Below are 72,089 nucleotides of genomic sequence, written 5' to 3' on the forward strand. Positions count from 1 at the left end.
ACAATCACAAAGTGATTATCATCATCAGTAAGTGTTCCGTACCATTCTCAGTTACTGCTCGCTTGTTGAAAATACGATGAGCGGAAGGTGTAATATAAACTTCCTTCTCTGGCCAGTCATATTTTGGCAGCTTCTTTGCTTGATCAACATCAGTCAATGTCAATATAGCCTTATTACGGGTCTTCTCAAAACCCTCAGATGTACCTGGTCGAAGGTAGGCCTTGTCATCGATACTTCTCATAAAACAGAAATCTCTTGCACCTTTGTTCTTCTCAGAAAAGAACCTCATCTTTATGTTCTTTATGTGTGCTCTCTGGTAATGTGTGTTTTCATTTGATGAATCTTCAGTTTTTGGTGGTTTCTTAAAACAGAATAAACCTTTCCCTCTGTGTTGCTTTGCCTGCAGTGATCTGATATTGCGAGGTCGAGCCCGGTTATACACAGTTGTTGCAGATTTTATCAGCTTCTTATTCTTCAGTGCTAACCTGTAGTTGGCGTTGTTAAGGAGATCACGTGATTTCACTCGTCGATTTGTGTACATGACAACATCATGACGTCTCCCATGATATGTACTCTTATCTTCAACACACTTGGCAATAAAGCTCTCATCATCACTGTCCAGTAACTTTGCCCGGCCTTGGTTTGTAAGACGTCGTTTTTTCAATCTTTCTGATTCTATCAGAAAATCAGCCTTTCTCTTTATTGTTGATGCCGATTTCTGTTTCTCATATTTTGTCCGGGGATTTCTGTTAGATTCAATATCTTCCAGTGTATTGGTAAAGCTGTCAATGTGATTTTGAAAGATATGCAACTGGTCAGCTGTCCAAATGTCCTTTTTTCTTTCTATAGTGTCTTTTAATGTTATTATTTTTTTGTAAATGCTGTCTTCATTGCCTGTACGCCAGTGAGGTATGTTTAACCATCAGGTCAAGACCACAACTAGACACAGGATGTCGTAGATAACGTCGAACTTTATTACGACTGGAACAAGACTAACACAACTACAACATGCCGATGCGTAGTCTGGTTCCCCGACCCATTTCCCGGTAGAGGGCGTGGGGAAATATAGGGTCAGGTACCGGCTAATGTAAACATGGACGCTATTGGGTTAAAATAAAACAAGCTGTGATTGGATGAAAGTAACACTTGTAACTTTTTCTCATCTTTCTTGGGTTTCGCACTTTCAGGCTCACTTGACACCAACTTCTTGTTTGTACCACAAAGCCGTGGAGGTAGAAAGAAAGACCTTTCTACCTCCATGATTTAGCCACTGTGATTTAGCACACCTCTTAATACTTTTAGAACGTCGACATGATGCCTGGCATTTTTCACGAAATTTGAACACAATTCTATCCATCGAAATCAATCGTCGTTCACAGTTCCAACAAAGTTTGCTTTCAATTAGTTGTGATATCGAAGCAGTACATGTGGCGTGTATCGAACGTGCTCGGGTAATTGGGGTCACGCCACAGTCGGCGATGACCTCAATGACCTTAGCGCGTTCGATACACGCAACAAGTACTGCTGCGATATCACAGCCAGCCTTCAATCATCTCTATTTCCCGTACTTCTTGATTAATCCTTTCAGTTTATGTTGCCCGTCTCGTGTGCCAATGTTTTTGGTTCCGATACCAGTGTTCGAATATAATTCTGATCCAGTCGAATTTTGACCGGCGTTTTCATGGCAGTAGCCATATTTGTTGTAGCATGTTCTGTCAGGTGACTAACCTCCGCCATCTTGAACAAAATTCTGTTCAAGATGGCTACCCGGTACCTGACCCTATATTTCCACGCCCTCTACCGGGGAAATGGGTCGGGGAACCAGACTAGCCGATGCGGAGAGAGAGGGGGAGACGCATGCGCATAACAACTAAGTAAAGAGTAAAGAGCCGACGCGAGAGGGCGACATAACAATGCAACAACACATAGTGGCGTGACCACTTTTTTCTCTACATAACAAGTCCGCAAGCCTGAAAGAAAAATAAAGAAAGAAACTACAAACTACGGTCAACTGCCTCAAGACACAAGGGGGGAACGCGTAGAACTTTGCCGCAAAACAACTCAAAGTCAAGAGTCAAGTCACTTAAGTGTCATGGGAGCTTGTATTTGCGTGAAGATCATCTGTACAGTCCCTGGCATCATTGGAGGTGTCAAGAAAGCGACTGCAACCTGGAAGTGCACGTGGTCATGGAACATTGTCGTTACAGGCTGGCTCTGATGAGGAAAGAGGTGGAACTGTCCTCTCCATTATGAGAAATGCCACAGTCCTTACGAAGCAGGTTGTCCTCGACAAATGCTGTCAAGCGTTGAAAAAGGGGTCCCCTGGCCGCTCGTCAGGCTGAAGATGAATGTCACAAAAGTCCAGAAGATGTGCTCCGGTGGATTGAAATCCATAGTGAAGACGTACGGTTTGCCAGATATGGTCCACTGATGTTGACTTTCTGACTATTGTGTTGAGATGATGGGGCAATAGTTAGCGATCGATCTGACCCAGCATGAGTTCAATGGCGTTGACCTTTTGTAGTGTTGTACGACGTGAAGCAGCAGGGGTGTCTTCGTCATCGTCGTCGCTAAATCCTCTAAGAGGAGAAGACTTGGTTTTGGCTTTCCAAGTGGTGCTCTCTCCCAAGAACAGTGCAAAGTGTAGCTGAGATTTTGGCGCCAGCTTTCTGACTTACTCAGGCACCACTGCCTTGGAGCGCGGTGGAGGTTCGCCATGTTGAGTGTAGCTTGACAGTGTCTCAACGTCCGTCCGTGATACCCAGTAATATTATACTGACTGGTTGTCCACCTATACGTTAACGGATGCGCTACTTTGCGGGTTGCGGGCATGAAAAAATGTGTGTTTTTTTGTATCATTAACACTAGTAGTTAGAATAAATGCTAAAATAGTATCTAGATATATTTGTTTATGGAATAAAAGCCGTGAACTTCTTGAATAATGCCTTTATTTTAGCTTACTTCTGGTAAAGCGCCACCAACGTCAGAATAGTCCATTTCCCATCCAGCATTCGCCGTTGCACAGCGCATTGCCGATCAAAGCTTTCGAAATGATATGGTTGAACACGGATGAGTAATAATATTAACACAAGACAGATTTCACAACTCGCTATATTAACTTTTTATGTTATGATTAGGATGGATAGTTTAAAAGTAAGTTTCGGATCGTTGACAGCACAGATGAAGTGGGAGATGAACTTCAATTTGTTGAAACTCGACACGCGTAGTAATTTATTTTTTCATAGAATGCCATGTCCTTCTCACACTTCAGATTAGTTCAACCGCCCATAAAAGCATAATTTTCAAAATCGTTGTCAATGCCGTTTAAAAATTTTATTGTGGTGAACACGATTATAGTCCTAGGAAACTTTTCATAGTCACGCTGGATCAAATGCATGGAGCGACTATCATACTGCGGTGCAAGTCAGAGAATACGTTCATGATATTAGGAGAGCTGCAGAACACAAACTCATCCAAGAATATTCCTATTAGATCGATTCCTGAAAATAAGTCAACACACCGGCGTGTTTTTCCCGCTGAAATTCTCGCGTAAAATGTTAGCAGAATGTCGTTCCCTGCGGTCGCGACCTCGGTTGAACCAAAACGGCAAAGTAAAACAAAGTCCTTTGTTGTACGTTTTTTCTTTTAAAGATTTCATGAAAAATACACGACATTTAAATACACATCACTTCTACGCTTTTTTAAGTCAAATCTTTCCTTACACATTGCGTTTAAGTAGGCACGAATGGGACCATTTCACCAGACCTTTAATTTTCTATATGTGTTGCCCTAGAACCGAATTGTGAATTGATGCATTACAAAGAATTTACTTCATATGGCCTGATACTAAAAATGTAACAATTTTCATTCCGCGATAAGTGGCGACATTTCCGACGCGCGAATTTTTTTGTCAGTCTGGTATTATTTCTCACTCACATCCATAGCAAGAAAGAAAAGTGATTTCAGATCCCTAATTATTTGTAATGGCCAGGCAGCTCGGAATAAATAAATTTGTCCTTGAATCGCGGCTTTTAGTTTAGCAGATTTTGATTTTTTTCAGAAACATGACGTTTCACGCATTTGGTTTGGTCTGTTATAGCATCTTTAGTCCAAAAATCAAGTTTACAGCATTTATGTTGTTAACAGCCTTCAAATGTACCGTATTACGTTAAAATACACCATATAGTTGTGTTTCATTAATTTTAACCATCTTGACATGATGGTGAAATATAGGCTTGGCAGGAAAAGGGATACTGTACAATAGACCTGATCATGATTATTGATAATAGACACCTTCTAAAGGTTTTATTTCTTATATGCTAAATGCCATATTACATATATTAGAAATCTAGCCATAATTCTAAAAACCCGCTGCCCGCAGTCCGCAACCCGCAGCCCGCACTTTAGCAGATACATACGTTGAGTCTGGACGGACTGCTGGTATGGGAAAGGTCGGTTCGAAAAGCTTCATTATTTCGTAAATGGCGTGTAGGTCCGCAAATCGCTGCCACCACGCCAGTGAGGAGACAATCCCTGTTAAACATCAGGTCAAGACCACAACCAGACACAGGATGTCGGAGATAAACGTCGAACTTTATTACGACTGGTACAAGACTAACACAACTACAACATGGCGATGCGGAGAGAGAGAGAGAGAGAGAGAGAGAAGAGAGAGAGAGAGAGACGCATGTGTATATAAACAACTAAGTAAAGAGTAAAGAGCCGACGCGAGAGGGCGACATAACAATGCAACAACACATAGCGGCGCCAGACTAAGATGATACATGTCAGTGGCAGCAATGGTAGCATTAGACACTTCTTCTGCAACCGTCATTACTCTTTGGGTGTCTCTGGTAATGATATCGGAATCTACTCCCACAGAGTTAAGCTCAGTCCTTGACATGGTAGACCCTAAAATTACTCGCATACATGTTTTGTCCCATTCTGTATCTAAAGTCGACATTATTGTTTGGACATTTTCTTTCACCAGAGGGTCAAATCTTGCTGGCTTGTTTGTCTCTATTGATAGTATGGATGACAGAAATCCCACATAGTTAAAAGTGTTGGATTTCAAAATGATATATCTTTCTCCTGAAATGAAAAATAAATTGAAATAGTTTTAATAGCTGGAAAAATCATGAAAATGTTAGATGTACACCACTATAAATTATAAAACTTTAAAAAACTATGCATTTATTCTGTTTACCAATACCACACAACGGAATTGCCTTTTAAACTTGAACAGATTAAAACCAATAATTATATTCAATTTTTGTATATTACATAGGTTTAAGTTGGCATTCTGTTTTACATAAAAATTGAATGCTGCTAAACACTTACTCATATTCCTATCAGGAAGATTAATTTTCTTGAATTCATCGCATTCTTCCATTTATTAAAACAACTGATACAACTATTTTTTATCCATGTATAATTTGTCATGTATCAAAATCTGCTCACAGCCTGCTTTAAAGGCCAGGGACTTGATACCCGGGATCAAGTTAATCCCGTTCACCTTTGACATTCACGGGCGGGATCGAATGATTATATCTTTGTAAATTACGGTCACGATTAGTGTGCACAGGAGGTTGTAAACAGGCCAATGTGTTGACATGCAAACAGCAGATTATACGTAACTGAATATAACGGCGAGACTAGTACACTGAGCAGACTGAGAAACATTTCATGAAGCGGCCCGCGATGCTTGTAGCAATAACAGGGGTACTTCAACAGTAATGACAAAGGTACAGCACGACGCCGCTGCAACTGACGGCTTTATTACGTTCCGAATTAGGCCTACCCGGGGCCCGGGCGCGGGCTGCAATATGTACAATCGCTGCAGCTAAACGATTTCGTAGACGTCGTGCCATTGCCAAGATACTCTGCTATTACCGATCGTTTCGTCTACAGAACTACTAAAAGCCCTCTCACTAAAAAAAAATAATTACGGTTTGAAATCGTTGAATTAATCCGAAATTAACACCGTGGTGCATTAATCTATAAAAGATTATTAACAGAAATAATAAAATGTAACATCACCGATCATAAGAAACGTGGTGTTGAAGAACATATTTCTTTGAAGAGAAGACTGTAGCGACTATTTTCTGTAAGTATAATATGACTTTAGCAAACTTGCGAATCAAGCATCTGAAGAGTATCTTCAACACTTTTGGTTTTGTTCTACTCTTGTTATAAAATAAGTCAAATTTCGGGAAAGTATCTGTACATTTTCGATATCTGTGCAGCGCAAATGTGTAAACCGACTCAGCATCCATCCATCCTATAGACCATGATCAGTTTGCGAGTGCATAAACCACCTCTCTCTCTCTCTCTCTCTCTCTCTCTCTCTCTCTCTCTCTCTCGTCTAGCCATTTGATGTTTTATTTTGCCGACATTTATTTAACGCTTCACGATCACCGTTCAATGTTAATGTCGATTTCGATTTACGAAGTTTACCGGATAAACTTCGTAACTGGAGACATGTCACGACATGGAGCTAGTTATCACCATCGAAAGTCTGTAAACGTTTCTGCTCCCGAATGGACGTATTTAAATGCACAGGTGACTTCGTGCGTAAAATATTGAATTGCAATATGAATTTCACAGTTGAGAAAGTCTATGACTTTCAAACTAGACGTACAAAAAACAATAAACATGGCGGATCAATGATATCGACGCATATTTTCCTCGCGACCGCTGGTGAGAGCGACTCGCAGAAATTTTCCAACCTGGTAAGTATGCTGGGTATGTACATGTAAACTAATAACAAAAGTTTAGCATTTTCTGTAAATCGATAAGCCTTTCGAACACGAAAGATTCGGATATCTGAACCTCAACAGTAGCTACGCAGCTCGAAAGTTATCCTACGACAGGACAGGAACATTGGTCAAGGCCGGATTTCGCATGGTAGCTATAGAAACACGCTGTTCATTGTCAGAAAGCGTGCAATGTACTGCGTACTGCTGATACTCCCATGGTCCGTGAACTGTTGCCGTCCCTACACACCGTCAGTTGCCTAACATTCACATGATTCAATCACGTGTGTCTTCAAATTTTGATACATGAATTCTACCAATCACGGAACACATAAAAAAACAATGGTCGCGGGTACGGGTTCAAGGACGTTCACGAAGAGACACCATCATTGTCGCAGAATTGTTTTGACTAGTTTTAGGAGAATATGGGCGATCTGTGTACGGTCGCACATCAAACCGACAAGTGTACGCTTTTAATAGATACAAATATGATGTCCGAATTTTTTTTATTCAACGATATGCAGAATTATCGCCTAAACATCCTGGTTTTTTTTTCGGAGAGACTGCAACATGAATATCCCCTAATGCATAGAGTGCGGCTGTCATCCAATATATTTATTCACTGTTTCGCAAAACATCTCGACAGATATGTGCTTTGGCGAACGGACCAAGTTTTGTACGTTGGTCAAAAATAAATGACAATATGTTTGGATATTACATCTGTCATATTAGGACAGAGTATTGAAGATGAAAATACTTTCATCGATTGACAAAGAAGAGAAAGAATGAGTCAGTGAATATCGAATCATAGACGGGAGAATCGAGACAGTCCACTGTCTATAGTTTACTCAATTGTGAACAAAAGTATTTCGATGAATTGACTAATGCAAACAGAAAGGAAATTATATTCAACTTGAAAAATTCACCCGCTTTTCCTTGACATCGGATTCCATGGCAATGGAGCAACACACGATGTCGTTTAGGTCCTCAAAAATCTTTTAGTACGGCAAGATGATAATAATAATACTTTTCACCGTACGACAGCAAAATCTAAAAGAACTTGAATCTGAACTTTACATGACAGTTCGATTGGAAAAGCGGCGTGTGACCTACGGAGTCTACGCAAGAACGCGCTATGGCTTGAGTGACATACTAGCGGGCACAGGCGCTCGAGCTGGTAGTCTGCTAAATAGATCGCTTTTCGGCTCGGTCTATCGATCCCGTAGTCGACATGCCCGCACTGAAACCTAAATGAGTGTCTAGGTTGCAGTGGTGGGCATATCGACTACAGGATCGATAGATCGAGCCGAAATCGATCTATTAGCAGACTCCCAAGCTACATAGCGCCTGTGCTTGCGAGTCTGCACTGCGGTCGCTCCATCTAATTACAATGATGTGGCGTATCTAACATGTTGACATCGCAAACGTTTACCGCTTCACACCTGTATCGCGTCCTTTTTTGAGTGACAGCTTGCAGACCTTTGTTACGGCCGCTTGCCACGCTAGTTGAAGACAAAGAGAAATACCTTCATCGATCAAAATCAGCTTTATTTATGCTCAAATCATAAAATTTTATCGATACATTCAATCACTAGACATTCATAGTTAGGTATAGGTGCATGGACGCCTAAATTTCTTCGCCTGTGACCATTTTGGCATGGTTTTTACGGAGCGATCGAGCGTGACGCCACCCAAGCCACGCTTTGCATGAACTAACTCCAAAGGGGGCAGCTAGCTATTATACCCGGCCCTGCCCTTTAATACCTACATCAAACAACCATGAAGGCACATCCATGATAGAACCAATATGTTTTGAAATTAAGCCCTGAATTTCATGTGACAGATTGTGGTATTACCTACACACACACGTCCCAATATAAATTTCTAAACTAAATAGTTCAAGGGATTACACCCAAATTTGCATTTTATATCAAAAGGTCATCAACAGACATCAAAATAGGTCCAATGTCATTAAAGGTCTGGTGAAATGCCCATGTTGCAAAATCACATAAATACAGTTGATGGTCTATAAAACAGTTATGTTCATTTCTTTTTCGTTTAGCGCCAGTGATTATGAAATATGGCAAAAGAAAAATGGCATGATGTGAGCGTATCCCAAGCCTCTCCAGTCGACTTTTTCGGCTTTCCGACTTCTAGGGTTTCCGCTACATGATCAGTACAGTGTACTCCTTCACTAATCTATGGGAAGACGCTGCCGGTTGCATGCACAAGAATAAATTATCAACACATCAACCCTGTATCCACTTGTCTTTATTTTAACGCTGAAAATTAAGCTTACGATTCTGGATCGCAATGCAAATTGACAACAACATGGAAGTAAATGGGACCGCAATTAAAATGCACAATAATACGGGAGGTTGAGACCGCGATGCAAATCAACTGCATTAACAGGAACACTGAACGTTGGGACTGCAATTAAAATGCCAGGTTTACAACATGGAATGTCGGGACCGCAATGCAAATCGACAGTAACATCAAACATAAATGGGATCGTGATTAAAATGCACAACAACACGGAAGGTTGAACCGCGATGCAAATCAGCTGCATGAACAGCAACAGTGAACGTTGCAATGGGCACGGTGGTTGGGACTACCATTTAAATGAACAACAACACGGAATGAAGAGATCGCGATAAAAATCAAGGTAAATTTCCACCTCCATGACACGGAACGCGTCGTTGAACAGCAATTAAAATGAAGAACAATGGGGAATACGGACCATGAGGCACAGTAAGTGAGGCTACCCACAATGCTCCATGATCCGTACACACGGAGATCACTCACTGAACTGAAACAAATTTCTTCTATACACAGAACAGCTCGGTCCATATTTCAAAATTCTGGCAACATAGTTCTGATAAATATAAGCTTCTGATTTCCCACTGTGAATAATGAGAAGATCAATCCCTTTTCCGCGGAGGAGATAGCAATTTTGTAATTTGTCGACATTGATTTTTGATAGCCGTACACAATATTTTCAAGGAAACTAAGGGAATAAGTTGCATCCATGTTGGCAAAGAAAGGGTATTGATTTTTTTAATGTTCGTAACAAAGGAAATTTGCATGTCTGACAGGTGGTATGATGAGACCATCTTAGTTGCTGATAACTTTATCTTGACAAGTGTGCAATTTTTAGCACCTCCAAACATCGACTTCTCATTCAATTTACTCTTGAATTTTAAACATAATCAATAATTTTGGAACATAGTTTTAACAAATAATCCTGAACTTAAATTATAAGTTAAAAATTGTTAAGAAACTGATAAAATTGAAAAAGCCTTTAGCAAAAAATGTATGAGTGAACAAATCAAGGGGAATTGTGGGTAGCCTCACTTACTGTGTGAGGCCCACGATGAAATCGACCGCAACATGGAACGTTTAACACCGCGATTACATGTAAAATGCACAACACGAAAATCTAGACTGCAATACAAATCAATTGCAACACCGAACGTTGTGGCCGCGATTAAAATGCGTATGTCTGCTATGTATAGCAAAAGTTTCAATCCTCGCGAGCGAGCGTTCCTATGCCTGCTGTACACTAGACAAAATGACGTCAAATTTATCACGAGGGCTCGATTGCGTGTGTCTAAGTTTCAATTCTCGCGAGAGTCATTTATGCATGCTGTACACTAGACTAAATGACGTCAAATCTCTCGCGAGACGTGGCTCGATTGCAAATACGCACGACGGAAAGAACGCAATAATACAGAAGTAGATGCGGTTTATTTTTTGCGAATCGCCGAGAGAGAAGCGCAGATCAACAAAAGACAAAAAACACTTTTTTTCTTTATTATATTTTGACATATTTTTTAGACAAAAATCAGTTTCGCCACTGTGGCGAATAGGATCGATTTTTTTCGCCACTTCGGATTTCAATTGGCATTGGCGAACGTGGCGAATGGGCAGCGTGAAAACACAGGTGGGTTGCACTGATCGCACTCTGTTTTGTTAGCGGATATCGGGCAGAGATAAGGCGGCGTGGGACTGCTATTCGATGTAAATGAACATATCTGTGACGTCATAGTTGGCCAACCTTGACTCTAGTCTGGTTCCCTGACCCATTTCCCCGGTAGAGGGCGTGGGGAAATATAGGGTCAGGTACGGCTAATGTAAACATGGACGCTATTGGGTTAAAATAAAACAAGCTGTGATTGGATGAAAGTAACACTTGTAACTTTTTCTCATCTTTCTTGGGTTTCGCACTTTCAGGCTCACTTGACACCAACTTCTTGTTTGTACCACAAAGCCTTGGAGGTAGAAAGAAAGACTTTCTACCTCCATGATTTAGCCACTGTGATTTAGCACACCTCTTGATACTTTTAGAACGTCGACATGATGCCTGGCATTTTTCGCGAAATTCGGACACCATTCTATCCATCGAAATCAATCGTCGTTCACACTTCCAACAAAGTTTGCTTTCAATTAGCTGTGATATCGCAGCAGTACTTGTGGCGTGTATCGAACGTGCTAGGGTCATTGGGGTCACGCCACAGTCGGCGATGACCTCAATGACCCTAGCGCGTTCGATACACGCCACAAGTACTGCTGCGATATCACAGCCAGCCTTCAATCACCTCTATTTCCCCGTACTTCTGGATTAATCCTTTCAGTTTATGTTTCCCGTCTCGTGTGCCAATGTTTTTGGTTCGGATACCAGTGTTCGAACATAATTCTGATCCAGTCGAATTTTGACTGGCGTTTTCATGGTAGCAGCCATATTTGTTGTAGCATGTTCTGTCAGGTGACTAACCTCTGCCATCTTGAACAAAATTCTGTTCAAGATGGCTACCCGGTACCTGACCCTATATTTCCCCACGCCCTCTACCGGGGAAATGGGTCAGGGAACCAGACTAACGATGCTGAAGTTAGACTCGGTTTCGGATTCGGTTTCGGATTCAGTTTCGGATTCGGTTTCGGATTCGAGTGACTGAAAGAAATTTTATATTTTCAGCTGATTTTGTTATACTGTGGAATACTTTATTTTCACTTGGAATATATTTTCGTTACTTTCCCTGGACCTTTTATCAGCTAAAATAAAATCCAATCAGGCTAGACGAAGTGAAAATAAGATCACAGTGAAACAATGAAAATCTGTTTTCAGCTAATATAAATTCCAGTGAAAATAAAATAGTCCACAGTACTTTTGTGTGCAAAGATAAATACTTGTCAAGAACAAGTTTTAATGGATTACATGTCGGCAGATGTAGTATATATTTCACAGCATAAATTGTGTGCATATATTCACAATTAAAATGGTTAAAAAATAGACATTACAGAAAACTTCAAAGCACTTTAATTTGAAATTGAAAGGAAGTGTCGAGCAAGGAAAACGACATTTACAAAAACATTTATACTTTAATTTGTTTATATGTCACAATATGTGTCACATGGTGTAATGCTAATGAGTTGTATTAATTTGATGTTTTGATTGATGTTGTTCTACGTAGATTACATTTTGAATGTATCATACTAAACTCCCAGACTAAACTATCAGTTAATATAATATGTTGTGTAATAAAAGATTGCATTGATGCATTTCTTTGTACTGTGCGTACTACTGTTAGCTTGAATAGTCCAAACTGCATAATGCCCATAATTGCTCATAGTTGTAAATTTTGACTAATATTCAGCAGTTTTGTCTGGTGTAATCATGCCTACAGTTTCTTGCACTACTGCCTACAGTGCTTTTTTTTTAAACTGTATAAATTATGATTATGTGCGAAACATTGATGTGATGAAATACATGCTACATGTGCAGTAAAATAGTTTAAAATATCTCCTTGTGTATAAGTAGTTATCATATTTTCGAAAAAATAATAACATAAGCTGGAAATGTTAAACTATTCTTAGTTATTCGAATCCGAAACCGAATCCGAAACCGAATCCGAAACCGAATCCGAAACTGAGTCCAACTTCAGCATCGTACCAGACTACCTTGACTCCCGCTGAGGGCGTGACCTGGGTGTCGCAAAATGATTCGATAAAAACCACGCATAGAAATATCAAGAAAAATTAACACTCGCGCGTACTTTTAGGTTGTAATTCTGTTGCAAGTATAATAATATTGCCCCCCGGAAAATATTCAGTGACGAAGAACGTGACGTACAGTGAGGGGTTTCATTAAGAGCCGGCAGCCGGCGAAATGACCGGTTACTCTCACGATTTCGCCGGCTACTTTTTCGGAAATTTGAACTCTTTCTTAGCTAAAATATTTTTACCTTCTGAAATGATACGGACAAGTTTCACAGGCTGTGTAATCAAACTTTTTGATGGCTTTTATGCGAAATAAAATCGGAAGACGAGCGACTACTACGATCGCCTTGTACTACGATGCAGCACGGTCTTGCGTATACTGCCTCGATAAAAATCGGACTTTCAACGGACGATTCTATTGGCTACCTGAATTGCTGATTGCTATGTGGTGACCTTGATATAGGCCAATGAAAACGGGCATACTACACCTGTCGGCCGTTTTTAGCTCAACTCAAAATGGTCGATGAACAAATGAAGACGGAAGCGATCGCAAGGTCAGGCTTCGCTGTACGATCCTCGGTTTTGAAATGGACCAAGAAACAAGAGAAGGATAATTACGTGGATTTAAACTGTTTTCGAAGGCAATGACCTGATTTTTTTCTCACGAAAAAACTTCCCGATGACAGTTCGAATTTTAATAAGCCGACGTGCGTTGCACTGCGGTAGGCTTTGATGTGGAGGTATATAACCAGCTGGACGTATGATATATGTACTGCTTTTCGATCTATCGATGCCAATATAAAGAATGTCGCCCAGAGTGGTTAAAATACGACCAGGCCTCTAAATTCACTTCAAAAACGATCGTCTGGTTAAATCCATATATGAGCTTCTGAACGTCCAAATTTTCATATCCCATATCAAGGTTCTTACTTTGCATACCCATATAGTCAAATAACCTTGAGAGTCTTTGATTCTATTTGCGAAATATGGTAATGATTGTCCGTTTTTATCATTATTGTTATATAAATTATCCTTTTTACCTCCCCAGTGGTATAAAAGTTTTTCATCTGCAGATTTCCATACCAAACATCAAGGTTCTTAATTTTAAGCATAACATTATACATTAATGAAAAGTTTCTCATTTACTGTGCTTAAAATATGAGTTTTTCATCCAGGATGGCATCAACAAGGGGGATTTTCCCCTTTACCAGAAAATTTCGAGGGGCATTTCACCAGTTCATGTGTTCTACTTGTACCTCTATGGTGTGACTGGCACCATTTCATTGGGGGAGTGGTCCCCCTTGACAAATAAATTTGGGGTGCCAACATTTCAACAGAGCTAGTGGGGGAATCCCCTATCCCCCTGTCTAGATGTAACACTGTGTAATATCATCTACATATCAAATTTATATCATTAATAATTATGAATTATTATAGTTTACGTCCTAAAAGCATAGAGGCTCTAAAAACGTCAACATTACCACATTTTATCATTTTTAATTATGAATTATCATATTTAGGCCTAATCTCCCAGGTAAAATGGCTTTTATGATATGAACACAAATTGCCCTGGAACACTGCTGATAATTCTCCTGAAAAAAACCTAGAAATTCAAGTGACTGTGAGCTGTAAAAAGTGAATTTTAGTTCATTTTTCAGGGTTTCCGGCCTTTGGCCGGGAGGGGTTGTTCCCCCTCCCGGACCCTCCCCCGACGACGACCGCTTTGTGGTCTGGCCGCTGCAAGCCGCCTACTTTTCCATCATGGCCCCCTACTTCAAAACTTAATGAAACCCCTGCACAGGTCTACAGGATGTTCTTGGTGTGCACTGTAAAGTTCAAACGCTTCATTGAAAGGAATGAAACCTTGTATTTGACCGCGAGGTGAATCAACGACAGTTGGGGCATTGTCGTCCAAGAGAAGATGTTCCAAAACATCAACCAGTCCTGAGAGTTTCTGTGTCAAAACCAAATCCTTTCTCCGTGAGTGATTTTCATATAATGACTGTAAACGAATCAAGTTATCGTGAGGATCTCTGCATGCTTGCAGCGATGATCTGACGGTCATATACGGTCGATCCAGCAGCAACGATTTCTTTCGTAGCTCTGCTCTGCCCTGCAATTTCTTCTCTGTGGCTGTGTCGACCTTGGGGTCGTCAATTGATAAATCAGTAGGAAAAGACATGTTTCAGCGATTTGAATTCGTTCGTAGCCCGATATCGTAAGCCGCACAACTCACCAGGACAGAACTATAGAACGAACGTGTGTACAGGAAACAATCAAACAGCGCGGTGACCTGTTGACCTTTAGGTCGCAATCTATAGTTGGGTCACAACTCCTGTGTTGAAACAACTACGGAGAATGCTTGTTCTACAACATTTCCGTGTTAGATATGGCATATAAACACCATTTTGCTACAATATAAACCGCCATGGCTATTAAAAAACAAGTGACTGGCGAAAATTTGACCGGAAGTGAAAATCGCTCGACATTGGAGACGTGTATTGCCAAACAAACGTCTCCAGTGTAAACAGTAAACGGCGTCTCCAAGCATGATTGATTGATTTATTTGCGACGCAGTGACACGGTATTTCAACTGCTCCTGATTTTATTTTGTGTACTTAGTTTTTGCTGCTTATATCCATTCGTGCATAGTGTGTATAGTTTTAGAATTGTTTCTGAGTAATTTTAACTGTCTGCTGGACTGACGTTGGCCGTATTTTTATTGGTGTTTTGGTGTAGTGGTGATTGGTGACGGTGTTTGTATTCTGTCGGGCCATGCCATGGTCCCCGTCCGCCATTTTGTTTTTTATCCCGCTGCTGAACAGATATTCTTACTGGTTGGCTTCAACACTGACGTGTGTGTCTTCTCATCTTACTACACTGCAAATTCTTCTGGCTTGAAATATAACCACTTGGTTTGTAGGTGGCTTGCGGGTGAACCAGTGTGTATATGTTTGAAATATTTCGGTTTGCCCGAAATCCACGAAGGTTTTTATGGTTTGAAGTCACGCCACCACACAGAGTATGGATGGCGTGTATTCATACCAATACATTGGTGGCTTATTATCAAGCCCGTCATGGTATAAATTTAAGCCAAATGGCTTCTTTTTAAGCCCGTGACAATATGATTTATCGGTATAAATTTGAGCCACTGGGCATCGTTGGTTTGTTTATATACCGACAAATTCATTGGCTCATCTTTAAGCCAACCACAAGTGGCAACTTAATAATATTATAATAATATTGGGTTCTTATTAGCGCACATATCCACAAGTACATGTGCTCAAGGCGCTTTACAATTATTATTACCCCTGGTCACTGGACCTAAGGGAGCATTCGTTATTTACGGGGAGGGGGGGTTGGTGGAAATCAGGGGGGGGTTGACTTTTACAAACCCGCTTTTTAGGGGGGGTCAAGTTTTACAATCAATGATTGAAGGGGGGGTCAAATTTTACAAAGGTTTGTATTGAGTTATGGAAAACAAAATTGACTTTGGAATTTCACCGAAATGTTGCTTGTGTAACCGATGTTTCGAGACGGCAGAATAATAACCGACCGAAGCTCAGCCAAATTTATTTCTCTAGCAGGGCCAACAAGTCCGAGACTGAGCGTTAACCTCTCTAGAGCAGCAACAGAGCATGTAGCCCTGAGTACAGGTCTGTGTGTTCCTGGCGTATACGGCCTCCACCACACAGCCCTGCAACGGTCTGTGGAGATAACTTGGGTCTCTGCAGCGAGATTCAAAATGGGGATCTCCATGGGTAAACAACTTGTCGATTTTGTTATGTTTCAGAAAATGAGCGTTTAGAGAAGTCAATCGCATCTTTTCTGGGATTGGTTAGGAGGTAAAGGTAGGCAGGAAAAGATTTTGCCCCAATAGAGCAGAATTTCGGCCAAAAAGACCCTTTAGTCTTCATTGCGGTCCAGATCCAGGCCGCAGAGACCTCAAGTCTGTTCAAAGACCATTGCAGGGCTTTGGTAGAGGCCATATAATGCTGGGAACACACGTGCACACACCTGTACGCAGGGCTACACAGCGTTGGCATGAAATGAGGAACCAACACACAGTCATATAATGTAACAAACAACTTCTGTATATTACTATATTGTGTCAAATATCGGGGTCTACATATAAAATAGTAAAACCGTACTTCAAAACTATAAATATTACTCCATGGTAACAGTAACCGTACTGATCGACCTCCCGACGGCAGGAGTCGAACACACTTTCAGAACAAAACTCTGTTCAAACCCTTTCTAAATGCTTAACAATTTCTATGGAAAACTTAACGTTACCGCAGAGGTACCTCAGACTTGACCACGCGGCTGGGAAACACAAATAGTTCACACGCGACTTTAACTAATGTTCGATGATGAGCACAATTGTAAGTCCCGTGTAATGTCTGCACATGAAAGTCGGCGACAACACACGCAATTCACTGCTAAGCAGCGTCCAGTTCAGCTACCACGGAAGCAGCCAGATCTTTTGTTTACTTCCGGTCGGGACATGCCGAACTAATCTGAAGTCTTCCTCTGCTAACTCCGCGCATCGACAAAAGTTCAGTGGAACGGTCACAAATAATGTTCTCATGACAATCTCAGACATCTGACTGAACTCATAAACGGAATAAAGTCCATAGTTAACACACAATTGCTGCAGAAAGATCAGCTTTCAACTTGTGGTGATATTATCATCTTAGCGTGCCAGTGCGTATATTGCAAATATACGGCACGGCTTTCACTTGTGTGAGCAATGTTCGTTCCATCGACTAAAGTAGAGGATGGCGTAGGGTTTAAATAAACAGTCCGATCCGCATAAAATTCGATCTCTGCCACTCACCAGTTTCTTTACATATCTGCTGACTTGAGTAAGACTCAAATAGAGAAATATCTGACTTAAAAAGCACACGCTGACACTCAAACCTTCCAGTGCCAGTGCAGCATGCAACGTAAAACACTCTCTGGAAAGTTCCCGTCTTGGACTCCCTAGGTATACAGTGATAACACACAAGAACTCCCAGGCAAAATAGAAAATACACAGGTCCTCCATACATAATCTATGAGAAGCTATGAATAATTTCTTTTAAATACAAAACTAGCTAAATCTGTGTATTTATAGACTCTTGATTATTGATATTAATGTACTTGATAAGACTAGGGTAGTTACCAGTGCATGTGTGAGCAAGAAATTTGATTTTGGAATTTCACCGAATTGTTAATTCACTATCTTGTCAGAGGAAACTATGAATAATTTTTTTCCATTACAAAACTAGTTAAATCTGTGTATTTATGTACGCTTGATTATTGATATTAATTTACTTAATAGACTAGGGTGGCAACAAGTGGATGTTTGTGCAAGAAATTTGATTTTAGAATGTCACCGAAAATGTTGATTCACTATCTTGTCTATATGGAAACTATGAATAACTTTTTTCCAATATAAAACTAGGCAAATCTGTGTATTTATGTATTCTTGATTATTGATATTAGTGTACTTAATTAGACTAGAGCGATTACAAGTTCATGTGTGTGCAAAAAATTTGATTTTGGCATTTCACCAAAAATGTTGATTCTCTAGTATGTGAGGAAACTTTTTCAGCCCGGGGCCGCACAGGGTGCGAAGGGTTAATGAATCAAATCTGATGAAATTTTTTTTTCATGGGGGGGGGGGTCACATTTTACAATTGATGAATTGAGGGGGGGTCAAATTTTAGAAATCTGATTGGAGGGGGGGTCGCTTTTTACGTTTCATTTGTCGCTCAAATTCCACCAACCCCCCCTCCCCGTAAATAACGAATGCTCCCTAATATGATACCACACAACTCCCTGGGGAGCAAACTATATATGTACAGCTCACATGTGTAGCCAATAAGCGCAGCAGAGCTAAACACACATTACAACCACTGTTCTACCACGTACCCATCACTCCTGGGTGGGGAGGAGCAATGAGGAATAAAGTGCCTTACTCAAGGACACAACACCACGGCCATGCCGGGGCTCGAACTCATGATCATGAGTCCACAGCTCTAGCAACTGGCCCATGATGCCTCCTGTGGGCATGGTTTGAGTTGAAACCATTCAAGTTTATGAAATTAATCGGCCTGTTTTCAAGCCATTGTCATCATCAGTCACTGGTTAATTTCTAAACCAGAATTTTACATCACGTCACGACTTGACAGGCCTTTCACACGATAGGGAGTACCATGCGCATTCAGTGCAACAGATTGATTGGCTTTAACTTTGGACGATACAATTTTGTGAAGTTTTCAATTGAACAAAAGACATGGACTTGCTTCAAGTCTGTGGGCACATAAATATCAAAACAAATTGAAGGAATTAATTGACAATAAAAAGCGTTGATCTCAAATGACGTCATTTTTCTTTCATTAACATGCAAAAATAAATGTAGGGCCTATACGTCGGATTGTCAACATTTTCCAAGACAACGACGAAAGTAAAAACCACAATAATTCATGGCTCAGACTAAAGCTACCACAACCGTGAGTCACGCATGCAACAACAAACTTTGGCCGAATGCGTGTACTAGTACATACCCAACAAATCTGAAATATGCTATTCTCTGTAGCGCCGGATTGTAGACATATCCTGAGTTTTTGCCTGGTCACAGAATTGATGCTGGGACAAGTCCGTCGCATTTTATGAATAAGGACATGTTTGACATAAATGTTCTATGCCCCTAAAGTGGTCCAAAAATATACACAAGCCATAGCAAACTCAACTGATATTCAGACGGTCGGTCAAATTACCAAAACAGCGTACAAGGAGAGGAAATCCTTAACCTTTGACCGTCATTTCACCCTTTGTAACATTACACTTTGAAATAGTTCAATTTTACACAATGATTCACCAAGCCAGTGTTTAAACTTTGTTATAGATATTATATATCCGTGACATATGTAAGAATTATAGTACTTGTTGATTGATCGTACTCTTATAGGGACCACTGGCTAGTGGAATCCCCATCCCTTCACTTTAGGCAGTTGTGTATTAATTCCTGTGTGGCACAGATACTGCGCGCACCAAATTCCGAATTCAACTGGCCTTCGCACCGTAGCCGAGGCATTATTGACGATCGTATCAGCGCTTACGATTCCGTACTCCAGCACAAGTCGACAGTAATGGCTTCCGTCACCGATGAAGAATTACTTCGCAAGCAAGAACTGGTTATGTACCTCAACGATAGGTATTCGCCAACACATAAACACGGGTCATGATCAGATGACTTGTTGCAACCGACGTCTTGGAATGCACAGCCACAAATCAAACGTAAGCTTGTTTTTGCATATTTCGTGGAAGATTTGCAAAGTCATTGATTTAAACCGGGCTTGTTTTTTCCTCAAAGCATATCGGTTAGCTTGAACCATTTTTAAGTAACATACATGCGTTTGAGTATTGTTGGAAAAAGTGAAAATTTCCTTGTCACAACTATTCGCCATTGTCTTCGACATACCGCTACACCATGGACGGGTGCACCAGCGAAAATTGATAGCACTGCTACTACATTCATATCAATGATCATTGCCAAGGATGTAACAAATTAGCCTTCAATTTCGTTTTATCAGACAGTACTGATGTGTGCTTGCCCTTTTGTATGTTTAGGGGTGGACCATTTGATATCCTGGGGGGGGGGGGCTTGGAAGATTGGTGGAGAGCCATTATTTTTTTCCCGCCTGCTTGACCATGAATTATTTTTTTTCTACAGGGCATATGCTGGCAACTTTTTTTTACTTTCCTTCTTCGAGATATATTTTTTTTTACAAAATTTCGGTGCCATGTTTGTTTGCTTGGTTTTTCACACCCAGTAACAAGATGCTGTTCTATCGCACACAGACTATATTCAAGAAACTACGTAATAAAGATATGTAAATACATGTACATTTTTGATTCACTTTACAAAAATATCACTTTATAGATCTTATTTATACCATGGGTAACACACTGAAAATACAAATCAAACAACCTGATTACTGAGTTCTACATTAAGCATTAACAAACTTACAGTGAAAACTGTTCTGAGAACATCACTGGTGTCATCAGAAGAGATGATGGTATCCTACATATATTTGTAAAATCATGTACATTTATGGCAGGACCAGGCATTTACTTGTGCTTGAAAAAAATATGTCATTGTCTGACAAGTGTCCTGGTTTGAGTGATATTAGCAAGTTGAACAGTCCACTTGACTGACTGAGTCCACTTGACCCAGTTCATGGCAGGCTGTCTCTCTTCTTGTGGTATTTTGACAAAATCCATACATTCAGATTTACACATTTCTGGAAAACACTGGTGAGCAATTTCAATTTCAGCATACTTCCTCTAATCAGAAGGTCATGTATACTGTACAATTGTTCATATTCAGTTATTGTTCCTCAAGCTTGAAATGGTTTATGCTTTATAAAACTCCAGAGCTACTGCTTGATTTTTATTGATGCTGCAGTGTGCATCGAACAATTGCCAAGATTTTTTTTCCGAGTCACAATGGTCCATAATTGTTTTTCCATCAGCCACTTAAAGCCAGATTTCGAGCAACTCCACCTGGCATCTTTTTTTCCACCAAATCTTCCAGCCCCCCAGGATATAAAATGGTCGACCCCTTATCTTGTTTGTATGGCTTTTCACGACCGCGAGTGAATGTGTTCCCGAAATCGTCCGTGCTCGGTGAATAATCAAATGCGTTTTCTTATAGCTGCACTGTGTCAGCTGGTCAGCAACGAGGAGCTTTTCTAAGAGTAGCCCTGAGTACAGGTGCTGTTACGTGTTTTATCTATGTTCTTGGTCACATATAACATGACAAAGTCAGTTCTAACTTTGAACAAGACGTTTAATAAACTCCGCCACTCAGCATGTGGTCGGCCATAGCAGCCCGACATGTACGCATGTGCAAATACAACTCAAAATGCAAATGATCAGGTCAGAGTTCATGAGTCCAATATTAGCTCCACTTTTAGCTTATATTGTTACATCTCTTTTCCTTTGAAAGAGAATTGAACAGAAAACTAGTGTTCTTTAGGTTCTGAATTTAGAGTCCTGAAAATCACATGATGGCATGCAAAACTGTAAACTCAAACTACAGTCTATTTCTCAACATAATCTTGAAGGTGTTGAGGTCTTCTGATGATTCTTCCAGATCGTGTTGTTTTCACTGGAGCTTCATCTGTGGGCTGGCTGGCTGTTTTGTCTAGTACCTTTCCACTGTTGTTGTCCAACATTTCTGGAGATGGCTGCGAAGATGTGAATATGTCTTTCTGTTCACATGGTCCACTGATATCTACAGGCCTTTCTGTAGCAAATGGATCGGAGGTACTTGGAAAATATGTCTCTCTGGTTTTCCTCAAATGTTTGCGATTACGGCGATATGTCCTGCCGTCCTCAGTTGTCACTTCATACGAACGGATATTGACCTGTCTGTTGACTTCTGCTTTCTTCCAATCTTTCTGATTCTTTCTGTCTGGCATTATTCTGACTACATCTCCTGGCTGTAGAGATTGTAGATCTTTGGCTCCTCTATTATAGTAGTAGGCTTGCCTAGCTTTATTCTTTCTAATCTGTTTTGCTGCCTTCTTTACTGCAGTAACGGCTGGTGTGAGAAGTTTGTTTGTAGTTGGCAGCAAAGTCTTGTTCTTCTGCTCATAAGCTCTGAACAGGACTGGTATCCATACCTTGGGTTGGAGTATTTCTGAAATCCAGTATTGCTAGGTAGGGATCTGATTTGGCTAACTTTGCCTTTCTCATGATAGTCTTTGCAGATTTTACTGCGTTTTCCACTTTTCCGTTGCTTTGTGGATATCCTGGAGATGATGTATCATGCTCAAAGTTCCACTCTTTACTAAACATCTTGAATTCTTCTGCTGTTGTTTGTGGTCCGTTGTCTGAAATACATACGTCGGGTATTCCGTGACGTGCAAACTGGGCCTTGAGTTTCCTCACAACTGTCTTCGCTGTAGTATCAGGTAGATAGTCAATCTCCCAGTAGTTAGAGAAATAGTCCACTGTTATCAGGTAATCTCTTCCATCGAATAACAGTAGATCAAAACCAACTTTTGACCATGGTTGTGCTGGAACTTCATGGGGTATTAGGGTTTCTTTCTGTTGACGCACTCCTGCTGTACGACATACATCACATTTCTCTATGTAGTCTCTAACTTCGGCATTCATGCCAGGCCAATAAAGACACTCTCTGGCTCTTCTTAGACATCCTTCGATGCCTATGTGTGATGAATGAATGCGCTGAAGCATGTCACATCTTAGACTCTTAGGAATGTTCACCTTGAAAGATGATTCCATTCTGGACACTCAATTCATCACGAACATGAAAATATGGCGTTATTTGAAAGGGTAGCTCTGCTTTGCATTCAGGGAATCCATTCTGTATCATGGACGTCAGGATTTGTAAGCTCTTGTCATTCTGCGTATGTTGCTGTATATCTCAACATCTCAGCTCTGAGATTGGTAAACTCTGTACCATGTTGACTGTCTCTATTTCTGCTTGCAACCTGTCTGGTGGCTCATCCGTCAAATATGCACGGCTCAGGGTATCTGCAAGTTGCATCTGCTTGCCTGGGCGGTATATCAGGTTAACATCGTATTGTTGTAACCTCAGCAACATTCTCTGCAAGCGTTTTGGAGTGCTGTGCAACGGTTTTTTCAGAATTATTTCCAAAGGTTTATGATCAGACTGCACTGTAACTGGTCTACTGTAAGTGTAGTGTGTTGAATCTTTCCATTTCAAACACGACAGCAAGCAGCTCCTTCTCAATCTGGGCATACCTGGTCTCTGTGTCTGTAAGTGCACAGCTCGCAAATGCTACTGGTTGGTCATTCTGAATCAATGCTGCACCTAATCCTGTCTCTGAGGCATCTGTTTGCAGGACTAGATCCTCTTTCTGGTCATAGTATCTCAACACAGGTTGTGCAGTAACAAGTTGCTTTACCTCTTCAACTGCTTTATCATGGATATCTAACCAACACCACTCACTGTCCTTAAAGGTCAGTTTTCTCAGCGGCTCGCATACTTCACTTAGCTTGGGTAAGAACTTGCTCAAGTAGTTCACAAATCCAATAAATCTCTGGATTCCAGCAACATCTGTTGGCTTTGGCATCTCCACAACAGCTTTAACTTTTGCTGGATCTGGCTTAAGGCCTTCATCCGTAATGAGGTGTCCAACGAAAGGAACTTGTTTTAACCTCAGCTTGATTTTCTCTTTGTTCAGTTTCAAGTTTCGCTCTCGACATCTCTCCATGAAAGCTCTTAAGTTCTTATCATGATCTGCAATGGCTTCTTCGACTGTGTCTCCTACACCATAGAGAAGTATGTCATCTACTATGGAGTTTGTAGATGTCAGACCTTCAATAGCCTGATCTTGCCTACGCTGAAACTCTTCAGGTGCCATAGAAATACCGAAAGGCATGCGCAACCACGAGAACCTACCAAATGGTGTGTTGAAAGTTGTCAAATACGAGCTTTCTTCATCCAGCTCCACATGCCAAAATCCATTCTTGGCATCAAGAACACTGAACACTTTTGCCTTTCCCAAATCTGGCAATATCTCATCTATGGTTTGTAATGGGTAGTGGCTTCTCTTAAGGGCTTTGTTCAGATCTCTGGGATCAATGCAGATCCTCATCTTCCCTGGCTTGAGAACTGTCACCAAACTTGATACCCATGGGGTTGGTTTGCTAACTGGGGCTATGATCTCTAATTCAGTCAATCTGTCAAGCTCATCTTTCAACTGGTGAGACACAGGGGTCCACTTCTAAATGGTACTGCCCTCAAGCAAACCCGTGCCTTCAAACACATCAGGATACTCCTTGACAAGTTGTTCCGCAGTGATTGGCTTTGTGCTATCGTTTTTGACGAGTGGCTGACTTGGCTGAACTAGTAGTATCTGGTCATGCTGGACTTTTACAAATCCCATCTGCTGTATGGCTCTGCTGCCAAGCAATGGGGTGTTAGCATCGTCCTCCACAACTACAAACTCTGCTATGTACTTCTTTCCATTCTTGGGGTTCACCATCTTCACTTTGGTCTGTCCTCGAGGCTTTAGAGTTGTCTTGTTGTACATCGTGAGAAGTCGGCTCGACTCTGTCAATTTGTAGTCGTGCAAATTACCAAGCTTGGTCACCGGTATAATGTTGCAAGTTGCACCTAAATCTAGCTGGAATTTTACTGGCTGCTTATCAATGAGCATAGTTGCATAAATCTGCTTCAGAAAAGGGCTTTCCGTCACTCTGTTGACTTGTACCTCTTCTGGTGATAGTGTTACTGACTGTATTTCTTCGTAATCTTCCTGGCTACTATCATGTATAGAGTGCACTTTCCTCTGTTTCCTCTGCATGCACTGCGATGCAAAATGGTTTGCCTTTTTGCAGTTGTGGCACTGCTTGCCATATGCTGGGCATTTCTCTTTATCTTTTCCGTGACGTTTGCCACAATACTTGCATGCTCTGCCTTGCTCTGGCTTCCTACTTGTCTCTTGTGCATTTGCCCACTTCTGTTTCACTGCATGGACTTCTGTTGGAACCTCTATAGTCTTTATGCTTTCTTTTGACAGTTCTGCTGCACGGCATATTTGTAGGCACTTCTCAAGATCAAGGTCTGCTTCTCGTAACAGCCTTTCTCTCAATCTTGAGTCATTAATCCCACAAACAAGTCTATCTTTGATGAGGGACTCTTGTAGTGAGCCAAAATTGCATGTTGCTGCTAAGATCTTTAAATCTGTGACATACTTGTCCAAATTCTCATTGGCTTCTTGGCTTCGACTGAAAAATTTGTAACGTTCTACAGTTTCGTTCTTCTTTGGGTTACAGTAATTGTCAAATGCTTTGACAAGATCTTCAAGCTTGCGATCTTTTTCTTCACTGTCAAACTTCATTGTTTCATGTATCTCTCTACCCTCTCTCCCAATAAGGTATAGGAACAGCTTACATTTCTGACTTTCTTCTTTGCCAGCCATGGTTAGATCAACGTATAGTGATAGTTCTTCTTTCCATCTTTTCCACACCACTGCCAAATTCTTGGTGTGGAAATCCAGCATCTCTGGCGCTTTGATGTGTTCCATGGTATACAACTGTCTGCTGCAATCGTACAGTCTAATAGGAGATACTGGCAGATTCAGCGTGCGACGGGTGGCGGGTGACTGCTCTATGTTACACTTGGGCACCCTTACTTATGCACTATTCAACTCAATGCGTCTGCCAGGTTTTCGAGTGATAATGAAGCTATTTATCGACTTCCACACCGTAGTTTGCACTACAACTGCAAAGACTTTCAAGCCCGTCTTTAGTGGTATCTTACGGTGCTCCGGAAAGAGTGTTTTTACTCACGTTTTCAAAAGTTGCTACCGTAGGCTGTCCTCGTCAGGCCACGCTGCATGTGGGCTACAATGTCAATATGCCCGCGAACGTCGACGTTCACTGTAGACGAGTTTTTGTCGCTCCAGACACTGTTTCTTCAGTCGGTGGGACGTTTCACTACTCCTGACACCATGTTACGTGTTTTATCTATGTTCTTGGTCACATATAACATGACAAAGTCAGTTCTAACTTTGAACAAGATGTTTAATAAACTCCGGCACTCAGCATGTGGTCGGCCAAAGCAGCCCGACATGTACGCATGTGCAAATACAACTCAAAATGCAAATGGTCAGGTCAGAGTTCATGAGTCCAATATTAGCTCCACTTTTAGCTTATATTGTTACAGGTGTGTTGTTCCCGGCGTTATACAGCCTCCACCACTAGCTAGCCCTGCAACGGTCTATGGATGAAACTGGGGTTGTTGCAGCGAGATTCAAAATGGCAATCCCCGAAAACAAGCGGTTTTGGATGTTAGGAGAAGTTAATCGCATCTTTCCTTTGGTCGGTAAGGAGGTTAAGGTAGGCAGGGAAAGGATTTTGCCCTGGTAGAGCAGAATTTCGGCCAAAAGACAGCGTTTTCGTTGCAGTCCTCATCCGGACCGCAGAGACCCCAGTTATCTCCATAGGCCGTTGCAGGGCTGTGGCGAAGGCCGTGTAACTATCAGTTATAACGCCAGGAACACACATACCTGTATGCAGGGCTATTCTGAGAGGTGGATCACGGATGCGTCGTCTGGTGTACATCGTCCGAAGTCCACTGTACATTTAATAACCCCTCGCCATTGTCCACCTGAACGGAAAGATGGCAATCATTTAAATTTTGTTCATCCATCAGTTTACAGGAAAATTGCATTTAATAACCCTTTGTCATTATTGTATAGGACGGAGACACCAACAAATAGCTGCAACAACAGCTATTGCCACAGTAAAGAGATGCCAATTTTACCGGAAAAGGTGAGTAAAACTGCACATTTGTTTCATGCTACCTTTCTGTGTGATTTTCAGGCAAACTGACTTGCCACAGCTTATTTGCAGGTATCCTCATACCATTCTTTCAATAACATTAACAAACATACTGTTTCATGGATGATATTCTTGTTTATGTTGATAATAACCTCAAACTGGCAACTAGATGATTTAATACAGACACATACCTCACAAATCCTTTGGCCAAAACAATGTAAAGGTTGATTCTGTTATTCAAGGCAAATTTATGTTTCCACAGCATGATTTGAACTTGGGTCCTTCAACATTGCTTACACAAATTTTGTGAGCCATCTTGTCACTCAAGACGGGTAAATATTAAAGTGATTCATTTTCAGCAAATAACTTCCTGTACAAATGTGACTATTGACTTCCACTTACCGGTAATAGATAATTATTTGTTTCTTTTTCAACAGATTGTCCAGGACATAACATACTTGATACAGAAAATGCCTTCAGCTCCACAAATTAACAATGGATTCTCTGAGTACAATGTGTAAGCAGAATGAAGACTCTGCCCTCAGATATGGAATTCAAAGAGTGGGTATAAAAGGTGATCAAGTATCGTTATGTGCTGTGATAATAATTACATCAGGCATGAATGTTCCTCATATTTCCACATATTACACTAACACTTTGGGTTTTGTTTAAATTTCAGCTGTTATTACATATCTGTGACATATTATCTTTGTCGTGGTCACACAACAGACAGACATGTTTAAACTTTTTATTGTTATAATCAATCATATGAGGGGGGCCACTTGCTTGCACCTGGTTTATGATATTGAATCTTAGTCTGGTGTATCAAAACATAATTTGCATTCCCTTATTTTTAAACAGGCATCAAACATTTTTGTTCTCAAGAGTGTCTTTGGTGGAAAAACTGCAGTTGGAAAAATGGTAACAGTTGTGACGTAAGTATTTTCTTGGAAAAATTTGTTACTGTGATTCAGTACAAACTAGTCAAGGCACATAATGTGCCTTGACTAGTTTGCTCTGACATTTGCTGTAAGTTTTAGCAATTTTAATCTTCATTGTTGTGTGTACAAACTGCAGTTTTGATAGCTATATAACAAGTCTCTTGAATACCAGTGTTCTGCTTGACAATGTACTGTGTACATGCTTAACAACCATTGTTATTGTTGACAATGAATTCTATTCCAGACTGAAATTAGATTTTAACAATAACCATGCTATACACATATGAACTGGGTTGATAATATATGTTAGACATTCATTATGCCTTAATAAGTAGAACAAGAAACTGCAGTATATACACACGACAAAACTACTTGGAAATTGCCATGGCTACAGCTGTTGGAGTTTTCATCATGCTGGATTTATAATTTCTGCCAGATTCAGTACACCTACGTCCGTGTAACCCTACACTGGAAATCTCTCACAGCCCTGTTACATTCTGAGGGCTGGTTCAGGGATGTGCACATACCTGTACTAGCTCTGCCAAGCTACAGAGACTACCAGCTATTAAAATAATATCCTCAGTATAGTATAGTCAGAAAAATAAGTAGCACAGGTGCATTTCACATCCATGTACCTAGTGTATCAACAGTCCTGTACAATAGTTTTGCAAATAGTTCATGTAACATGGGTTTGAAAAAATGAGCTTGAAACTTGCTTCCAAATCAACCTTGTAGAAGAAATGTGTACAGTTCTGTAATAGGGAAATTCCAACATAACTGGTACATGAATGTCTGCATAGGCACAATTGCACTGTGTGTTTACAATAAGGCTGGTACAGGGAGGTAAGCTTTTATGTGAAAGGGTAAAAAGGGGCTGAACATTTCACAGCTGGTATCTGGATGTGTTCATCACTGTGCCTCAAATGCTGAACACAGGTCCTGGTACAGGGAGGTGATCAGCACTTCTGGTACATGCATATAGTGCTAGGCATGTCACATACCTACAGCACACATTCCTATATCAGGGATGTGTATAAAATTACCCCTGCTACAGTGTTGTCAGGTACATGGGTGATACACAGGATGTTGTACAAGGACATGGCCATGTCAAATCTGCATTTGTCAATTTATTTCAAGATAAAAGGCCGATATGACCATCTACCATACCCTCATTCACATGAATCATATGTTTACTTGGTAGATTATGGCTTAGTTCTGTTGTTCTGATCTCCATTAGCCACAACTTGGGGGCTTTCTGCCAGCATTTTTGTTCTGCTTATCAACTGCAGTTTCCCATTCAAGTCATTGAAGCATGATGAAATCCTCAATGTTTAGCTATTCAGTACAGTATGTACATGTAGCATCGTTATTTTTGAAATTTCATTTAGGGCTGGACAAGAATTCATTTGTCAATTATAAAAATGATAAAAATACAGGCTGTGTTTACAAACATAATACTTGGCATTTTAGTATGCTGAGGAAAGTAGGCCGAGAAACTGTAGATGATAAAGAGTAGTGAAATACTGAAGAAGTAGCCATTTACTTATTTCAAACCATATACATGTGAAGTATATCATCAATGATGGCTGTTGCATAGCCAGAGTGATAAAATGCTTTCTCAAAGTCTTTCCAACTTCTTTGCAAGTCTCAAAAGCACATTGCACTGTGACGCTAATATATCTTGCCTTGTAATATATTCATTTTGATATTCTAAATGTAAAATTCATTATCATGACATTCAAACCATAGTTTTACACATTTTTGCCAGTGCACTGATGCAGCAAGGCCTATGACATCGACAATAACTTGTAAGAGCTATCTTTTTCATGCTAAGAGACTTTACCCTGAGGAGTCATGTCAGATTATTGAAGCACGAAGAAAGATTTGATAATAGTGTACCTGCAGTCAAATATGCGTTTAAGAGCATGACAATAATTTAGAATGCTGCCAATGAACATTCCGATATACTTGCACAAATTTCCTAAACATACCAGTAGATAGGCCTTGCCCTCATTGTACTAGTAGCTTACCACTGAGTGTTTTACCATGATCTAACCTTGTGCCTCAAATTTTAAATGTTTACATTTTATATTTCAGGATACTGGAAAACTCAGAGGAAGAAAAGCAGCAGCCCTGTTTAGGTATGCTCGTCTATGAAGGAGCAAGCAGTTTGTGTTGTTTCTTGAAGGTGTAATATTCTGCAGCATGGAAAGAGACAATGTTATGCTGGGTTTGCTTAGTTATCTAGGGTTTCAAAGTTTAATTACATCAGATGTCTGAAAGGAACTTGTCAATTTGTAGAGTACTTCTGGCTTGACAAAGCTGGGATGTGAACTAAATGTGCTGACAATTATGAGTGGTCTGTAATGCGCAGGGGATTTCCCGGTGAAACAGCTAGCAATTTTGCATCAGATGCATGAGGTAAACTTTATAACATCAAATTATGTTATCAGTATGATTTTACAATTAGCATTCATAAGAATGTGATTTTTAGCGAGCATTCCCTTGTGAGTATTAGATTTGATTATGTTTTAACAATTACTGTTTCATTTCTTGTCAGTTGCAATAAATTTAGTCTGAAATTAATTTTGATGATTGTTGTTGGTTTTTTAATGTAGTTTGCAGGATTTCTAACTACTTCAGCTGTTATTTGTGTTTCAGATGTTTTACAATCCTGCTTTGTGTAGTTCCATCACATAGAAGACCCAATAAGCCATTCTATTGGATGATAATCATCCCCCGTGTGTGCAAAACTTGAAGAAATCCAATTTAAATTTGAAGGATGGTCAAAAATAATTATTCCCCCATTATGGCTTATTGAACTGGCTTGTCAGCAAGCCATACAAAAGCCCTAGAGTGGCATGCCTGCAAGCCAGCTTGTAATGGCTTGTTGGTAAACCATAATTAGTCAGAAATTGGTTTGTTTTAAGCCACATTGCAGTAATATTGGCTTATCTTCAAACCAGATGGAACCAGAATTGGCTTACTGTTGAGCCAGAGAAGTGTGGTATTGGTTTACAAATAAGCCACTGTTTAGCATTATCTGGTGTATTTGCAAGCCACAGTATCTAAAACATGGCTTGCTAGCAAGCCTTGTTCATATAAGAGTGGATTGCCTGTAAACCATTGTTCAGTACTAACTGGCTTACTGGCAAGCTTACGTGATCTCTTCTTGGCATGTATATATGCCGTATCAAAACCCAAACTGGCATGCACAGAAAACAGACTTGGCATACCAGAAAGCCAAATATAAGCCTAAATTCACAACTCGATACAATCCACAATCCGTTTACTGACAAACAAGCCGGTTTATTTTTGGCTTGAATTTAGCTGGCCGGCAAACCAGAAAAATTGCAGTGTACTAATAGTACATTCACTACTTGATGTTACAAGCTTTCATAGTACTGTGAACCTGAGTAACCATTGTGAACTGTGGCGACGTCTCAAGTTCTCATCTCGGTGTGTACCAGTGGCCTTCTTGGACAGTAGTGATGCAGTCTGTAATTCTCAGTGAAATCAGCAAAGTTTGACATTGTTGCTCCTTATCAGCAACTTCCGTGTTCTCTTATTTCATCATGGCTTCAGCGTATCACACTCCTATTTCATTGTCGAGGAACCAAAGAACAAGACATCTACGAAGAAGGTATCATAACACCCCATCGCATACGAACACGGCAATTATGCAACAGCCCACCACCGTCGATTCCAGTAAAGACGAAACGGTATTCTCTAAATAAAGAAAGACCTATTGATAAGAAATTATCCTCGTGCACCAGAGAGACTTATTATATAACCATAAAGACAAGGGAAAACAGATTACCCTTAGTACTGCAGTTATGAATATGTGAAGAGGATTATTTTAGAGAAGTTTCAAAATGACATTACCTCATGGTATTGTGACAAACTTATTGACATTACTGATTCTAATAACTTGGTAGTTGAACAACAACTGAAGATTTACAACAAACTGAAAGATAATTCAAAGGGGAAAAAGCAGATACTAACTCTTAACTTCTATAACACTAACTGTTCAATACTTATTAATGGTGCGCTTTTGTCATTTTTTTGTAACAAATACTTACCAGAAATAGAAACCTTGCTTCAAGTTCACAATGTCATCTGTTCACAAGATGAAGTAATTCATGACGCACTGATAAATTAAAGTACTCTGAGTCTACTGAACATCGTACCTCTAACAAGAATACAATACTCGCTTCCCTTGCTATAGCTTATACTGACAGAACTACAACCGATCAGTCTGAAATAGACACTTCTGATCTCTGTTCCAATTGTCACCGAATAGTTTTATCGGGTATCCAATGTAACAATTGCTCTAAATGCTCTAAATTGCTCTAAATGGTTACATCAGAAATGTGCCCAACTGAGTGATACTGAATTTCAACTTTATCAAGATAATCTTAATATGCCATTCAAGGCTGTATAGATAACAGAACAACTACTACGTCCACAGCCAATGAAGCTACACCACAATCTAAGGTATATCTACAGATTCTGTAAGTTGTCAAATCTGCCAAGACATCCTTACAGATGAACCTAGTTCTGTTAGCTCGTCCTGCTCTGCTGTCTTCCATACATCATGCTTAACTGTAAAGTCAAACGAGAATGAAGATTATAATTGCAATTCGTGTATACATCTTCACAGCCCCTCTGTAGACAAAAATGTTCACCACAGCGTGAAAACTTAAAGGAACTCTCACCCTACTTGTATATCAGCAGTGCTTCAGCTTTCATTACAACATCTAAACCCGCCTGGTAACCTTTACACCACCCCAGTCTCCTGAGCAACCTGCTGATTTAACACTCCAGCACCAAGCTCCCAACGTTACCTCGCATGTAACTTTCCAACAACAGCCGGCTGTGAAATCTACGGGCAAACAAAGCCATTTGAACTGTAGCGCTGATACAAACTTGAAAGACATCAGATTGAGAGAGTCCAAACTACGCAAGGCGGAAAAAATCTAAAACAAAGAGAGGCCACAGTACAAGATTTAACCCATGACTTAACAGTTGCTTGCTCCTACATCAACAAGTTAGAATCTAGAATTAAAGAATTGAAAAAATAGTAATAAATTACTTCGTATGCATGTAACAGCCCATAAGATTGTTTCTGCACCTGACTCCAGTAATAATAATTGGAATATACAGTCTGATCAACGTTCAAGTACCACTCTGAATTAACAGATGCACCAAGGCCCAAAGTCATGTTATGATCATATTAAATGATTTACATCAGCGTGTCCAACAGTTAGAGATGAATGAACTACGCACCAGAATCACTGCTTTGGAATCTAGAACTCCACAGTATAATTTAGTACAACCAGTCATATCTCCAAATTTTCCCTTCAACCCATTTATGAGCACATTGATGACACCTTTACAAGTACCTGGATTCGTCAATATGAACCCTTTTCCTTTCCATCTACTAACCTCAACAAAACAATAAGTAACCAAGCTACAACTAATAATGGTTTACATTAGTATCGACGGAACCAGTACTTCTCAGGCAACAGTGTTCAAGCATCACAGTCTAAAAACTTCTCAACAAGCGGAATATCAAATATGCCACCACAATCTTCTCGTATGGCTTCTAATAATTCACTGGTCAACATCCCCAGCGCCACAACGTTACCAAACCAACCAATTGAAGATATTTCCAAAAGTTCTTCTGTAATTCAGCCTACAGCAGTTCTACTACTGTTCCACTGTTAACCCCAATTCCACACCAGGCATCTCACTCCACAAACAAGAAATCCTGAGGCCTATACTGCTCAGTCATCGGTATCATCTGAAGTTCAACCCCAGTCTACCCGACAACATCTACCTACTCAAGTTCCCCACAGTCACCTGCTCATGTTAAAACTGCAATCAAGTCTACATCACCTCCGGTTTTACAGTATAAAGATACTCTGCTACATTATCCATGCAAGCTGTCTGATTCTCAGTGTTCTATTTTGCCAAAGGTCGTCATCAAACCAGAGGCACTTAACGCTGAACTGTCAAAAGCCCAAGCTTCATCAAATTCTGTACAGCATCAAACAGAACTCTGTACAGCATTGTGAACTTCGCATTTCTACCTTTAATTGTAAGAATATTATTACTAACTCTACCCGTACTCAAGATGTCTTCAAGTTATCTGATATAATCTGCATACAAGAGCATTAGCAATTTCACTTTCATTGATTCAGCTTAATGACTTTTATCCACTTTATTCATGTGTAGCAAAGGCTGTTGATGATCTTGACCCAATCTCTGCGAAGCAAAGACCTCAACTCTACGGTGGAGTGGCCATCTTTGGAAGAAATCTTTCGATCATATAGTGAACTCTTCCGGATGGTAATCTGAAGATTCAGTGCATAGAGCTCAACTCCACTCCCAGTCCTTTTGTTGTCATCTCAGTCTATATGCTCTGCAGAAGTGGTTCTACAGCGGATGCTGAATATATTGACACATTGGCTCAACTTGACGAAATAATACAGAAGTTCTGCTCTACCAATAAGATACTTATTGCAGTGGACTTTAATACAGATATTACTAAGAATATCAGTACCAAGCGTCAGAAGTCATTGGGAAATTTTATACAGCACAGTAACTTTGTGTCTTGAACAGCAGGACCCGGTACCCAACTTCTGTCATGCAAATGGTAGAGACGTGTCCACGATTGACTACTTCTTAACTCACCCCTTTCCACCAATTCCTGACTTCCGCGTGACAAGACTTATTAACCCGCACTCAAATAGTGCGGACCATTACCCTCTAGTTTGCAACTTTCCTTTATAAGTCTATACCAGTCTTCAAGAAGAAAGGCAGACCTGATGCTGCATCCTCTTACAGAGGCATCACCATCATTCCAGTTATCACAAAAATTATAGAAATCATCATCAAAGATTTAATACAGCCATCTTTACTACAGCTGACATCCATTACAGTTTGGTTTCACCACTGGCATTTCCCCGATGTATTGTGCATTTCTTCTACAAGAAGCTTGTTCCAATTCAAAACTCGAAAAGTCTCATTCTGCTGTCGCTTTATTAGATGCGAAGTCTGCATTTGATGTGGTGAACCATGCAAGCTTATTTCAGAAACTGTTTCTTACTGGCGTACAAGGACCTTTATGGCTCCTCATCAGAAATCTATATGATAAAGCTACAACTCAGATCAAGTGGCATGGTGATCGCTGTAACCCAATCATCATAACACAAGGTGTTCGTCAGGGAGGCATACTGTCAACTGATCTTTACAAACTGTACATTAATGATCTACTTAATAATATACAGTCAACAAGTGCTGGAACTTTAATCGGTTCTATTAACTGTTCTTCACCTACCTGTGCAGATGATGTCACCTTGATATCGAACAATCTTTCAGATCTCCAGCTTCTGTTAAATATTGCCAGCGATTATAGCTTATTGCAGTTTTATGAAATGCAACCCCTTAAAGTGTGTTCTCGGTAATTCCAAAAGTTCTCAAACCTTCGTACACTCTACCAGGAACATCATTACCCAGTCCAGAAATGCAGATCATCTTGGTATACAGAGACTCCAAACTAACTGATCCCAGAATAACTATCGAGTCTAACCTACAGAAAGCCAGGAAATCAATGTATTCACTACTAGGATCTGGTTTACATGGTATAAACGGTCTAACTCCACTAGCCTCTATCCATTCAATCAATTTTTACGTCTTACCAGTCCTACTGCATGGTACAGAAGTTTTCATTTTAAATAAGCTGCACATATCCATTCTTACTTCTATAAAAGAACACTCAAGCAAATTCTTGGCCTACCGGACAGAGTTGTGGATCATGCTCAATACATTATTCTTGGTGCAATTCCAATCGAAGCGTTGATACATTTTAGAAAATTCACCTTGCTATGAAATATTTGTTTACTCCAAATACCATTCTCTATGAGGTTACAATCCGACAGTTAGTATTTAACCAGTATACAGTGAACCCAACTTGTCAGCTTTGCCTTGCTGCATCTGAAGATAGACAACATTTTATTTCATCCTGTAATAGTCTCCGTCACATCCGGACAAAGTACATTGCGCTACTACAGAGTAGCCTCTGTCATCGCTGCTACATTAACCTAACTGATCTGTGGTCAAACGAACATGCCCTGACCTGTTATATCTTGGAACCTACCTCAGTGCTCAATACAGCCAGCTGTAATTGTTATTATAAACAGGAAAAGTACATTAGACAGTACCTGTACGTGCTCAACAATGCAAGATTAAATATTTTAAATGGCTGAGAAGACACACCAGCATCCAGCATCAGGAATCCTGATAGCAGCAGTCTCCTTTTACCTTTGTATGTTTTTATTTGTAATGTATATGTCTGTATCTGTTTGTTTTATCGTTACTCCACAGTGGAGGTGCTCCTATACAAAGGAGGGATTTATGCATACAGAAATGAACATGGCGAGCGATCAAAAGGCACGTGAAGTACATGTAGAGGAATGGCTCGAGAGTGTTGGCCTTGATTTCTTTAAGGACAGGCTCCTGAACAAAGGGTAATAATAATAATAATAATAATAATAATAATAATAATAATAATAATAATTAATATTGTTTTAAAAACGCCTTCCATGGAAAACACATCTCAAGGCACATTGCATTTCAGTTATAAAAATAGAGCAATGGAAAATAGTTAAAAATCACACAAGTAACTCTCTTTAAAAAGGCAAGTTTTTAAATGAGACTTAAAAACGTTAAAATTATCAACAATTGCAGTTTCGATGGCAGCCTGTTCCACAGCCGCGGTGCAAAAACAGAAAAAAGACCTATCACCGTAAAACACAGTGTTAGCAATCGGCTTGTGTAAACTGATCGCTGCACCATCAGCAGTCGACCAAAGAGAGCGCCCCAAATTACGAACGCAGACAAGCTATTTTATGTATCTCAGTGCCGTATTGTTTAAAGCCTTGTACGTTAAGCATAAAATTTTAAACTATGTTTGCTTATAAATAGGTAGCCAGTTTAAACTACGTAGTACTGGATGAATGGAATCTGCTTTCTTTATTTTAGTAGACGCGCAGCTGAGTTTTGTATAAGTTGTAACTTCCTGATTTGATAATTCGGAAGGCCAAACATTAAACTTTTACAGTAATCGAGTCTTGATGTAACAAACGCATGTACTAATTTTTCTGCAGAACTTGTATCAAGAAGATTACGGATTTTTCCAATTTTCCATAAAGCAAATGAAGCAGACTTACATAAATTTGTGATATGAGCCGACATAGATGCTGTTGCATCAAGTGTAACACCAAGATCACGAACTACAGGGGATGAATGAACGCTAACTCCCCCAACCCGCAGATCACAAGCACGTGGTTGACCTCCATCACTAAATTTCGACGAGAATCTAATCACCTCAGTCTTGCCATCATTCAGAGCCAACAAGTTGGCAGACATCCACTGTCTGATTTCTTCGATACAGTTCTCAATTTTAGCTGTTGGTGTGGAGACACGGGAGCAAGTAATGTACAGTTGGGAGTCGTCAGCATAGAACATGGATTCTAAACCATGCTTTTCTATGATGTCCTCGAGGGGTGCTGTATACAAACTATAAAGCACAGGACCAATGACAGATCCCTGAGGAACACCACAGTCAAGCGTCTGTGCTGTTGACACCACGGACCAAACACACACCCTCATTGCCCTGTCACTTAGATAGGAAATGATCCATTGTAAAACAGTACCATCAATTCTGAACCTACAACATAACCTGTGTATTAATATGTTATGGTCGATGGTGTTAAAAGCAGCAGAAAGCTCCAAGAGAATTAAATGACATCACTTCGCCGATCTAGAGCACGCAGCACATCATTGTGCACTCGAAGGAGAGCAGTTTCAGTGCTGTGACCCTCTCGGTAAGCAGACTGACACTTCGCATGAAAAATGTTATTACATAATAAGAGCTGCTTTTCAATTAATTTGGAAATAACTGTTAAATTACAAACTGGTCTGTAGTTGTTAAGGGAATTCTTATCAAGACCAGGCTTCTTTAAAAGTGGACGTACAATTTTTGTTGGTATTTAGAAGTGATAGCGACCCTAGATGAAGATGATTGCAATCATCTTGAACTCAAAACTCTCTCAAAAGAGAAGCCTGGCTTGGTGAAGATGTTCAAAATGAAGGTACGCCAGCTAAAGGAAACAGTAAAGAAAGCCAACATTGAAAAACAAACCCCATCAACGTCAACAAAATCTTGGAAACAAACAGGTAAGAGTTTTACTGACAATAATGTATCATAGATTTTTTTTATGAAGTTGTCCAGAATGCTGTCGTAGAAGTAATGGTCATTGTTTTCTCTTCACGTTGTGCACTATTCAATACCTCTAGTCTAAAAATCCAGTAGTCTTCAGTACTGACCATTGAGACCGCATCGAGGTGCTTGATAGCTGTCACTGCTTCAGTCTCAGAAAACCAGTGAGGCAGGCATATCATTTGTAAAGCACCTCTGGTAGTAGCAGAATAGTTGCAATAGAATGGCAAAGGTCAGACGGTAGACTCCAGGGGACAAGTTTATACCACAGAACCGAGCAGACATTCACAGCTGATGGTCATTTACATGTGTCTCTTTTGTTAGTCCCCACCGTCTGGGGGACTTATAGGTCTGGTCATGTCGTGCGTGCGTGTGTCCGTGCGTGCGTGTGTCCGTGCGTGCATTTGTTCACGCATATATCTCAGACATGCCCTGGTCAATTTCTTTCAAACTTCGCACAAGGATAGTACCCTCTTCCATACAGACGCACGTTGATTTGTTTCACAATGCGATCAAATTTGGCCATGTTAGAGGACTTTTTAGTTTACACGTCCATAGACTCCCATGTATAAGGCAGTTAACCACAGCCTCCCATGTATAAGGCCAAGCAAAATTAAATTAGTTTCTCATCGTATTCATACTATATTGCAAAAAGGATGCAGTGACACAGTTTTTAGTCCCCACGGATGAAGTCCAGGGGCTTATAGATTTGGTCATTTCTGTCCGTTCGTTTATCAGTTCACACAGATATCGCAGATATTTGACAAAATGTCACGTAACTTCAGTGACCTTTGACCTCAAATATACATATTTGTCCGTACCTCAGTAACCATAAGTGCTACACCTTTTGTATATGGTATGATGGGACACCTTATGACGCCAAATATTGTACCTTATTAATTATGCGCATATCTAATTTTGAGCGAGCCAATAGAGCTAGAGGTCTGATTTTTGGTATATAGGGATAACTTAGCAATACAATTTTTTTGACAAAATGTCACGTGACCTCGGTGACCTTTGACCTCAATATACATATTTGTCCATAACTCAGTAACCACAAGTGCTACACCCTTCATATATGGTATGATACTTATGACGCCACATATTTTACCTCATTAATTATGCACATATCTAATTTGAGTGAGCCAATGGAGCCAGAGGTCTGATTTTTGGTATATAGGGATAACTTAGCAATACCATTTTTTGACAAAATGTTACGTGACCTCAGTGACATTTGAATTCAAATATACATATTTGTCCATAACTCAGTAACCACAAGTGGTACACCCTTCATATTTGGTATGATGGAAGACCTTATGACACCACATACTGTACCTCATTAATTATGTGCATATCTAATTCTGAGCAAGCCAATATAACTGGATTTCTGATTTTTGGTATATAGGGATAACTATAGGATAGAAATTTTTTGACCAAATGTCATGTGACCTCGATGACCTTTTACCTAAAATATACGTTTATGTCAATAAATAAGTAACCACAAGTGCTATGTCCTTTATATTTAGTAGGATGGGAGACCTTATGACAACACAGGCTTTATTTCATTAATTATGCACATATCTAATTCTGGGCAAGCGAATTGAGCTAGAGGTCTGATTTTTGGCATATAGGGATTAATTAGCAATACAATTTTTTTCAAAATGTCACGTGACCTTGATGACCTTTGACCTTGATTATACATATATATGCATAACTCAGTAACCACAAGTTCTATACCCTCCAATTTTGATAGGGTATTAGACCTTAAGATGTCACATCTTGTACCTCATTTATTATGCGCATATGTATTTCTTGGCTGGCCAATACAGCTAGAGGTCTGATCTTTTTTCCCGATTTAGAACCATAACTTAGACATGCCTCATGTGTTTCAAATTGGGAACAACGACATAGACCTATGTGCCCATAGATCTCAACATATACACTCCAGTTATACTTCTTAATGACCACATTTCCCTGCCCCATCAACACTTATACTCCTATTACAAGTGGGGACTATGTCATTGTCAATGACTTGTTTAAAAGTACTTCAGTACTTCCATGGGCTACTTCTAAGGCTAAACCCATCAAAGAAACTGTTCCATGGCAGAAGTGGCTATATGCAGATCCAAAACACAGCCGGACTGTTTATTACAATGACATTCTCCCAACTATGTACAAGGCAGCATATCCACATCTCCAAAGTAAATTCCAAGACTATCTTTACAAAGAAAGAAGAGAACGGTACATAAGAAAACAAGTTTTGGATGATTTGAAAAAGAAGTTTAACTTCAAGACTTCTCAAAATGATGCTGCCTATGGGAAGTTCATTAACATGAAGCAAACTCCAAGAGTGTCCTACGTGGAAATGTGTGAAAGAGGAGTGAAGGAATTAAATAAGTTTTTAAAAGAAGAAATAAATGCAGAAGAAGAGAAGATAAAGGAAAAATACTTGACAATCTTTGATGACTCGGGCAAACATTTAAAGCCTTGGGCTACGGAACAGAAGGCATACTATGATGAAGTCATGGAAGCACTTCATGACCTTGAGAGTGACACAACAGAGTTCCTTGCTGAACTGGAGAAGACGTTGACCAAACTAAGAAGTATATTCAGCGGTTTGAGCTCAGGAAGCAGGAAAAAGAGTCGAAAAATCAAGGAGAATAGAAGGAAGGCAAAGAAACGCAGAAAAGATAGATTCCGGGAAGGAGTGATGGCCCTTCTTAGAAGAACAACATCTACAGAAATTGCTGCAAAATGCTTTCCATCAAGCATTGATGAACCAGAGATGCAGATCTCAGACATTGATGACTTATCAGGGTAGATCATGTGATAATATTGAGTTATTGCGTATTAGGAGGTCAACGTTCAAGATATTGTCAAAGAGTAAATGCAAAACTTATATTATTTTTTTATTTTTTATTTATTCTTTAATTCGAGAGCGTACTCATGAAACCAGAGGAAAACACAAAAAAAAACTTACTCTACAAGAAAATAAAATAAAACTAGACATACTCTTCACTTGGAGCACAAGTACATAAAGCTTAAAAACATTCTGAGAAAATCTTGAGCCAAAAGTTGCTGTGCGAATTATATCAAAAGATGCTATTTTCGCTTTCCATTAGACGAACGTAAAAATTAGAAAGGGCCATCCGTTGTTTACTTTAAAATGTCATGATGTAATGACTGACAAAAGTTTCTGAAATACTCAATCGGTGTCAAATACTCAACAATATTCTAAAAGCGTTCTGTGACATCATTGATACATTTCTCAGGGTAAGTACTCCAAAGATGGGAACAATACAGAGCAGAACAATATGCCTTAAAAAGACATATTTTAACTGAAGAATAACATTTATAGAAAGTCCTAATCAAAGAGTTGGCACTTGCATAGAACCTCCTCATCTGTCGCTTAATATCATAAACATCATTTCCTAAATCATTTAACATAACCCAAAGGTACAAATGTTTCTTTACAAAAGTAAGTACTGAGCCATTTAAATACACATGAGGAATGCGAGTGATTCCGCATTGCTTAGGCATTACAAATACGCACTTTGACTTATTTGCGTTAAAGACAATATCGTGAGAAGATGCATAATTACTACAGGTTTTTAAAAGTCTATTCAGACCTTAACAGACGGACATATAAGGACTATATCATCAGCATACATCAAATGGTTGAGACAATATCCCGCAATATGACAACCTATTTTAGTTTTGCATAGCAAGTTGCTTAAGTTATCCATGTATATATTAAAGAAACGAGGGGCACGCTCAAAAAGTAGTACTTCTTTTCCCGTAATGAAGTATGGATACCTTAATGAAATTGATCAAAAAGTAAGGCTGAGTTTTTCAACAGCTATTTTGAATCTGTCCTTATTAAGTCAGACCACACATTTGATGTTACCAACCTTGATGTACCTCAATTTCTGACAAGGTTATGCAAAATGTTGAAATCAGTACAGAACAGGTGTATGATCTGTTGTCAAATATCAATGTTAAGAAGGCCCAGGGTGCTGATAATATTAGTAATCATCTTATATCAAAATGTTCAATTGGACTAATAGTCCCGTTTTGAAGCTATTCGTAACCTCACTCTCTCAGGGGTGTTTTCATGACATCTGGACAAGGGCAAATGTAATACCAATACACAAGTCTGGAAGCAGGGAACAGGTCAGTAATTATAGGCCAGTCTTGCTGCTTCACACTATTGCAAAATTGTTTGAAAGGCTTATCTGTGCTATTATTTATACTCATGTTAGTCCAGTTATCACAACAAAACAGCATGGTTTTGTTCGACAGCGCTCTTGCACAACCAATCTTGCTGTTCTTGTGAAAAATGCTCTTGATGCAATAGAAAGTAAGCAACAACTTGATATTATCTAAACAGATTTCAGCAAGGCTTTTGATAGAGTTGATCACGTTTTGCTGCTCTACAAATTACATTATTTTGGCATTCATCATACTATTCCGAAATGGTTTAAAAAGTTATTTGAATAATAGGCAGCAATGTGTCCTAGTAAATGGAGCAGCGTCGACTTGGTGCCAGATAACATCCGCTGTGCCACAAGGTTCCATTCTGGGCCTTTATTTTTTATATTATACATAAATGACTTGCCGATGACTGTACCTGTTCCGTCTTTGCTGTTTGCAGGCGATGCCAAACTTTTCAGTCGTGTTAAAACTCTTAATGATAGCAAGCACTTACAAAAGTCTGTAGATTAACTTGTTCAGTGGTCAAAAATTTGGCTCTTAGATTTGAATGCCAGCAAATGTAAGGTACCACCATCATCTTAAAAAGAAACCTATTAAGTTTAATTACCCTGTGGATAATTGTTTGCTCGATCATGTTCTCACATTATGGATTTAGGTATTATTTTTGTTTCAAAACTCACTTTTGTTATCACATTGACTCCATTGTAGGTAAAGCCAATCGCACAATTGGTCTCATTAAACGCAATTTTAATTTGATCACTCAAGTTGCTGTCCTTCAACACCTGTTTATTAGCATGGTGCGTCAAATGTATTTTATCCTTTTTATTTTCTTGTCTGTAAGTGGCTGCCCGATGGCGCTGTAGATGAGCAATAAAATAAAATAAAATAAAATAAAATAAATAAAATAAAATAAAAACAACGGTCAGCACTGCTTTGAACATGACGTTCGCTGCACGACAATGGATCTACAAGTCCGTAAAAGTCAAAAGATGTCAGGATATTACAAGTTTTTTCACGTGATCTTAATCTTTCCGTGATGCAGAGCCAACAGGTCTTTTGTGCTCTCTAGTACAGGTTTCCAAACCTAGATTCCGGAAAAAAGTTGCATTTCTGAGCCAGCGGACAAAGAGCAGGTCACTGGCCAAAAATTCAGCTACAGTACATAAATGTAAATTGTCATTGTTGACAAATGAATTCTAGTTTGGACTTGATTCGGGATCTCTTTTCAACAATGACGACACTGACTGTTAACTATATAGTCTGTGTTGACATGCTAAATACTGGACATTTCATGACACCTGAGGAGGAGAACAAGATACTACAATAGTTGCATAAAACAAAATACCGTGAATATTACCAAAATTCGTAGCTTAAAGTAGTTTAAATACACTTAAGGAGTTTATCTGTCACCCAGGCAACTACTGAGGTTCTCTTTTTATAGATCAGGACTTCTTGGTAAATATGTCAATGGACAGACGTCGGAGGTAACTTCACACACAAGTACACACAAATGCACACAGACGGACATTGCAGCCAAACGTCCAAAAACAAGCAGGAAGATATGATTCCCACTTTTCTTTCCTCAATTTATACCTTAGCTAGCAGGTCTTTCTTGGTACCGACAATAATCACCGGTGGAGTTGGTCCTGCTGTCCCTCTCCCCTTTGCGGGATCAGTTGATGTTGCATGGGTATGGATAGAATTCATCCAGAAGCAAAGGAAATCTAGGAAAAATAGAAAGTATTAGCTACATGTCAATTTTCTATCTAGCAATGTCTATTTCTGGATAAGGTTTGATATAAAAGATGTGAACTGAATATGCCCTATGTCAAGGGGAGAAATGTATCATTTGGCCATTTATCAACTTTATAACTTTATTTTTTTACTTTTATTTTATTAAAGTCCACGGTCGAGGTCATTCATGGAAGAATGTTAGAAAAACAGGTGCAATATTTTTGAACCTTCTTAAGTAACAGAGAAAAAGTTATGTCACTGTAGTCGTTGACAAGAAAGTAATGAAAGTAACGAACACATGAAACAAATCAGTATGCCGAGTTAAAACCTTGGGGTATGAAGACATAAAACTGAAGTGAGGCATTAACATTAATTTTGCATTTGCTTTTTTTATAACATTTTGTCAAAAATATTCCGAATTTTAATTACCGTAGGTTGTAATGATACGAAATAAGTTAATATCATCACTCTACAAGCAGAGTAATTTCTTTATGATAAATGTTTGGAAAAATTGCGAGGACTCTTTCAATTCCATCAGACGGTGTCTACTTGTATATGTGTTTGACCATACCACGGTAAAGTGCAGTTTTTAATACAATGGCTGTTCCTCAAAATAAACCCTAGCTTTTTTCTGGCACCTATCTCACGCTACTCATAAGCAGGCAAAATTTAATCTGAGTCAATAACTCTTCGATCTCTCATGCTTTTGACTGTAATCGATGCACGAGTATCGAGTTTTTATGTAAATATTAGAACGTATTTTCTATGAAACATTGAGAATCTTGCATTTTGTAGAATTACGACTCTAAGTGTCAAAGCAGTTGACGATTCTATTAATATCAGATTGCATCGTTAAAAAGTTATTTTTAGAGTCAATATTAATATCAGAAGACAGTAACGAGGTTATCAAATAAGAAATTTATGAAAAGAATGAATAAAAACGGACGGAGATTAAATCACTTAGGAATTCGCGAAACAACAAGGTATCTATTTAGAAAAGGCCATCAGTCTTTTATGAAGATACGCATTGGACCATTTGTCAGATGTCAACTTATGAAGTAGTAATTGATGATTAATACTATCAATTTTTACATAGCCCTGCGTGTTGTCTCATTGCGGATGTATTGACCAACTTCTTTACATTACCCTCCATATATTGTCCTCATGCAAATTTTGAAAGAAACAGAATTATTCATTTTAGCGATGTCTCCACGCTTGAAAAAATAAGACGATTACCATTTACAAGGCATATTGGATAATGCAAAACAAAATTCCTGAATGACTATATCATGATAGATTGTATCTGTACCAGCTTTGGTAACGTATACTTCTATATAATCCCATGGTATTTTTCTCTGTTTGACATCATCGTATACGAGTGTTTTTCGCGGAGTCGTACAACTTCGAGCCGAAGGCAAGAAGTTGTGCGAAAAGCACGAGTATGCGATGACGTCAAACAGAGAAAAATTCCATGGGATAAATATTTTATCACATGAAAAGTCTTCTTATTTTTCTATTGATGTGGATGGATCAAAATTATTGTAATACGTTGCATGATTTTTGTCGCGATTTATGTTTATTTACGTGGATCACTTTCATTTCATTAAATAAAGTGGCCCGACACCAGGAGATGTGCAATTGTATACAGGTACACTTTCATTGATAAATCCGATCAGGTTGAAACTTTGATACATCAAATGATATCTCCACCAATCAGACATAGGGATTCGGTCATGTGAATGTGTCAATCATTGTCTCGCACTGGACCGATGCCAAGACCATCGGCGCGGCGGACATAGCTTTCAACGCGCTAGCGATAATTAGAGTTATTTAAGATATTTACAAATATATTTATGAAGTAAATGCAACAACATGATAGAAACAGTAGTTCTCATTCTTAGAGATGTCGTTGTTTTTAAAGATATCACAAGTTTACGACCTTTGCTACCGAAAGATTCCGCTCGATGACACACAGAGAGTGTGCGCTTTTGGGCACAGCGCTACCGTCGCCGGTCTCTCCCGTGCGGAGTCAACTTGAAGATTCCCATCTCGTTCGTCAATGTTTTCGTATTATGGACTTTGATGTCTGCCATGACACATATATCGCCCGTAGATACATCAGTATTTTGTCACTTGATTGATGGAAATCCTGTTCTGTTGTGAGTGTTCCGAGTCAACTTTAATGAAATACATCGGATTCCAAGCGTAGCACTGCAGATTTTGGGCTACAGCTCGACATCTTTTGTCTTCTCTGCACCCGTACACTGCAGGTTTGATTCCGATCGAGAATTAATATAAGGGAATTTTTGTGTGATGAAGGAAATTTATCGTTGTTCGTGAATGAATTTATGCGTGTGCCGTCTATGTCGCTTTCCCATGATTATACGGTACTCCTTTATTTAGTTGAACTTACATTGAGGTGTGTCTTTCGGGTTCGTAAGGTACGACGTCGGTTGGCGATCGCCAGGTACGACGCGAGGCGACGTCAACATTAAGCCTTACGACTCGGCTAGAGCCACGACGTTACTGAGCCATTAAAAACAATTGCCGGTATCATCATTTGATTCTTGGGAATAGCTGAAGCTTTAGCGACTTGTAATTTCGTAGAACATGCCTTTTATGTTTCCATGTCTGGATTTATCAGGCTATCCCTTTGTGAAAATGCCATGAGAGCACGGCATCGATCTGGCATCAATCACGACAAATAGGTCTGTGTCGCCGCGTGCATGTATAAACTGTACGTGATTGCAGTAAAAAAAGTTACGGTTGATGACAAACAACTGGGGTACCATTTCGATTTCTTATTTGTGCTGGTGTACGTCACATAGGTGGAGTTACGGGCCAGTTCATGTGATAATTTGACGTAATACATATGGTGTACTACAGCATCGGATAGGAAAAAAAATGTAACATAAATGCCCTGGCAACGATCTTTGATTGCATTGTCATTAAAAAGAATGTGTGTTTTATGTCACAGTTTACAGTGCTTGTGTAGGATTAAATGTGAAACAAAGCGGGCAAAGTATGAGTGAAAAAATGTTTGCAAATATTTATACAATCGTGGATTCGCAGCAAAGTACTATCATATTGCGAAAATAAGTCGACGTTTTTATAGGTCGAATAATGTCTAAATAACGGGTTTTACATGCAAACATAAATATATCAGTCATGGTGGTCGTAGTGGATTGTATCAAATCTTGTTCATTATTGTCATATGTACATCGTAATTCTGTGGTCTTGTAACAGGATAACAATGTTGAGACAAATGACAGCCTGGCAAAATATTTGACTAGTATGCAAAACAATTGTGTTAAATATAGACATTCATGTCTTAATTTAATTTCTACCAACTTTGAATAAATTAGCAATGCCAGATCTTAGCAATTTTGAGACCAATCGTCCCTTTTAATGGCTCATGCATTGGTTTTACTTTTCTCTATTACTCTTTGTGGGTTCATGATGGGATTAATAACAATGATTGTGACGGTTTGATATCAGAACTATCATCTCGATGGTATTATTCATTTGTTATTGATTAGAATCTACCTATGGCCCGTAATCAAGACCAAAATTCGAAATCCCATTTTGGACTTGTATACTAGCCGAATTTCAATTTGTGAAATCCGATTCTGGACTAACTCCCGTTTATGATTAGTTCCATAGTGCACCCAATTGTATTTTCAACTTTCGATTTTCCATTTTGAATAACCCTCATTTTTGACTAGCTATCATTTTGGACTCGTAGTCGCAATTTCAACTTTGGTACCAGCAGTTAATCAAATCCCAATTTTGACTTGAAGTCGCACCAGCGACATTTTTCTCAGCGGTCTTCAATATTTGTTGGGCATCCCTAAGTTGCTTCATTGTAATTAGCCGCGTATTTTCCTTTTCTGCTATTCTACGCCAGAACACGTCATATATACGCCACATTAAGTTATCTTACAACACTACACACGTCAACTGTCTTTGTTCAAGAGGGGCATTCTGTGTAATATAGCATCCATTTTATGCAAATTTTATCCCCGGGAGGGCAATATCTAGATAATGCTCCTGACGGGGGCATTATCTAGATATTGCCCTGCACCAGAGTAAACACTAAAAAGCACGCGTAAACAAATATTTTGTAACAGGTGCATGACATGCGACTTTATTACATGTAATTTATTCGTTAAACACGATCATTTTTTAGTCATTTTGAAAGAAAAGCTTCCATTTTAAGGGATAACAGCTTTCACGTGTACGTAATTTTGTAGACTTTGTGTTTCGTGTCGATGGTTTCATTTTCTCCACTCTCGCTTTCAACCGCTTCATTCTTCATAGTTTGCTTGTTGTGTTTGAAGTCACAGGTCTTCGGTATTTTCGAGTTTCCTTGAAGCACCTTGCTAACTTCAAACTGGTGTTCAATGCTGGTACGCTGTAATGGTATAAATAATATAGACATTTAATGGAATATACTAATATTACAGTACTTAGCCTTTCGATTCTATTGCGTGATACTGAATACATTAAATTATAATAGTTTGGCATACAATTTGAATTAGCAGTAGTTATAGGTTGTCTTGTACTCTAATTTTGCAGTCGTATGTTACTGGTTCTTGCGCAGTATCAGCCTTACGGGCTTATCGACTCCATGTTGGTTGACATTTCGTATTCAATTTTATCTACCTACCAGCTTACCTTATAGGACCTGATGGCAGCGCTCCGGTGACCAGTTTTTCAGCAATAAGCCGCTCGTCTATTTCATCGTTGTAAAGACGTGTGGCGGCAGCTGCCCTCAAACTGTGGTTGCTGTAAAAACCTGATATCCCAGCGTTCTCGTAAAATCTCCCCACTGTTTTTGCAAGTGTATTTTTTCCAATAGGCGTAGTGGAATACCAACAATTTGTCTGTATCTTCCTGGCTGGCTGCAAGTAGTATACGTCTTGTGGACGATCTGGAGGACTACACAAAACAGTTATTTACTACATGGCGAAAACAGCAATAGTTGCGCATGTTAAAGTTAATACACTGGTCCAGATCTGTTCGATATTAAAATGAATTAACACAATAACTGCAGTAATTTTCAATGAGTTATGTGTAAAATGGCTTGAAATTTCGCCACCGTGTACATCTTGGTTCATAATAATGATCTTTTATGGTACATGTGAAAATAGCATTGTCACGTGATCTACAACTTCCATTTTCCCGCCAAAACCGTACATTATAAATAATCACAAAAAATGAAGACAAAATTATGGCTTGAGTTTGGAATATTTAATTCATGTTCAAATGTCAATTTGGCTGGAAAATGAAGGTTTTGGTCATGTGAAAAAATAGCTGATTTTTTTGTATTGACAAATTCATTATGTTTACCAAATTCAAGAAAATCCGACGATGTTTGATAACAAATCGCCAATTTCTTACATTTTAACTTTTTGAGAATATAAATGACATTGGACAAGAACTTACCAAAGTTTGTTGTACAAATCGTATAAACGGACGATGCATCTTTCTTTGTTGTCGGTATTTTCAAATGCCGTGGTAATCTTTCGCTGCACTTTCCTACATGCCAAGCCGCCACTGTTTGTTTTCGACACGTCCTCTGTGTACTCAAGATAATTTTTTCCGACAGATTTGCAAAACTTTTTTACTATTTGCCCGGGACGTAAATTTCTGTGTTCTTGCCCCCCTCGCAAGGCAAAATGTATGCCAAACAAGACTACTTGGGCATCCAATAAAGTTTGGGGTGTACTGTCCCGATCAACTTCTGCTCCCAGAGATTTTCCTCGTCAGCCAGTGTCAAGACTTCGGCTTGACGTTTTTGTATACCAATGCCCATGCTACTTCTAGTTTTCATAACAGAGTCTAAACTATCCTGGAGCTGTTTAAAGGCCGAATCATTTAAAAAGCGGTAGGATTTACCTTCAACAGATAAGTGATTTTGCAGACTCATTATTAATTCATAAATTGTTTGGCCAGGATAATCACTCCATCCTTCTTTCTCATTTCACAAACAAAACGCGACAACGCGTAATTTAGCTCATCTTTGGTCATTTCTTCTAACTGTGGTTGGATTACACTTATATTTAAAGACTGGTTCTGTGCCAGCTTATTTCTTTCACTCTGCCAAAATCGAAAGGTATTCACAGACCATTTGTTTTTATACAGGGTATGTTTGGGAATTCTCTCGAGTGCCATTGCTTGTATTTCAGCATCACTTTTTATATTTAAACGAGAGTATCAGAAACACTATTGGGTACATTAGACAGTGTCGGCTCGGTATGAGCGAGCGGGGCGGACTTTGGCAAACCTGGTGGATTTGCAGTTTCTGCCAATGCAGACTCTTGCAAGCTCTTCCCGTCAAGAAGTTCATCGAAGTCCTGGAAAAGCCAGTCATCCTCGCTTGAATCTTCCCGCTTGTCAGGTTCTATTTTGAATGTGTTTTGCGTATCTAACATGATGTTGAAACCTCGAAGGCCGTGAAGTGAATGACGTGGCGTATAGAAATCTCCAAGGTGTCTCTTCATGGCTAGCACGTGACAACTCTCAACCAATAAAATAGCCGAATACATGCGTGCATGTTAAGGTCATTAATTAGTTTACTCACAAGCGCTACATAGTCCCGATTGGTTAATATTTGCACCAGGTGTTGTTGACGTGTTGTAAGCCGGATAATACACTCGTGTCGTGCAATCGTTCAGATATTGAACGGCACTCGGGCCTACTGCCCTCGTGTCGTTCAATATCTGAACGATTGCACTCCACTCGTGCAATATCCTATACAGATTATTCCCGTGTGATGCCCTAGAGGGTCCACGAAAATGTGAACCCGTGCGATGCCACTTTTATCACCTGCCGATCTTGTCCCCGCACAATGTATGTTCCGCAGCTGCCAATCCTGTTGCTCATTTCGAGCCTCATCACAAAACCAAAGCCATTATTTCTAAGTATATTCAGTGATATATAATGTTGAATTCTACATTAATATAAGTTATACAATTAAGAAATAAATAAAAGGTATAAAACAGATGAAAGACTGCCCAGTCATTGGGCCATGGCTATGACAGAACCCCATGGCTTCGTAGGGCAGATTATTGTGGCGTTCCGAAGGTATTTCCCCGATACGAGGGATACGGTGTATTCTGTCGTCAGTACTCTTCCGAGCGAAGTGAGGAAAAGTGCAGGCAGTATACAACGTATCCCGAGGGAAATACCTTCGGAACGCCACACAGTGCCCTCCGAAGACATGGGGTTCTGTTATATGCTCACCAATTTTAGTCCTTTGTGCGAAATGTGATGGCGAGGCGTATGTTGTCGTATACAGTTGGCCGTATAAGGTGGACGCAGGTATCTCAAAACGCTTCAGTAACGTTTTCTGAAATTTGGTCTGATGGTCACCCGAGCACTTATCTCAATTTTTTTTTCGTTTTTTGATTGAATCATTTTAAGGTCATTTTTGAGCTTTTTTGTGAAAATCAGTATTTTCAATTTTCCTCAAAACCACTGATTTGATCATTTCTTTGTTTGGCATGGGTGTTCATATAGTTGAAATGTTGTCAGTAATGTTAAAATTGTGGTGAGGTATTCCTTAATTTATTTTCAATAATATTTTTATCAATTGGTACTTGAATTTTTAGTTGATTTTAGTCAATTTTGATAAAGTTACCATGTGCGCATGCGCTGAATACAAGTACAGATATTGAGTTGAAGAAGAACCAACGCCATCTTCTTTCTCGGTCTCGTCTGATTTACGTTTTAAACTTTTTCACGTGTATTAAAATGTGTCCCTTAAATATGAAGTTGACAGTGACGGTACTTTGGTCGCCGTTGCGAATTTTTTGTAGGAAAGGCTCCTTCAATTAGCAGAAGAACGATGGGCTCCGCAGACCCTACTAACCGGATCCGGCAAATTCATGTCTTTGGCGGCATATCTGTCAGAGCCAGATCGCACGGTACTCATTTGCATATGAAAGTTCTTCAAGCCGGCGACCGTTAACTTTCAAACGGACGTCAACGGGCCAGTTTTCAAAGTGATTTTCAACTTGAATTTTACAATCCGTGCTACAAAAAATTATCATGTTAGTTGGATAAATTGCGAGAGTGACACCCATTCTTCATTGCAGACGTAAATTTCATTGAAAATCTAGCGGTAAAAGTATTAGTTTTGAACGTGTTTGCGGCAGTATGTTGGTGAGCCCGGCAGAGACGTCCACAAACGTATCGAAAATCGTTTGAAAACGACCTCGGAAGTAAATCAAGTTTTCCTGACAGAGAGGTATAATATCGGTCCCAACATCCGCGAAAAGAAATTAATTCGAAATGCCTGTGTAACAGTCCGCGCAAAAATAATCGATGTATTTCGACGAAATGACCCGGAAGTATACATTGACCTCGACATGTTGGCCTCCGACTTGTAAATACGGAAGTGTTGCGTCGCTCGTGAAACGCTAAGTATACCGTGGAATATAGCTGTATAACAGAAGCTTTTGAAGTAAAACAGTTGTTGAATAATGTATAGCACCGTGTATGAGCCAAGTTTTGACATACTTTAATATTTGGCTAATTTTGACATTACATCGACCGATCGCTCACGTGCCGTGGACGCGTAAGTAAGTTTACGTGACTCCGCATGTGGAGCGAGTTCGGCTGGCGAAATTATTTGTTTATGCCCCGTATAACGTACATCACGTATGGATCACAGTCGTCATCACAGTCACCATCATTGGAATCATAGTCACTATCATTGGAATCGTCTGGTTGTTTCTCTTCCGTCCATTTATATTCGTCAGTCAGTTCGTCAAAGTCAGAATCGGTACTCGAATATACTTATACACAAAATATCTACTATATAAAGATCAATCTTTATTTCAATTTTTAAATGTTTGGTAAAGGGGCTACAATGTTAAACCACTACTGCAAAATACAGAGTAAATAGTCACTCGAACTCAGAGAGGTACAATAAATACAGAGTAAACTGCTAGTACAAAATACAGAGTAAATTGCACGTACAAAATACAGAATAAACAAACTCAGAGAGTTAAAATAAAACTAACTTCAATCGCAACACCACTGTCTTCAAGGTTCAGCTGGAAATCTGAAAGAATAGATTGAAAAAACTTAGTTCACGTGACTGGTAAACTTTAAAAAATCTTGAAGTTTGGTAAAATTCAGAAGTACCCAGGCAATCAATGATAAGCCTTTATAAGTGGTCAAATTGGCAGTAAAGACAGTTGATTTTTGTTGGTCAATTCGTCTCATACTTTAGACTGGATACTAACGTTTAGTTTACACAATTGTATGACCCGTGTACACAATCGTGCCCGCCATGTACAGTCCTGGAAGTCACTGACCGAATTGGTTGAGGCATCAGCCGTGAGGAAATATTTTAACATTCGAAGAGTTTGGGGTTGTCACCAAGCTTAGCAGAAGAGATGCAAGTTCTTCCATCGGAAAAAAGTTCAGAAACGCAGTGATTAAATGCCAATGCAGGTAAAGTGTGGCGGCTGGGCACAGTTAACTTCGCGGTCCTACACCAAATGTACACTCAAGTTTAACTATGTACCACAATCGCTTAGTGTAATACGACAGTATTGCCGCTAAAAACCATAAATTTGGTGCCAAAGACTCGATGATAGCAATATCTCATTCGTTCCAACGGAAGTATTTCCCAACAGAAGTATTTCGCGCCCGATGTCAGCATTGATTTACTTCCGCAAGAGGACTTCCGCATTTCCCGGTGTAATCACAGGACAAACACATCGATCGTCGCTCTTTCCGAGACTATCACGAATGAATCAGTCCGAAACTACTTGGTGTACATTCAAATCACAGAAATTATGACAAAACTACAAAATATCTTTGCACGAGAGTGGAATGTAATCAGTTGACGCCCGCGATCATGCTATCTTCTCCCGCCATTTTGCAGTGGAAAATGGCGCTCACGAGTTGAAAAGTAAACAAAATCGAACTGGCCATAATATCACTATAAAAGCTTGGAAGTAAATGAAAACTCACAGAAAGGAGGATTGATGTCTATATTTGATTAGAGTTTGACATTTTGTGGTAAAATCCATGTGTAACAGTCCGCGCAAAAATAATCGAGAGGATGTCAACGCTGTGTGTTTTTTCACAGTCGTCAGAAATTTCGCGATTTCAAAGAAACTACACCACAGAAGTTGCCAAAAAATCATTCAGTAATAATTCAATATACCTACCAATATACCTACCTTCACATGAATCCACAGCTTGCCTTAAAATAGTCGAAATCGCTGGAAAACAGCTCTGTAATTTTGTGTGAAAAAACGGCCCCTTTCGACCACCGTCAGTGGGACCCACTGTAACTGACACTGGGTTTGAATTACTTTCCCTCATTAACATATTATAATGAGCATCGTGCGATCTGACTGTCAGTTCTACCGAGAAAGCAATGCCACTAGCCCATAGTAGGGCTCCGATTAGCTGGGCCAGAACGAGGCTGCAAGAATGTGAGTTGAACTGTTGAAGAATAGAAATCGACGCCATCTTGTTTCTCGGTCTTGTCTCAGTTATTACGCAGTAAACTTTTCCGCGTGTCTTTAAATGTTCGAGTTTTTACGTTTTTAACATTTCATGTGTATTTAAGTGTATTAAAATATGTCTCGTAAATAAGAAGTTGACAGTGATGGCACTTCTGTCGCTGTCGCGCATTTTTTGGTATGAAAGGCTCTTTTAATCGACAGAAGAATGATGGGCTCTGCAGACCCTACTCACCGGTTACCGGCAAATCCGTGTCTTTGGCGGCAGATCTGTCAGTTTTACCGAGGAAGGCAATGCCACTGGTCCATAGTAGGGCTGCGATGAGCTGGCTCAGAGCGAGGCTTCAAGAATGTGAACTGTTGAAGAATAAAAATCGACGCGATCTTGTTTCTCGATCATGTCCGATTTATTATGTTTTAAATTTTTCCGCGTGTGTTTAATGTCTGATGAACATGAACCTGACATGGTACTTTGGTGGCCGTCGCGCATATTTTTGTACGAAAGGCTCCTTCGATCGAATAAGAATGATGACCTTCGTAGACTCTACTCACATTGTACAGGCGATTCGATTTTTTTGGCGGCAGACTTATCAGGGCTAACAAGCGAGTTGCTGCCGAAAACGAGCCCTGCCACTCCTTGACGTGTTCTGCTGGGATTGCGGGCTGCGATGTGAAGAACTGAAATATTGCACAGGATAGTATTACACATGCACTATGCCGATGCGCACGGAATTTCGAACGGCACGAATTTGAACGCCAATTTTCGATCTTTACAGAAGATAGACTTGGTCCAAAGTCCATTTAGCATCTATCCAACGGGAGATGTCTAGGTATTCCTCAAGTTTACCTACTTTTAACGGGTTTTTCCAACTGTAACCGGCGATCGCCTTGAAGTCACCGCCATCTTGAATTTTAGCTGCATGACCCATGACGTCATGCAAGTCTCGCACGTTCCCGTTCTAGTTTATCTGCATTCAGACGTAAACAGACAACACGTGCGCTCGACCATCATCTTTCCACACTTCGCATTGTCGGCAACGTTGTGCGTATTTTCACAAAAAAACACCGGAAATGTAAATATTGTAAATAAAAGGAAATAAAAGAAAGAAATTGCGAATGAGTTGTGTTTTGCACTTTTTATATTCATTTTTAGCTCACGTGTGTAAACACGTTGGCCATTGTCATAGCGATGTCTGTCTGTCTGTCTGTCCGTGTGGTGTGTGTGTTAGTGTGTGTGTGTGTCTGTCTGTCTGTCTGTCTGTTTACACGATAACTCAAAAACGCCTGAACGGATTCAAGTCAGATTTGGTACACAGGTACCATGTGCTACTTGCAAGAACTGATTAGATTTTGGTTAGTGTGGCTTGCATATTGATGAAGTTATGCAATATCGTTTTTTCCGTACAATGGTTTCCCTATGGAGAGGGTAATGACAGTGTAGACATATATCAAGAAATACTGCACAAAATTTCATGAAACTTTTCACAGATGACAATCTAAGAACATTATGATGATACTGTGAGTGTCATGTCAAATATCTTCTCATTTGCATATTTAATGAACTTTTGTTATTAGTGAGATAACTCTGAAATTCCTGCACCAAACTTGATGATACTTGCAACAAATATTGATCTAATGTATATCTAATTATAGTTAGAAGCATTAGGCAGTGTCAAGTTAATAAATAGCTCATTTGCATATTTTATGAAGGTCTGTAATTAGTCATATAACTCCGATATAACTTCACCAAATGTGATGAAATCTGCTGCAGATACTGATACGACAGATATCTAACTGTGGTGTAAAGCATTTAGTAGTGTGAAATAATTAAGGGTTCATTTGCATATTTATTGAACTTTGTAATTAGGTATATAACTCTGAAATTACAGCACCCAAGTCAGTGAAATTGGGTACAGATATTGTTTTGATAAATATCTAATTGTACTGAGAAGCATTTGGCAGTGTCAAGTTAACAAATAGGTCATTTGCATATTTTATGAAGTTTAGTAATTAGTGATATAACTCCAAAATAACTGCACCAAATATGCTGAAATCTGCTGGAGATACTGATCCGACAGTTATCTAATTGTGGTGTAGAGCATTTAGTTGTGTGAAGTTAATTAAGTGTTTATTTGCATATTTAATGAACTTTGTAATTATTGATTTTACTCCAAAATTAAAGCATTAAATTTGATGAAACTTGCTACAGATGTTGATCTGATAAATATCCAATTGTACTGAGAAGCATTGAGGAGTGTCAAGTTAATAATTAGCTCATTTGCATATTCCATGAAGTCTTATAATTAGTCATATAACTCCGAAATAACTGCATCAAATGTGATGAACACTGCAACACATACTGATACGACAGATATCTAACTGAGTTGTAAAGCATTTAGTAGTATAAAGTTAATTAAGGTTATAATTGCATATTTAATAAACTTTGTAATTAGGTATATAACTCGGAAATTTCGGCACTAAAACTTGGTGAAACGTGCTACAGTTATTGACTTTATAAATATTTAATTGTGCTATGAATCATTGAACAGTGTCAAGTTAATGTAGGGTTATTTGCATATTTAATGAACTTTGTAATAAGCGACATTACTCTAAAATTACGCATTAAATTAAATAAAACGTGCTACAAATGTTGATCTGATGGATATCTAATTGTCCTATAAAGCATTGAGCAGTGTCAAGTTAATTGACAGCTCATTCGCGTATTAAATAAAGTTTTGTAATTAGTGATTAAACTCTGAAAGTACTGTGCGAAGTTTAAAAAAAAACCTGCTACATATAATGATAACATATATCTCATTGTTCTGTGAAGCGTAGTACTATTTATGAACCTGTTGTAAAACACGTGAGCATATTCAGTTCATATCTGGTTTTAATTTGGAAGGGGAGGGGGCTTGACATGCATATTATGAAAGAGTCTTTTTTTATGAATAAACATAATTGTATAAAAATAGTTGTATAAAAATAATTATGTAATGCAGGCGCACATAACGACATCTTGAGTCGTTAATCCTCCTAAAATATTTGGTTTCTCAAACATTAACGTACCAAGACCCACTGCAATTTTCTTACCGCCAACACAGGAGTACGGAAGACGCAGTTCTCTGTCTTCTACAAACCCTCACACAACACCTTGATACTTCCAATGCATCTGTTCGAATTTTATTTGTGGACTTCTCAAATGCATTTAATACTATTTCACCAAACTTATTAATCAGAAAATTGAAAAATATGTCAGTAAACAGGCAGTTAATTTATTGGGTTTAAGATTTTTGGTTTGGAGGCCACAGTTTGTCAAGGTAAATTCAATACGATCGCATGTGCGATTGACAAATACCGGCTCGCCTCAAGGCTCGGTTATATCACCGTCATTATTTACCATATTTACATCTGATTGTACCCCCATACATGCGGACAGTAATGATAAGCTTTACAAATTTACTGACGACAAGTCTTTAATTGGCCTCATTGCAGCAGATCAGGACACAATATATAAGCAAGAAGTGGACAGATTGGTTACATGGTGTGATGATAATAACTTAAGCTTGTTTTTGAATGTAAAGAAAACAAAGAAATGATAATAAATTTAAGGAAAAACAAAATCAGTCCACCTCCGTTAAAAATCAAAGGTGAGGAGGTTGGAAGGGTAAATAGTTATAGATATCTTGGGATCCTTCTTACAAACATGGTTTCTTGGGATGACCATGTGAATATGTTAAACGTACGTAAATGTCAGCAAAGATTGTATTTTCTGCGTAGGTTGCATAGATTTGGTGTATCCGGGAACATTTTGCATATGTTTTACAGATCAACGGTTGAGTCAATCATCTGTTATTGTATTTATTGCTGGGGCGGTAGTATTTCCTCTTCTAATAAAGTTCAGATAAATCGTATCATCAAAGCTGCTAGGAATATTATAGGCGTACAATTGTATAGTTTTGATGACTTGTATATGAAATCAGTGTAAAACAAATCTACAACCATATTGTCTGACAAAACGCATCAACTGAATAGTAATTTCACTAAAATGAGGTCTGGTACCAGATACTATTCAGTAAAGGTGCCGCACAAACAGGTTTAGAAATACTTTTGTACCCTCAGCAGTGAGAATTCTAAACCAATTTTCTAACAGGTGAAAAAAAAACAAGAAAACAAACTCATTAATGGCTACTGTTAGAATTATTTAAATTGTATTGTTGTTGATCGACAAGTGCTTTGTCTGTTATTTGGAACTGTGCTTTTTAATCTGTGTGATCTCTTTGTATTTTATCTATTGTGATATATTTCTTTTTAGACTGTGTACACCACAACACATTTCAATTTTTTATATTGGATTAATAAAGGATATAATAATAATAAGTGGTCCTTCATTTGAAATTTAGTAAGGAGTTAGGGTGTTGGTTCAGTTCAAGTTCAGAAACATTATGGAGGTCAAATGTATGAACTGTGGAGAAGTCTTTAAGGAGAGAGCAAAAGGTTACAGACGAGTCTCCATTGGAAGGCAGATTCATAAAACAGAAAATGTGAAAGATGTAAGGAAAATAAGGGCAACTCCACACATCAGCTCTACCAAGTTTGTTTAATATTACGATATGGTAAATAAAAGGATCATTGCATTTATTTTGTGTTACATGTGATGGAGAACATCATGATCTATAATGTAAAATTTCTCTGGGGAATTTAACATAATTTGCATGATGGATAATAGTTGGACAAGTTTAGTGTCATTCAACAATTTATTTTATTATAAACTTATCACATATTTTATTCACAATTTTTGAAGTTAAAAGTAATTTGCTTTCTATTCATTCACTTTTTACCACGCGAAAATTCGCATAACGTAGCCGACAATGCTGATACAGCAATACTAGTCAGCGCACGTGTTGTTTGTTGATATCTGAATGCAAATGAAGTAGGAACGGGAACTTGCGAGACTTGCATGACGTCATGGGTCAAGCAGCTTTAAATTCAAGATGGCGGTTATTTCAAGGCGATCGTCGGTCTTGCTGCGAAAAATCCATTAGGAGGAGAGAAAAATTACAAATACCGAGTAATTATTGAGCGGGTAGGTTATATGAACACCGGACAAGGTCCTTTTTGAAAAGTTATGTCACATTTGTGTCTTTGAAAATTTCTGGCGAAGGCCGTATCCTGTGCGATATTTGCGTATTACACATCGTAGCCCTACCACTCCAATGACCAAGCTACCCGAGTGGCAGAGGCTACGGATTCGCAGCAAATTACAGCCAAGCGAGGCAATCCTCATTGCCCTGTAGGTGCACAGTCTGATAGGGGTAGTGCGCGCGACAGGCAGCCTGTCACCTGGGAAATGAAATGTGTCATGTGGGAATGCTCACGTTTAGTCACGGAATATGAAATCAAAGGTAATAGGCCAGGCTTTTGCGCAAGCGCATCCCTCAAATAATTGCTGTTCGTACATATATCTAATGCCTAATGCTGCATCCGACTGTACAGTCTTCTCCGCCAGGTGACAGGGTACCGTACGTTGTGAGTTCGAACCCGGTTGAAACCACCTTATTTGTTAGTAGAGAAAGTGCATGAGCACAAAGTGAGTATCATTTTTTATCAGTCATTTGTGATAAACTTGTAACAGAAAGGAATGAGACGCAACAACTGTTGCAGCACGCTAAAGCGACTCAGAGCAAATCGTGCGAGGTCTACGAGTATGCGTATGTACTTACTGATTTACTGCTTGATCCCTGGCTGGAGATAGGGAAAAAGGAGTTATTATGCTCACTGTACGACCATCGTCAGTGAACATGGACGAACGCGTGCAATATACAGGTACGAGCATGACTATGCTACAGAGCTGTATTTGGCGTAATTTATGGATAGAGAAAGGTTCATGCATATACCTTCTCTTCATTTTGGGGGCTGTGTCTCAAAGACGTCTTAAGATTAACAAAACAAAAGGTAATGTGGCATTCAACGTCAACCTCCACCCTCCCCATCTTGGGGCATAGTGGGGTTTGGAAATAGTCTTATGAAATTTGTCAAATATCCCAACCCTGGGGCAAGACAATATGGAAAATCCCCACCTAATACAAGTAAATTCTCCACCCAATTATGGGAGGGGCATTTTTAAGGCTTATTGTAATCGACGAAATAGCGAAACTGCGAAATAGCAAAATGAGGGACTGGACAGAAATTACCAGGAGTGAGGGCTAGTGTTGTCACGAATTAATGAGGTTCAGGATGTGACGCCAGTAGGTGCCTTAATCCCACAAAATATGAAGGTTGTAGCTCTTGAAGTTACTGATTTCTAGCATATTGATGAAATCAAGGTCAAAGGTCATCGTGGTAACGTGAAATTTTGGCGGAAATTTTTGCTTACGTAATCATCCCTGTCCACAAATATCAGGTCTCTAGCTCTTATTGGCTAGCCTCTAATTTCATAATTGTATGATAAATGAGGTACAGGATGAGAGTCAAAGGTCACCAGAAACTCCAAATTTTAGTTATATGGTTTCATCCCTTACCGGTTAATTTTCAATATACACCAGCCCTCTTGGACTGTATGTAGGAAACGATATAGCCATAGCTTTGCTGCAAGGTCTAGGGCAGGTCAAAGGTCATAGAGAATTCTGAAAAATAATACTTTCAAACTCTTCATCGCAAGATTACCGTGGACATGGTTTAAGACATTGATGTTTGCAATGTAGCAGCCTGGCCATATGGTCTACAAAGTGAATGTACAGAAATTTGATTGATCAAGTATTATTCAAATAAGGTCAATTTATTGATGTGGACTGTGACATGTAGTGGTAGGTCACTGCTGGTGTGCATGAAATAGCGGAGATCACCAACACTTTTGAAGGGTCACTATTTTTCGCACAGCGTAATTTTGAAAAAATTCCTGCCCTCTCTCCCTTTAATTGCTCTCACTTCCCTTATTCACATGAGGGCGCTGCAATAGCAGGACAATGGAAAGCTTGTGGAGCAAGTGTTACATCGAATCGACCCTCTGTTTGCTGTTTGTCGGATTTGTTCATTCTAGTATTCAGTTTCTCGTTATTTCTTTATAAATATTTGAATTTACTACTCAGTTTCTTTATTTCTTCATTGCGCTATTACCATTAGCCGATTTTTAAATCCATGTAAGTGGCTATGGGGATCAATACGAGGCAATTGCCCCACCTGCTCGGGCACAGTTTCATGACAAACGCGGTCTAATCTCCTAAATTTGTCCCTTGTCGCCCGAGGTGGGGTTCCTAGGGGGTCACATTGACTGCTGCATAATTCTTTCATGAATGTTGGCTAATCAAGGTAAAGAAAGGCAGAATTTATTCAAATATTTTGTCTCACTTTAGGATGCATACTCAATAACAAAGAGGAATAATGCTGATAGCATAATGAGCTCTGGACAGAGCGAAATGTTGTGCACCATTTGCCCGCAAAGGATGTTCCAACCTACTGATAACCCATGGAGAACAAAAAAAACACATATTAGCCCATATAAACTCATCGATACCATGTGGAGGTAGGCAGCTAAATGTACATGTGTTTCTCTTTATTACTGATGTTCTTTGCTGTGGAAAATCTTTTACAAAATATGTTGTGTAAATGTTTGTTATTTTTACTAGCAGTCAAAAAGAATTGGTAAATTGCCGATTCAAGCAAATTTTTGTCATTTTCAGTCCACAAACTTCCATGTTCCAAACTCTTCTTACACAGTGAAGGATGCTCCTTTACAATGTAAATCAATTGCTGTTTTGAAAAGTTTATATCATATTATGCTTATATTTTCCCTCATCATGTCTTAGTCGTAAACATACTAATTAAGTATTGGAAGGGGTGTCTAAATTTTTCAACCATCATTGTTTTTACAAACCAGTTTCCTCTCATAATTTCATTCATCAATTCAAATTAACAGCATTTGGAGTCACAAAACTACCTCTAGTTCTTATAGATTTTCCTCACATCTACTACCAATAAAAGGCTGTAATTCCTCAATGTCTAACTTGTCATGATATGCAGTCAAAGCTATACCGTACCAGGCAAGTTTCATGAATGACATGGGACTTTTATCTCTCAATTGATATATAGAGCACTAGGAGTCACAATCTTCATCACAGTGGCTGTCTGTCATGTGGGAATGGAGAGTTTCTCAACCCAGCTCCAATCCCCATATTTTGTGTCTTACACATCTTCTCCTACCTTTTAAGTTTTCTTGACCTATTCTGAACCCCTTTAAATTATTACATTTGAATTTTGTTGTATCACTTGTAATTTAGACCTTTCGGAGTCACACACCTGTCATGTGGGAATGGAGAGTTTCTCAACACAGCTCCAACCACCATATTTTGTGTCTTATACATCTTCTTTTATAGTTTTTAGTTTTCCTGACCTATTTCAACCCTTTTAATTATTACATTTGAGTTTTGTTGTATAACTTGTAATTTAGACCTTTGGAGTCACGCGCCTGTCTCGTGAGAATGAAGAGTTTCTCAACACAGCTCCAACCACAATATTTTGTGTCTTGTACATCTTCTACTACCTTTTAATTTTTTCTGACCTATTCTGAACCCCTTTAAATTATTACATTTGAATTTTGTTGTAACCATTATAATTTAGACCTTTCGGAGTCACACACCTGTCATATGGGAATGGAGAGTTTCTCAACACAGCTCCAACCCCCATATTTTGTGTCTTACATATCTCCTATCTTTTAATTTTTCCTGACCTGTTCTAAACCCCGTTAAATTATTACATTTGAATTTTGTTGTAACAATTGTAATTTAGACCTTTCGGAGTCACACACCTGTCATGTGGGAATGGAGAGTCTCACAGCACAGCTCCAACCACCATATTTGTGTGTATTATTAATCTTCTCCTTTTGTTTTACGTTTTCCTGACCTATTCTGAACCACTATGAATTACTACATTTGAATTGTGTTGTATCCATTTGAATTGTGTTGTATCCATTGACTCTCACACATCTCCAGCCACTGTATTCGTTTGACTTATAAATGTCTCTTTTATTTCTTAGTGAGCTATTCTGAATAAGTGTGAGGAATGATATGGGAATCTTATCCTATCTGCTTACATTTGAAGCATTCGGAGTAACACCTGTCACATGGGAATGGAGAGACTCTCCACGCATCTCCAGCCACTATAATGGTGTGACTTACCAATGTTCTCCTTCATTTTATTTCTTGGTGACACATTCTGTACATGTTTGAGCAATGACATGGGAATTTATTCTATCAACTTACATTGAAGCATTGGGAGTCATACACCTGTACATTTGAATGGAGACGTTCAACACATCTCCATCCACTGTAGTGGTGTGACTTATTCATGTTCTTCATCAGTCTAAGTTTTTAGTGTGTGATCTATTCTGAACCAGTTTGAGCAATGACATTGGAATTTTATCTGTATTGTTATTTGGCCCAGTCGGAGTCACACATCTGTCACAGGGGAATGGAGTCTCTCTCATACCACATAAAACCTCATAATGACCATCATCCTTGCAGCTTATACCAAAACTTTCACAAACAGTGCATGAATCTCTTGTAATAATACTCACAGCAATCATGTAGATATCAAGATAATGGGAATTTTAACATTCAGTCAATTTAAAATTCTGTGAGCAATGAGAAATAATGATGATGTAACTATGCACTCACCACACATCTTTCCTGTACAGCTGATGTGTTTTAAGAGTATTTTGAAGAGATATTGATTTGAGAAAGCAATAGTGCGTTTTATCATACACTTTAACACCTCTTACCATCCCCCTCAAAACATCAGATTTTCATTGTTGCAAATACACTACACAGGTATATTAAGTTGTCTTGCTATGTTTTTCTTTTTTGTACTCAGATTGGCAGTTGACTATGTAGACGAGGTACTTTGCAAAGAAGCAGTTGTCTTATGTCAAGAAGGAAAGGCATAAGCCTGAAGATGCAGACATTAGCTTTGTATAGTAATAGAGATTTTGCACATATGAGGGTTGGGTGAAACGTTTTGAGCCTAACTATGAAGGAGCGATGCCAGATCAATGAAGCTTGGTTTGAATATATTTCAACTTCAGATGACAACCTAGAAAAGGGACAAACTATCAATGGAAAGTACTATTCTAACCTGTTGAGGGAGTTACGGGAGGGTGACAAAAATACGACGAGGGAAAGTTGAGAAAAGGTGTCTTGTTCCATCCGGACAATGCTCCACCTCACAAGTCAGTCATTGACATGGCAACAGTGCGTGACTGCGGCTTCAAACTCATTCTACGTGCCCACCATACTCTCCTGACCTAGCACCCTCAGACTTTCATCTCTTTTCCCACATGAAGAAATAGTTAGCGGAAAGCATTTTGTATTTTGAAGGCAATTTTTGTCATTTTTGGTCAAAAATGTTTTTCATAAAAAATAATTGTCATAGCTTTGATATTTACTATACAGGTTCAAAGAGGTTATCAACATGTTATATATTCAAAATATGATGAAATGTACAATTGTGTAATTTTGGAGCAATATTGCCATTTTTGGTTAAAAAAGTGTGTTTCTAAAAACCTGCTTGTCTGATAGCTTTGATATTTGGTATACAGGTTCCTATAGGTCACCCTAGTGTGATATATTGACGTGATGAAATCTTCTATTTTGTATTTTGACACAAGTTTTACCATTTTTTGTCAAAAACTTTGTTTCTCAAAAGTTACTCATCTGATAGCGTTTTTGTCAAACTGCCTGTATAAGTGTCCACTTAGTGTCAGAGACTGATGGCAAAGACACTGTAGGTATAAATGACAGTTTTCGAATGTCTGTGTAAATATGGATCTGTAATGAAACATTCTTATGTCATAACAATACATTGTTATTGCCAAGGGACCTCTGCACTCAGTATATATTTTGTGTTATGCTATGTACATCCTCTATACTGTCCATGCCTAAAGAAGCTACAGGGACTTTGACCCTATGTTTCATTGTTCTCCTAGTGTAATGGTAGATTCTAGTCTGTTTGTACATCACTGTATTTACACAAAATGATTACAACCTGAAAACTCCTGGATGGTAAGCCATGACCATGTTGTAGTACCTATGTGGTCCAGTATTTTTAAATAGTTCAGACGTAGTACACTCTGACTGTAAATATTTAGCTATGAAGTATTCCACATGACGTACATATTTGCTCTGCTTCAAATGCATGATTGACATAGCTACGCTTAGAACACTACGGTATGTGTTTACAAAATGGGAACACGACTAGAAACAAGAAGTGACATAAAACAGAACGAAAAACAGTTCCCACTTTACGAAAAGTTGAGGTAAAATGAGTTTTTTTCTTAAAAATCATGGAATCAATTTTTTCTTTTCAAATTTTCAAAGAAAAGTGCTTGAAAATCCTAACAAATTAATGTGGTTTCATTTTTCTATTTTTCTATGAAAAAAGAGAGTCCATCTTGATACAAATATGGCCATGTAACATTTTCTGATGAAAAATGTGGCCCGAGAAATTACTGCATATGAAATTCATTTTTTTCCAAGCAAAAGTCCACAAAACACATACGTGATTAGCAGTACTTGCCTTATATGATAAAAAATTTCAATTTCAGAGTTAAGGTGATTCAGTTTGTCAACCATTGTTGAAAAATTGCAACATTTATACTCTGTTCAAAATCTCGACTATAGTTGACAACACTTCAAAGTCAACTAATCTGATTGAACACTACTTATTATACTCAGTTCCAAATCTGAACAATTGTTGACGATACTTCACATGGTGAACTCGTCTGTTCTAATGCTATTGGTCATACTCAGTTATGACTGTTTAGACATTTCCTTAATTGAATCACCATCACTAGAGGACAATATGTGTAAATATAGAATGTGTGCACAGATAAAGGTGATAGTGAAATTCTTTGTGGAAAAAATGAAAGTGACAGGCATAAATTACATTCAATTACAATTCATAACCATTTATTGACATATATAAGGAATTTAACATTTCAATGAGTACATGTAGTAGTAATATACATTACAAAAAATATTCACATATACATTTTACATTATGTTTAGAGAGAATCTGAAAGAAAAGTCAATGTTTGTGTTACATCAGGTACAAATATATTCAAACAAAATATATCTCAAAATTACAGTTATAATTTGCCATACTTAGATTGAATGCTTTTCTACACTGAGCCATTAGGCTGCATTGACAAACAGCTCTGGAGGGGGGGATTCCAAAATAAGTTCTCAGATTTTCAAATACCCCCTAACAAATTTTAAATAAAAATTACAATGTGTTCAAAGCCCCCTCCCCTCCCTTCTGACTTGCTATAATTTTGAGTCACTCCCAAAGGAAGGCAAAATGTGGCCAATATAATGCTTTGTCTGAAAATATCAAATCATAATGCATGCGAGGCTATTGGGCAAATTATTACAATTTGTTCCCATAAAAACAAGCTATATCTTTACATTTATATGTGTGTGATAATTCATTTAAATGTACTTTGCTTGAATTGGCAGGCAAAAAGTGCATATGTGTACAAGAAATGTTGATCCCTATACATTGGAGTCTATGACAAAACTGTGAATACTTTTTTCCTAATTTAAAACTGCAATATTGGTGCATTTATGGACCTGAATAATTGACATAATTATACTTGATTAGAAGATGGTAGTTACAATGTATATGTGCTTATGAGTACATGAAATTTCATCTACTCATAAGTACATATAACTATGTCACGCCGCAAATGGAAATAGCTGGAAATGAAAGTGCCAGAAGGTATTTTGAAAGGAATTTGATATTCAATAAATTTTCAAGTCTCCCACCCTTTGCAATGTCAATTTTTTATGATCCCCCTGGCATGTTTTAAATTTTTTCCGGTCTTCCCTGAAATCTCCTGCCCTTCACCTCTAGAGGTGTTTGTGAATGCAGCCTTAAGTTTAAATTTCAACCCTTCCACCTTACAATTAACAAATCATTATTTTTGCAACGTTACAACAATTTAGCAATATCTAGTAGTAATGCTTTCAACAAATATTCAACAGATAATACATTGTATATACATTCTACTGCAATGTAATTGACTGGTACAAAGCAGTTGATATGACATATACATAGTTCTTAGCAAATGAATGCAAATTTTTAGTGTCTTTGAATTATCATTGTAAGTTGATGGTCCTGATACATGATGATGAACCATACACTGGGTGGCCACAAAGTTAAGTGTAGCACTGGAGACCTACTATACTATTTTCAAATTGAAAGACAGAGTTTTACATCATACTACAAGTGACCTTGCAGCCAGCCTATATAGCCCTACACAGAAGTGTCAGAGAAAAATGAAAACCTAATCATGTAAGAAGACATCTGATACAGAATAAAATGTAATCATGTTGATTGATACGAAGAGGCTTAATCATTACATACAGATACATGTATATGTAGCATCACACTTAAATAAAAAATACTACGGTAACTTATGAATGTGGATTGTAAAAAAATCATAATAATTTTGAAAGGACATTTGATGAACAAGTCTTTGAACACATACACCCCTCTTGTTAAACTGATAAAAACTTCAAAGGGTTTTAAAAGATGAGGAAAATGTACAGTTGTGAATGAAAACAAAATGCACTGCAGAGTGCCCTGTGTGGAGTCTCCATAAACAATTAAATTTTCAATTCTGTTTGTTAGTCCCTACATGTATGGAAATAAATGTTGTGTGCTAAAAAAATTTATGTGACTTTGTAGCTGCCACAGAAACCTATATAGTCACTGAGGTGAAAAAGAATGTGATTGTTAGAGTTGCATTGTTGTCCAAATTGCTGCTTCAGTACTACTAATGTTGAATTCAGGTCAGCACAGATAGATATTTTTTTAACCATCTTGACCTGGTGGTGAAATATGGAATTGGCAGGATAAGGGTTAATGTAATATCAATTTTCAGAATTGAATAATTTCTGCATGTTTATCATGGCACATTTGCAAAATGTTGAAGATTCAAAGCAATGGCCTTTTCTATTTAAATTTTTTTTTTTTATAAAAGTATATCAATGCTCTCTTTTGACAGTAAGCATACATGTATCAAAATAAACATGATTTCATCTTTTGTTTGGTTTACAGAGTTGAAATAAAAATAATTCAATCATATATGAGTGTACATATGAGTGTACATACATGTACATATACATGTATGGGTCCTATCTCAGCCACCAGCAATTAATCCGATTGTGAACAAAATATTGCACATTAGTATTCTGCCATAGAACAGAGTATAGAATTGAATGCAATCAGTTTCTAAATGTGTAACAACAGATCTTGACAAGCTAAAAACCCACAAAAACTAGACTGAATTGAAAGTCTGAAACTGTACGTAATTAGTATTGCCAAACAAATTCCTGTATAACTGCTACATTCTTTTATAATGATGCAAAATACACATCACATAAAAAAGCTACATGTATTTAACTACATGTATACAAGTATGAGCTAAAGACACCCCTTAGAGTCCTTGTTTCAATATTCAAAACAACTGAACCAGTATTTTGTCAGGGAATTTCTCGTATCTTTGACCATGACTTCAATCTTACATGTATCAAAAGATGTCAATTTGAATTTTGTTCGCTACATGTATCCATTCTAAAACCAAATTGGAGGAAGGTAAAGGAAAACTCTGTTACAATGTTCTTAAATCAACGAAGTTGAAAGCTTCAAACATTTTTGAGTATTTGTAGAATCTACCTAAACTATAGTCCCTTGATTTTCTTTGACATATGATGTAGCTTTTCCATCAAGGGTTTGACTACTTACTCCTCAATATGGTCTTGAAGTCTTGGCAAGTATTCTGGGTCCCATCCGTTTTGTTTCCGTCATCAATCTCCTCTATCAACTCTACACACAATGAAGTACTGTTCATGTGCCCATGTAATTCTTCAGCCTCTATTGTGTTGTTGGTGTCCTTCTCATGGCAATGATCTACAATCAAAGATAATAAAACACACATATTAGTTGAGCCATACAAACCAAACAGCAATATGTATTGACATGTAATTGAAAGAAAAAACAAAAATATTTAAATTCACTATGTACCATGTGTATAATTACTCTCATTTTCAGTACTGTACACCAGAACATTGTCAGCTCAATTCTGGCTGTCTTCACATTCATGACCATTTCATAGATTTACATCATGACACCTATGTGACTATGCTTCTATTTTTTTGTTTTTGGTGAGGGGTCCAAGGGAAAGTAGATCCAGCAGTTTAGTGAAGGTGTAATGAGTTGTTTGTCTCAAAGCAAGTGACACTGGCATTTCAGTACAGTATTATAGTTGGCTGTCACATGTACCTGTACAGTGTAGTTTTCACTTACTCTTTCATTTAAAACTCCAGAATTGCCTTTGCAATTAAAAAACCAGAGTATGAAAGACCTACTTATTGCAAGTGTTCAGCATCAAATGTATGTTTGACTGGTACACAACTGTACATGTACTATTTATGTCTCTTTATATTTGTCAGTTCACATTTAATTCATTTCTCTCTAATCATTTAAATATAATTAATGGAAAGCTCTATTGTTAGTGTTAAATGAATTTACAAAATATAAAATTTGTATATTGTGAAAGATAATGTGGTACTTTTGGCGAAAATATACAGGCAATTATTCAGAATGCAATGTAGTTCCACAAACTTGGTAAGGAACATGTAAGAGTAGTGTTAGTTATCAAATGCTTCATTGCACCATGATTGGATTTGTTTAAATGGCCAAGTTCTTGTCAGTTTTCTCAGGAAATTGCAAACTGTACACTACTTTTACATTGACAGTTTGCATCAACATGGCCTAATTAAATTTGAGGTTTAAAAGATACAAATTTTTGTGCATGTCTCTGAAAAACCACTGAACTTAGTTAACTTATATGTACTTATAGGTTTTCCTAACACAAGGCTAGACGACCTTCAATGCTGGCAAAATTCTGGTGCCACTCTGACTCTGTGAGCTGGAAAATTTCAGTGAAATCCTAATATATTATATTGGCAATGGGAGAAGTGGGCCTGAGGAACACACATGCATGTACTGTAGAAGCAGAGGTGCAATGTTAAAAGAAAATGTACCTTGGTAATTTGCAATATTATACCATGTATGTCTGTATAATTACACCATGGAGTATAAAAAGACCTGGACGGCGATGCTGAATGTGATGAAATGAAAATGTTTACAGTTGAATGTTTGTTGATCAAATGGACATGCCTAAAATTTACAAAGTGTCCCTTGGCATAATACATATTTCAAAGTAACAACCCCTCCCCCCCCCCCTCGCCCAAGGACTCCTCCCTTGCTATTTGAAGATTGAGCTTTACTGGTCAATGTTTGTTTGATTTGAACCACGGAACTATAAAAAGGGTTTTTGGATAAAGATTACAAACTTGACATACCTTTGTATGGGCATGGAAGGCACTACATTCCTGGCCGGCCGCAACAGTGAACCGGAGTGGTCAAATTCCTGAGATGAACAAGTGTGTCTGTTATACATACACGCTGTTTAAAGTCACGATTCGACTGTGGTCAAAAATACATGTTGTGTAAGGTGCTTGAGTCTAAAGCCGGCTGTTTTTTCTGCAACTGCACGCTATTATCCATGACATGGATAAGCAGGTCTGAGCGACGATCCACTGCATTGTTAGGCTACATCAGGCACAGTTCACTGCTAAGCTGTCGCCTTGAAGACTGGTCGAATAAATGTTGAATTGTGCGAATCTTTGACGATGGTATGATACGCAGCATGGTCCCTCCACAAAATCGTGCACGTAGCCACTGTACATGACCACGGTCCCTCCACAAAAACCGTGACATGACTTATGCGTTCCGCCGGTTTCTGTGTGTGTGTCGAGATTCGGTTCATATTTACCTTTCACCTTAGTGAAGGTCAAGGGTCGGGTAGTCCATTGTAAAAAGGGAAGGGCAGTAGGGATCAGATCTTGTACTGCCTGTTAAGCGTTAGGTGTGCTTTTCTCTCTTGAGTATAATTCTATTGTATATCACTTACAATCACTACTGTGTTTTCGTCCTGTGATATAGTTTCAGCTTTAAGATTGCAATATTTTTTCTGGCGGCATGGCACAAGGAACTGACCCCTGCCTATTTTAATAGTATATACAGTTACGTCACAACACACCCAGCTTACATAGCAAAGCATGCACAGCTGCACTCAAGGACAAACAAAAAGCGGCTGCGAAGATTCTTTTGACTGTGAGAGTAGGAGCGAGATGTCTCAACCATGCCGAAATGCGATGTTTGACTTAGTTTGCTACCTCCATCGTTTGACTCAGGTCACCGATCGTTA

The 72,089-nt window shown here is 38.8% G+C and overlaps 2 protein-coding genes and 1 long non-coding RNA gene across 3 annotated transcripts; 1 reads left to right on the forward strand and 2 right to left on the reverse strand.

Moving 5' to 3' along the window:
- Window positions 1-24,526: 24,526 nt before the first annotated feature.
- On the reverse strand, window positions 24,527-25,831 carry LOC139141529 (uncharacterized). Its single transcript, XM_070711121.1, has one exon. It carries the CDS (start codon window positions 25,829-25,831, stop codon window positions 24,527-24,529), a length of 1,305 nt encoding a protein of 434 aa, XP_070567222.1.
- A 1,753-nt stretch (window positions 25,832-27,584) lies between these two features.
- LOC139141530 (uncharacterized) lies at window positions 27,585-41,139 on the forward strand. The gene is made up of 5 exons (XM_070711123.1): window positions 27,585-27,650; window positions 27,951-28,024; window positions 30,128-30,198; window positions 38,093-38,275; window positions 40,370-41,139. Exons 1-5 carry the CDS (start codon window positions 27,585-27,587, stop codon window positions 41,137-41,139), a joined length of 1,164 nt encoding a protein of 387 aa, XP_070567224.1.
- A 28,391-nt stretch (window positions 41,140-69,530) lies between these two features.
- Window positions 69,531-71,664, reverse strand: LOC139142168 (uncharacterized). The gene is made up of 2 exons (XR_011554312.1): window positions 71,182-71,664; window positions 69,531-69,724 (listed from the first exon to the last, which is right to left on the reverse strand). It is a non-coding gene; the product is annotated as an uncharacterized lncRNA (long non-coding RNA).
- Between the last annotated feature and the right edge of the window lie 425 nt (window positions 71,665-72,089).

This window comes from Ptychodera flava, chromosome 10, assembly GCF_041260155.1.
Source record: "Ptychodera flava strain L36383 chromosome 10, AS_Pfla_20210202, whole genome shotgun sequence".
NCBI lineage: Eukaryota > Metazoa > Hemichordata > Enteropneusta > Ptychoderidae > Ptychodera > Ptychodera flava.

Excerpts from the sequence above, each read along its gene's own strand:
- LOC139141529 (XM_070711121.1), bottom strand. The coding sequence starts at position 25,831 with ATGGAACACATCAAAGCGCCAGAGATGCTGGATTTCCACACCAAGAAT.
- LOC139141530 (XM_070711123.1), top strand. The coding sequence starts at position 27,585 with ATGGATTCTCTGAGTACAATGTGTAAGCAGAATGAAGACTCTGCCCTC. Across the intron at positions 27,651-27,950 it reads TCAGATATGGAATTCAAAGA|GCATCAAACATTTTTGTTCT; the intron begins GTGGGTATAAAA and ends ATTTTTAAACAG. Across the intron at positions 38,276-40,369 it reads AAAATCTTGGAAACAAACAG|TACTTCCATGGGCTACTTCT; the intron begins GTAAGAGTTTTA and ends AAAGTACTTCAG.